Below are 72089 nucleotides of genomic sequence, written 5' to 3'. Positions count from 1 at the left end.
TTTGAGCAAGGAACGGGTAGCGTATGCGTGTAAGCATGCAGGTGAGGCATCGACGGTAACCGGGTTAGCGGCTAGAGCGACTTATAGCCGAATCGGGCCCTCGGTGCGCGCCGAGCAGCTTCGCGTGCCGCGAGGACCAGCGGGGATCCGAACCACGGCGGTTTCGAAAGAACCGCCGTACGCGATCCACGCCGGGCCGCGCTTTGAACGGCCGCGTCCGTGCTCCACTAAGCGGAGCGGGCAGCCCGATAGGAAGGGTCGTCATGGCGACCCCCTTTTGTTGAGGCATTCCGGCAGGTCGAGATCGGGCCATGGGATGGCTCCGTGCCGAGATGGTGCGTGGGATCTCGGCCCGGGTAAACCTCCTTCCCTGTACCGAGTGTCGGACGCATCCAGCCGCCGGCACCAAACAACCCGCATTCATTGCTCGGCTTTACGAAGCCGGGCTGTGGAAGTGAATTGGCGCACCGAGAGGCATTAGTAAGTAGACTGTAATGACGAGGATAGTGTTTTGGCCCCGAAATTAGAAAAACAAAATTTGATGATTGGCAAAGGATTGGCAGTAATGATTGGCAGATGATGGGTAGTGATTGGCAAATTTTTGATTTGTTGAAATTTGATGTGCAAAATTGGTAGTGGGAGATGCCCCATGTGATGGGATGGCCAATCCACCATCCCTCACAGAAAGAGGGGGCAAAGGAGCACGAGTTATGGGGTGTATGGCAGTGAAGACTAGCCCGGGAGGGTTAGGATATAATGATAGGGACTAGAGGTGACTATAGGTGACCAGATTTAAGTAAGAGACTTGGTACCTGTAGTGGGGACGTAGTAGCTTAGTGTTTGATAATGACGTGGGAGCGCTGAGTGTAAGGGAAGACGGAGGTGCGCGAGTTTTAGAAGGGAGTAGACAGAGCAGATGATGCAGTGTGAATGGAAGTGCTGGTGAGCAGCTTCAAATGAGGCATCGGTGAGGCAATGCTCCGAGGTGTGTGTGAGTGTACAAGTGATGAATGAGAGAGCATTGCGGATGAGTGTCATGGTGAGTAGTGAGTGTTGTGGATCAGCGCGAATGCGCTTGGGGGAGAGAAGGGTGCAGGCGGCACCAAGTATGAGAGCACAGGTGTGCAAGTACAGGTGTGTGGAATATATGGAGCAGAGAATGAGTGGTGTGGAGAGAGGTGGAGTAAGTGGTACGGAGTGGTGTGCGTGGTGCGAAGGTGTGGATGGGGGAAGAGTGGACCCCCATCACGGATACCCGGGGCGGGTAGTGTAAGTGTTAGGTAGAGGGTATAGGTAAATTGTGGTTGGATATTGGCATCTGTGGTGCGGGTGGAAGAATGATGATTGGATGGGTGCATTAGTGTTGTGGAAATGGCTGGGCGTGTAGCCTGTTAGTGTGTGTAGTTGGTTTGGGCACTCCACCACTGTGAGGATGTCGGCCAGGTGAGGCCGCAGGTGGGCTCTGGGAGCCGGTAGTAGTTGTTGTGGATGGGGCCCGAGGATCCGGAGGACGGACCCGGGTAGCCCAGTGCCAGAGGGCACCGAGGGGTGACAGAGCCAGGAGGGGCCTTCCCCAGTTAGTTAGGTTAGGGTGAGGAGCTAGGTAAGCTCGGGTGGCAACTGCAGTGGTGGAGGTGTGCAGGTGGGTAGACCTGCTGGGAGAGCTACACGTCGCAGCCCAGAAATTGTGCAAGGGCACCGGGAGATGAATCGGGGGAGTGAGACCCCAAATTGAGAAGCACCACAATTTGGTCAATGGGAATTGGTTTTTAGAACCCATAGTGTAAGTTGGCCAATGGATTGGCAGGGAAAGACCCCGGGTAATGTAAAGTTGTTAAAGTCATTTAGGAAATAGTTAGGATTGATGAACCTGTCGCACCATACGCAGCCACTTACCTGAGGTGATGCTGATGACTCCACACCTGTGTTTTCTTTGTTTTGTGTTGCAGGAAAGGAGAATTGCTGTTTGGATTTGTGAGACGCATCACGACGTGGATGAGACATTGGGGTGATTCCATCTCTCCCTCCTTAGGAGGGACTGATGATGAATTGGTGATGGCAAATTTTGATGTTGAGTTGGAGATGGCAGATTTTGATGAGAGTTGGAAATGGCAAATTTGATTGGTTAGGAGGGAGAGAAGACGAATTTGGTTTATGGGAGGAACGGGGAAGACAGTAGGGACGTTGTTGATGTGTAAAGTAGATGTTTATGGGTAGTGTTGTGTTTTGTGGATACAGTAAGGGGTAAGGGAGGGGCAATGTAGGTTACCTGGTGGGGGGGGGGGGGCGTACGGTAGGAACGTACCTGTCTCACCTGGTTCCCATGTGCCCCCAGTGTGCATTACCTTGTATTGCGTGCACTTTTGCGCCCTTACCACCTTACTCACTTGTCTTCTTTTGTCTCCCACCTCCGAGGATCTGGCTTTGGGGCAGAGAGAGAGGAGAGAGAGGTGCTGGCTCCGCAGTTGTGGGCCTGTACTTCCGCTGCTTGCTGCCTGGATCGATACACCATATGGACCGCAATTTTTGTGGCCGCCCACAATGGACCGCAGTTCTTTTGCGGTCAAGCACCACCCGTGGATGGACCTCTGGGTCAACGTGGCACCTATGCCATACAGGTGAACCACTTTTAGTTGGCCCCCCTGACGGCCACAAATCAGAAATGGACGCGGTTGGCGCCTTTCTTTATTTCTAAAGAAGCCAGAAGGCCAAGTGCACTCCATGAAGGCAAGACCAGCGGCAGAACATCGGCCGGCTGCGACACCACCGGTGACCATGGACACTTAATTGTGCATTTTTATGAACACTTTATTGGTGCACCGGATGGTGCTGACTGTGCGTAATGGGGTGGTGCTTTTGGTGCTTGGACGGGGTGCTCTGCACATTATTAAAGGCCGTAGGGCCACAGGGCACTCGTGGGTTGGTGTATCGATGCTGGCATGCGTGCTCTCCCTATGCATAACATCTGCATGTGTTCCTCAAAGAACAGGTCCTGGATCGTAGTGTAAATATCAGTGTTGTATAAATAATGCTCCCTACCGGCTGTATGTTTAGTTTGAGGATGTTTTCCGCGATTCGGTTATCCTGTGGGTGTGTTTCTGTTAGGAGAAGGGTGGAACGTCGCAGGCGGACATATTTACTCATTTGTGAACATCTGTAAAACTGTCGCACTCAGGGTTGAGTTAATAGTAGAGGGAACTACATCTGAGTGCCACACTAAAGTAGGTAAAAATTTATCGGGTCGGGATGCCCCGAGGTAGAGAAGGGTGCAATGTTGCAGATATGGGATTTGCATCCATCCATATCCGCTTGTAAATATTCCCCTATTTCCTCAATACTTCCCAACTCTCCCCAAATCCCCCATTCCCTAGTCCCATTTTCTGTAAACAACACTCTGTAGACCCGACCTCCCCCTATTTCCCCCATTAAAGGTCGTGCCCAGGTTCACCGCATCTCATGTAAGACAACTATAGGACATCTTGCTAGTTATTCTTCGTCTCTGTCAGTTAAGGACTCGTTTCCATTAATTCTGACCCTTCGTTGCACCAGAATGTGATTGTATGGCACCGTTAGGAAGTTTAGGACCTCCCAATACCTCCCCGCAGCTCTTCCTCACAGTTCAACAACAACAACAACAACAACAACAACCACAACAACGAGCGCAGGGAGTGCGCGTCCTCACTCCGGCTTGGTTGGTAGGCGTGTTGGGAGGGCACCAGGCCTTCCCAACGAGCCGCCATCGAACATGTGCTCGACGGGGTTACCAAATAGGGGCTCCCTGTCAGCTCCTCGTCAAGGGCGGAGCCCGGTAACCCCCGCACCCAATGGAAGCGGCGGACCGGCCGAGTGGGGCGGAACCAACCAGCCGAGGGCGTGTCACTCCCCGCTGAGCATGCGCAGGGAGAGGGAGGTGACGTCAAGATGCGCGCCGAGCTGAGAGAAAGCAAGACGTCCCCTCCGAGCGCTGTGACACCTCCCCGCATCTTCTGGACCGTGCTTTATCCTGTCCCCGAGCCAAGGTGCACCTTGAGCTATCGACTACCTGTCCCTTCCTGCCATCAATCCCTGTGTAAGTCTGCCTTGTTCCATTTGTCTGTGGTCTGTCTGGGATAAGATAAGACGGTAATTAAGTGTCCATCTCTTCTGTGTCTTTACCTCACTGCCTTGTAATCTACCCCTTTTCTCCACCACTGTAATTATACCCTCCTCCGGAGGTCTTGAGAACTGTACCCCTTGCGTCGTTTCCTCTTTCCCAGTCGTCGTGTCCTTTCTATCATTGATTTGGCATAGCGCGATTTGGCCAACGTCTGGGTGAATCGGGTGAGTTGGGGAAGAATCGGGGAAACTGTTAGGTCGCGGCAATACCACCGCTCGGTAAATAACATCTTTAACCGCGTCCGTAACAATATTATAGACTGACTTGCATGGTTGGTAAACAAGTGTTTTTTTTTTTTAATACAAACATGGTGTGAATACCTTGTTGTACTATTTCTACAAGTCGGCAAGGAAGCAGCATTTTCAAGATACCCAATACCCCTCACCTGTGATGTATTGTTGATTATGCTGTGTGATTTAAACCACCAGCACTGATCCCTATTGAGGAGGACTGTATGAAAATAGTGTCAGTACAAACTAGGTATCGATCAAAGTCAGTTTGAAATATGGATCAGATGTGAACAACTTTTTTCAATACACGTTCACAAGTGTGCAGATGGAAAAGCAAGTATGAAAATATAGCTTTATACCAGGTAAAAATTCTGTGTATGACAAAACTTATACATGCAAAAAGATGCAGATCTTGTAAGCAAGTAGTGGTGAAAATTAAAATACTGACGGGAGTGATGAAAAAATGCAAGAGAGGCCTATTGTTCCTTCATCATGTTCATTTCAAGTACATGTATCAATACAAAGTCCTAATTTTTCTGCAGCAAGCAAGTCGAAAAGGCTAGAAACCATTCCTCCCCATCACTGCAAATACCAACAAATATTTTGCTTCAAAGACTTCTTTCTATTTGACTATTAGTCAAATATTAGATGTTTATAAACTTCCTTTTTCTTTTCAAAATGGTTGACTTCGTTGGAGTAGCTTTGCAGGTGTGACATATTGGGTATATGTCCTGAGCTTGAGGTCCACTCAGCAAATCATCTCCCGATGCACAATGACAACAGACTGCTGCGAACACCCCAGAAGAATAGTAGGTCACCTCAACTGGCTGAACACATTGCAAGTCCTTCCTCACAAACACTCTCTTCAAAATATGCTCTCCCTCGGGATCTAAATCATGTGGCACAAAGTCTTCAAGGTCTGTCCCACAAGTGCAGTCAACTTGACTCAGGGCAGCATCCAGCTGATCTAGTTGCTCCTGTTTTAGCTTTCGTGCTGCATGCAGGACCCGAGGTTTATCACACTCCTGACTAGAAACTTCTTTTGACACGTGCTGACGTTTGTGCGGATGGATTAAAGGGTAGTCCATGGGCCGTCTTTTGTCCTTCTTTGAGTGATGGGCGGTCACGTTCAGTTGTCGGAGTTCCATACACTTAAGTAAACCCCTTGTAGTGGAGTCCATCAGCAGCCATGATGGGATCGGGAAGGTGATGGAGCTTTTCAAATGATGTTGATCATGATCATGATGATCAAATTTCATTTGATCATGATGTTCATACCTGTTCGAAAATGTTGAAGAGCTGCTGTGAAAGTGTCACCAATTCATCATGGTTGAGGCCCTGTGGAAAGTGCTTATGTTTTCTGGTGTCATTAAATCCTGTAAAAGAGTCAAAAATGTGAGGAACTCCACACATCTGCTGTTGCAGGGTTGGTCTATGGGGGTCTAACATCCAAAGTGTATCGCAGAGAACCCCCACAAAATGTTCTCCAAGGTGTAGGTATTCCCTCCTCCAACCGAGGTCACCGGCACGCAAAAACGTTAGGATGGAGTTGTAAAGTTCAAACTTTGCATTTTTTCGTGTCGTGTCTCGAGCACGGGGCAGTAGTAGTACAGCGGATAAGCTCTCATATTTTAACAAATTGTGCATTTTTTGAGAAAAGCATGAAATTTCTAGCATAGTTAGTATATACCATAAGGTTTATTTTCAGATGTGGAGGGAAGTCAGATTTGACCTCTGAGGACCTTGAGAGGTCAAATACAAGATGGCCGCCAGTTCCCCAGGTGTAATGTTCAAACGTGCTTAATTTTGGAACCAAACAGTGTAGAAAAACATTATAGGTGTCATTAACAACTAAATTGGGGATGCCCATTCATTTGGTGATACTTTTGAGATCGCCAGAACTCAAGGACATGCATTTAGGTCACGGTCAAGGTCAAATTACGTTAAATATCTATTTTTATGACACTGCAGTTGGAACTGCTATTGGAAAAAGTTCATTTGAACTTTTAAAACTTTATTTTTTTCAGGTACAGGGATAGGTACAGAACACCCAAAAACCAGAAATGATGAAAAAAAAGTGTTTACACTGCAAGGAATGATGCAATAACCTCTGAAAAAATAACTGGTTAACCAAGTATGTCCACCAAAGCTTACATTAAATCAAGTGCAATGATGAAAATTGGTAATGATCAAAATCTAACAGTCTCCAGAACAGAAGCACAGTGCAGTGCACTTGAGTGCAGCTTTGGCACACTTGCAGCGTCCAGTGCACCCTTTCTTGCAGCCACAGTGGATCAATTCATGGCACGATTTTGATGCTTCAGGAAGAGTGGTCCAAAGAGGCTGCCACCCAGTTGTCTCCTTTGTCCAGCCCCAGTCAGGTGGGTCTGGCATCTCTGGATCCATGACCAATGCCTGGTTACAACAGTTGGCCTGGTAGCAAGTGAGCTTGATGTGCTGCTTGAGTGTTGCCTGGGTTGGAGGAATGTTCTCTAGAGTTCTACACTTCTGTGTGAAGAGCCGTTTCCTGGCATCATTCACTTCCGCGCTCTCACTGGTTCTATCATACATCAGCACCACAAATCGCTCCAGCAGTAACATTGAGCCTTCACTGACCTCACTTGGCATGCCGAGGAGTTCATTGAAAGCTTCATTCACGTCTGGGCATCCCCAATTTAGGTGGAAATGACACCCATAATGTTTTTCTACACTATTTGGTTCCAAAATTAAGCGCTTGTGAACATTAGACTCGGTGGACTTGAGGCCATTTTGGATTTGACCTCTCACGGTCGTCAAAGGTCAAATCTGACTTCCCTCCACATCTGAAAATAAACCTTATGGTATGCACTAACGATGTTAGAAATTTCATGCTTTTCTCATAAAATGCACAATTGTTGTTGTTATCCGCTGTACTACAGGCATTTTTCTTTGGCAGACCGCATCATGAGTTCAAAAGCATTAGATTAGTCACCGCTGCCACGTTACTGCCACTGCCACATGCCACGTGCTGCCACGTGCCACGTGCCACGTGCTGCCACGTGCTGCAGTTAGCAACTGGCTTGTCTACCACGAATTTAAAATACTTCCCGAATTCCAGACAGTCACTAACTTGTTCCGTAAGGGGGATAGCTTGGAAAAATCCGCCGGGGGACGATCCAACCATCGCAGTGACCTTCGATCCAGCGTGTTCTGCGTCCAGAACAAATCGATCAGCACTGCTGGAGGCCAGAGTCCCATCGCACACCGATTCGGACACATATAGAAGACTTGCCGAACCGTCACACGATACAGTGCCGACAGGTCGAAGAGTTTTCACTCCACAAACAAGAGAGACAGAAATAAGCGGCATATTTAGACCTCAAAATAACTAATTTGACTCAATGTTCGTCCTAGTTTTCACCACGCCGCCATTTCTAATATACATGTGTCATGAGCCGGCACTCGGCAGCGCAATTCCCGCGAGGCGCGCATAATTGCGCGGCATTATTTATGTTTAATGTGCTCTATAATTCATCATTTGCTCTACATATAGACGGCGCGCGCTGTTGTACGTACCGTTGGAAATGGGGAAAAAAAATTTTTTGACGCGCAGGGGCAAAATCGACGCGCGCGCTGACCGGAAACCGTAAATGTATATTTTTTGGCCATTTTAACATTTTGACATTTTACATTTTTAAATGTAATACAATGTGATTATGTCCATAAAGTACGTACAATTACAATGTGAGTATCGAAAAAGTACGCACTATTACAGTGTGAGTATGTCTATAAAGGATGTACTATACTATGAAGAACGTGAGTGTATCTATAAAGTACGAACTATAAAAAATATGTCTACGTCAGTAAATATGTGTACCGTGAAATGGGGTGAATAGGGACAGCAAGGTGAATAGGGACAGCAAGGTGTATAGGGACAGCAAGGTGAATAGGGACAGCAAGTTGAATAGGGACAGCAAGTTGAATAGGGACAGCAAGTTGAATAGGGACAGCAAGGTGAATAGGGACAGCAAGGTGAATAGGGACAGCAAGGTGAATATGGACAGCAAGGTGAATAGGGACAGCAAGGTGAATAGGGACAGCAAGGTGAATCTGAATAGGGACACAAACTCCAAAAACGCTGAAAATTGATAACCGTACTGATTTGTTGGTATTTGGGTTGAAAGTGTTCTGTTTTTTTGTTTTTTTTAAGCAACTTATAGTCCCTATTAACCCCATATATGGGTTAAATAGGAATAAATAGGATTTTATGGCTGTCCCTATTCACCCCGTTTTACGGGTGAATAGGGAGTCACTACAACAACAACAACAACAACAACAACAACAACAACAACAACAACAACAACAACAACAACAACAACAACAACAACAACAACAACATGCATTTTATGGCCATTTCCCCTGCAAGAGCGGGGGTTAGCCTTGCGGTCCCCATGACAATCTTCTCCATTTTGCCCTATTTTCTGCATTGTCATGTGTTGAGGAAGGATGAAAGTGACAGGTTGAGATGGTTTGATCATGTGTTGAGGAAGGATGAAAGTGACTGGTTGAGAAGAGTGATGGAAATGAATGCAGAAGGAAGTAGAGGATGGGGAAGACCGAGAAAGACTTGGCTAAAGATGGTGGAAGAAGAAATGCGGGCAATGGGGTCAACAAGGAGAGATGCAGAAAATAGGGCAAAATGGAGAAGATTGTCATGGGGACCGCAAGGCTAACCCCCGCTCTAGCAGGGAAAATGGCCTTTAAAATGCATGTTGTTGTTGTTGTTGTTGAAGTGACTGTCCCTATTCACCCGTAAAACGGGGTGAATAGGGACAGCCATAAAATCCTATTTATTCCTATTTAACCCATATATGGGGTTAATAGGGACTATAAGTTGCTTAAAAAAAAAAAAACAAGAGACACTTTTAACCCAAATACCAACAAATCAGTATGGTTATCAATTTTCAGCGAAAAAAGTTTCCGAACTTATTTGCAGTTTGTGTCCCTATTCAGATTCACCTTGCTGTCCCTATTCACCTTGCTGTCCCTATTCACCTTGCTGTCCCTATTCAGATTCACCTTGCTGTCCCTATTCACCTTGCTGTCCCTATTCACCTTGCTGTCCCTATTCACCTTGCTGTCCCTATTCACCTTGCTGTCCCTATTCACCTTGCTGTCCCTATTCACCTTGCTGTCCCTATTCAGATTCACCTTGCTGTCCCTATTCACCTTGCTGTCCCTATTCACCTTGCTGTCCCTATTCACCTTGCTGTCCCTATTCACCTCGCTGTCCCTATTCACCTAGCTGTCCCTATTCACCTTGCTGTCCCTATTCACCTTGCTGTCCCTATTCACCTTGCTGTCCCTATTCACCTTGCTGTCCCTATTCACCTTGCTGTCCCTATTCACCTCGCTGTCCCTATTCACCTAGCTGTCCCTATTCACCTTGCTGTCCCTATTCACCTTGCTGTCCCTATTCACCTTGCTGTCCCTATTCACCTTGCTGTCCCTATTCAGATTCACCTTGCTGTCCCTATTCACCTTGCTGTCCCTATTCACCTTGCTGTCCCTATTCACCTAGCTGTCCCTATTCACCTAGCTGTCCCTATTCACCTTGCTGTCCCTATTCACCTTGCTGTCCCGATTCAGATTCACCTTGCTGTCCCTATTCACCTTGCTGTCCCTATTCAGATTCACCTTGCTGTCCCTATTCACCTTGCTGTCCCTATTCACCTTGCTGTCCCTATTCAGATTCACCTTGCTGTCCCTATTCACCTTGCTGTCCCTATTCAGATTCACCTTGCTGTCCCTATTCACCTTGCTGTCCCTATTCACCTAGCTGTCCCTATTCACCTTGCTGTCCCTATTCACCTTGCTGTCCCTATTCAGATTCACCTTGCTGTCCCTATTCACCTTACTGTCCCTATTCAGATTCACCTTGCTGTCCCTATTCACCTTGCTGTCCCTATTCAGATTCACCTTGCTGTCCCTATTCACCTTGCTGTCCATATTCACCTTGCTGTCCCTATTCACCTTGCTGTCCCTATTCACCTTGCTGTCCCTATTCACCTTGCTGTCCCTATTCACCTTGCTGTCCCTATTCACCTTGCTGTCCCTATTCACCTTGCTGTCCATATTCACCTTGCTGTCCCTATTCACCTTGCTGTCCCTATTCACCTTGCTGTCCCTATTCACCTTGCTGTCCCTATTCACCTTGCTGTCCCTATTCACCTTGCTGTCCCTATTCACCTTGCTGTCCCTATTCACCTTGCTGTCCCTATTCACCTTGCTGTCCCTATTCACCTTGCTGTCCCTATTCACTTTGCTGTCCATATTCACCTTGCTGTCCCTATTCACCTTGCTGTCCCTATTCACCTTGCTGTCCCTATTCACCTTGCTGTCCCTATTCACCTTGCTGTCCCTATTCACCTTGCTGTCCCTATTCACCTTGCTGTCCCTATTCACCTTGCTGTCCCTATTCACCTTGCTGTCCCTATTCACCTTGCTGTCCCTATTCACCTTGCTGTCCCTATTCACCTTGCTGTCCCTATTCACCTTGCTGTCCCTGTTCACCCCATTTCACGGTACTGTATTTATAAGATACGTCCGGTTGTAACGTGAATCTTATACAATAAAACCAAAAAAAGTTATGTTCGGTGTACGAAGACAAACATCATCAATGCATCAACAACACACCACACAAAACTAGTCCTGGTGAGTGTCGGTGCTCTGATTGCTGTTTCCAGTTGGTGGATCGACATTCAGGCAGGTGGAACTTAAAATGTCACAACAGATATTACAATCAATGGGGGTCAGTGCCAAGGGGGAGGAGTGTCCCACTGATCAAAGCCACAGTCAAATGGAATTGCAAAATAGTCCTTGTGGGCAGGTGTGTTTAGTTAGGAAGAGCACACCTATGGTCAACATCCCTCAGCATTTGCCCTTGAAGAGCTGCCCACGGTGTCCTTAGGTTTAGCGAAGAGTAGTCGAGTTATTTCCGGAATCCTGAACAGATTACATATTCCCAACCAAATCATTTTCGGATGAACCTCGGACCTAGCCAGCCGGTTCGTGAAAGACTTAGATCAAAAACGTTTCCGAGTGCCTCTTCGATTGCACAAGCTGTTGATATGAAGAAGAAGCGGCGAAAGAGGCTGAAGAACACTATTTCGTGTATACACACACTGGTTCACAGGACAATCTTTCATGTCGTAGTGAACGCACCGTGATTTAGTTACGTCATTTTTGGAAAACATGTAATTTATAAGGTTCCGTAACTCGACTGCTTGTTATCAATAACGCAAAGTCTCAAGTACCCTCTTCTGATTAATGTGTGAGCTCCGTGACGTCATTCCGTCACTGTACAGCGTGCACTATTTTGACGCACACGTCATGACGTGCGTCTCGGGTGGTATTGTTTGCGCATTTGGCTTGCGATCGTCGGATATGGTATTCTGAAATGGAAATTACTTGCCTTCAATCATTTCCGACATTATAGGTTGATCAGCTCCACGTAGCGTATTTAGCGGCCATCTATTTATTACGTACGCACCGGGAGGATGATGCGTCGATCCTTTAGTGTCCGAGTGCCAAAAGCCAGAAAAACAGCTCCTGATACTACAAAATAAACCTTCAAGTTGCGTTATTTTTCGCTTCACCTGCTCCACCTCTCTTTTACCGGAACTGCAAGCTCCTGAATTCCCGCGTTCGAGTACTTCACAGGGCACGCGCGCGGGTTTGATTGGAAAAGCGCGGGAAGACAACAAGTCACGTGAATCGTAATTTCCGCCACGTGCCTTGTCAGCGCAAACTCCGGATCGAGTTCAAATACTCAATTTTCATTGGTCGGGAAGCTTAAATTACCTCATGTAATTATCGTATATAGATGCCAAAGCTCACGCAGTCAATAATCCAAGTGTTCCAGCGTTTCGGGAATTTTGTTTTAATTTTTTTCCGGTGGGGGTTTTTTTTTTGGTGGAAACTTGAGTTGTACAAGTTAAATCTTCGGTTTTCTTTCTTTACACACACGGTGATACTGGATCAAGTCCGATCGAATCGTTTTATCAAAATGCTGAGGTAACCCGGTGAGGTTAACGAAGTGCGATTGTCGATATTTGTTTAAGCTTTGAGAATGTTTTTTTTTTTTAGTTTTTATTCGCAAAATGCCTCATAAAATGAGTGTTTAAAACGCGTTCTGTCGTTTCGGCGTTTTCTGTGCTACTTGTATCTCCAGATGGTTGTTGGTGGCCGTACTTCTCGGTGTGGTCCATACAGAGAGCACCGCTCGCGCACCTGAGTACATATCGGTGCAGTGTGACCCCAGGTATCTGCAGGTGCGTAGCACGTGATGTTTCAATGACACGGGACCGTTTTTTTTAGACTTAATTGATTATGATTCTCATCCCGTTGATATTTTCCTCGACTTCTCTGAAGATTTTGATAACATTGATCATAACGTTCTATTCCATAAATTATCCTGCTATGGAATTTGAGGCAAGGCTTTGGAGTGGTTTGAGAACTACCTTACAAATAGTAGTTTCTGCGTTAAATAACTATGAATCTAACCACAAACTGGTCACGTGGTGTCCCACAAGGCTCCATATTAGGTCCTCTGTTCATCATTTGTTAATGGTTTTTATAAATCCAATGTGCTGCCATTCATATTGTTTGCTGATAACTCAAATGTTTTTATTTTTTACATCTCTTCAGATCCATACCTTCTAGTTGAAACTGTCCGTATTGGACTAAAAGGTGTTTGTTTTGACTAGTACACCTGTTTCCTACGGCAGTGTCAAGAAGGGTCCTTTCTCTGGTGCATATAGATTGCGGTAGATCTAGGGTCTGTCCTCGAACATCAGTCATGTGTTTATTTACCAATTTTCTTGAGCTCGACATGTTTAAGCATTCGAGCAAGCACTCCACTCAAAACCGTTGATGAGGAATGACTTGCTTGGCAAGTGCTATCGATAGTTGATTGGTAACTAAACAAACACCGGGTTCCCTTCCTTTGAGTTTAGAGTTAAACAGCATTAGTAACTGTTTCAAAAGGTAATCAAATGTGTTTGGGGGTTTATAATATTTTTACCTCTGGTAGTGAGTGCTCTCACCAAAGCGGCATGTTAAGTTATTTATACATGTTAACAGGGCATTTGTTCGGGGGGGGGGGGGCAGAAGGGAGGAAAAACCCTTTAGGGAGGCCGTTTTAGTACCTCTGCCACCAAAAGCAGATTGAGGTTGTTTTCACCCCTGTCTTTCTGCTGAGTACATATCGTTAATCCAAGTCTGTACAAAATATCTCAGTTGTGGACGGATTCAGATGAAGTTTGACAGATGTAGCGTGTGTGACACCGCCAAAGTAATTGGATTTTGGTGAAGATCCGGTTTCGGATCCGGCTACGAGAATTTTTAAAGTGATTCTTCACCATTGGGAGATGGGGTCAAAAACGATGCATAGAAGGATATATCAAAAAAATTATGGACGGATTTGGACGAAACTTGGTGGACCAGCTGGGTGTCTGACGAGGACAAATAGATTCGATTTTGGTGAAGATCTGAACATCGATTAGGATATGTGAATTATTTAATTGTGATTCTTCACCACTGATTGGTAAAACCAACAATATAGCAGGATATCTCAAGTTATGGATAGATTTGGACGAAACTTGTTGGACCTGTTTGGTGTCTCGGGCTATTCGATTTTGGTGAAGATCTGAATTTGGATTCGGCTACAAGGATTATTTAATTTTTAAGTGACTTCACCATAGAGAGATGGGATCAAAGGCGATTATATAACATTATATATTAATGTATTAATGTTTTGTATGTATTAATTAATTAATAATGTATTAATTAATGCTGTATTAATGTTTTGTGATATTATGCTATTATTATCATTGGCGTTATTAGAAGCTGCCTTGGAAAAACGTCATGAGAAAGCTATCTTAACACTGATATACACCAACACAACCCTATTGGTGAGGAAACCCCCCTTGGGGAAGGGAGCAAATGAATTCGCCACAACCTTCAATGTGTTGGTCCTGGTGTTGGCTTAGCAGTTAGGGTGCCGGTTTGGGATCCTAGGATCCTGGGTTCGAATCCCGGTCGATCGCTGAATTAACACCAGGGTGGTTGACTCAGCCTGTCATCCCTCCGAGGTCGGCAAATTGAGTACCAGCTTGCTGGGATGAACGATCCCGGTATGTACCCCGGCTTAGAATAGGTACACCGTATCCCTGCGCATCGGAAGAGGCGACCAAGGGTTGGCGTCAGGAAGGGCATCCGGCCATAAAAACATTGCTTCAAACAGGGAACCATGATTGTCATGGGGCCCGCAAGGCTAACCCCTGCTCTAGCGGGGAAAATGGCCTTAAAACGATCATTCATTCATTTTTTTTTTTTATTCTTCAATGTGTGTTGGTCCTCCTGACGAGTTTGCTTGAGATTGAATAAGTAACGACCGAATGTATTGCGGTCAAAAATCGTCAGACACCAAATTGCATCTTTTAGTATGATAGCCGCAAAAAGCTGTACATTATTTTTAGTAACGATCTCAATGCTTCCAGGACCCATTTTTTTTATTAACAAAAAAGTTTATGCAAAGTAGAGACGAACACATTTATTTGTGTTGTAATTAAGGAAAATTTGGCATGGACAACATGTGAATAACTTGTGCAAAAAAATTTATGGAAATTTTGGGATAAAGTTCAAAAAAAAAATTCCCAAAATAAATACTAGTTTCATTATATTCTACTCCTCTTGTCGACACTGAATTATTGTTTACTTGCTTGGAGAAATTCTTTAAGGTTGCAAATTGAATCATCAAAATCTTATGAGATTTATTTGCAACAAAAGATATCGATCTCATGCAAACTATTTATTTGTTGAAAACAAAATTTTAAAGATAAACGAATTGTACTTGTATCAGTTGGGAACCCTTATGTTCCAGCTAGATAGACAAGAATTACTGAATAACTTTGAAATTGTTTGCCAAAAAAAATGAAGTCCATGGTTACGCTACAAGACGAATCGTGATGCTTAGAAAAAATCCGCAAGTTAGAAAAAATTCTGCAGAAAACGTTAATTTTTGCGTGACTCGAATTTTGGAATTTATTTGATTGACTTGAACCTGAAATCAACTCCTGGCCTTTATTCATTTGAAACGTAAATTGAAATTGGTGCTAATGAATATGGAGTTGACACATAAATAATCTTATTCTATTCACCAGTATTCCAAGTAGGATAATTTCTATATAATGCTGAAATTAATGTTGGCATTTACTGGAGGCCTCTCCCGTTCCTCATATTTCTTTCCTCTATTCCTCCTCCTTTCACTCTAAATCTGTTGTTCAAATAAGTCAAAGTGTATGAAATGGGGGTCTATATAATACAGGCCTGGCTTTTAAAATAGACCCCTTCACATCACTTCATAGTCATCTCTTGTCTTGATGACTCATCTTGTTTTATTAATGATTGTGGAAATAAACTTAACATGTCTGTTGTACATGCGTGTTTGCATGTTTAAAATTCATTTTTTTGGCAAACATTGGTCCGATTGACATGAAATTTCCACCATAGGACCGCCTCCACCTGAATAATATTTTCGTGATAATTGACGTCATGGGTCGCGTGGTATGGATGCCATCTCGGAAAAACGTTGCACCTCTGAAATCGCTCGATGAAAAAAAAAAAAAAAAAAAAAAAAAAAAATTTTTTGAAACATAGCTTATTGCAAAATACTCCCTATGCGGAGGGGAATAAGATGTGTTAATGTCGTCTGTGCCTATTATGACGTCATAAGTCAAGTAAAACGTGTTATCTGATCAACAACATGCATTTTAAGGCCATTTTCCCTGCTAGAGCGGGGGTTAGCCTTTCGGTCCCCATGACAATCTTCTCCATTTTGCCCTATTTTCTGCATCTCCCCTTGTTAACCCCCTTGCCCGCATTTCTTCTTCCACCATCTTTAGCCAAGTCTTTCTTGGTCTTCCCCGTCCTCTACTTCCTTCTACATTAACATCCATCACTCTTCTCAACCAGTCACTTTCATCCTTCCTCAACACATGACCAAACCATCTCAACCTGTTCCTCTTCACAGCATCAATCACAGGCAATATTCCCATCATCTTTCGCAATTCATCATTTGTCTTACTCTCTCAACGATACTCCGCACATCCATCGAACCATTCGCATTTCCACCCTTTCCAGCCTTCGTTGCTGCTCTACGTTCATTACCCATGTCTCGCTCCCATAAATCATAACACTTCTCACACATGCAGCATACACCTTTCCCTTCAGCTTCAGCGACACTCTCCTCCATCAGCACGCCACTCAGTTCCCGAAACTTCTTCCATACACATCTCACTCGAGCAACCGTTGCCGAGTCTGATCCACCTCCATTCAGCATGTCTCCGAGGTAGCAAAATGTTTTCACACCTTCCAGCTTCACGCCGTCTCCAAGAACCAACTCAACATTTCCTCCATCTGCAGCTCCCTCTGTGCACACCTTACATTTGAATGTAGCTGCCACACTGGTTAATGACCCTCTCACACCACTACATTTTTGATGAACCCACTCAGCACACATTGTACATTGAATGGAGTTCACTCCGACACCCTTCCTGCACACAGTACACGGCCACTTCCCAGTTCTTTCCACCTCACCACATGCTTTACCACTTGCCATCACCTTCGTCTTTCCGATATTCACCTTCAGACCTTTTGTCTCCATACATTCCTTCCACTTGTTCATCTTTTCCTTCAGTCCATCCATACTTTCTGCAATCAACACCAGACCATCTGCATACAACTCCCACGGTAAACCCTCCTTTACGTTCTGAGCCAGCACCTCCATCACAGCTACAAATAGTAGTGGACTTGGTACCGCCCCCTGATGCACTCCCACCTTCACCTCAAACTCACCACTGTTCCCGTCCTTCGTCCTTACAGCTGTGTGCGCTCTTTTGTACATTGCCATCACTACTCTGATCAACCATTCCTCCACTCCTAACTTCCTCAATGCCCATGTCAATACTTCGCGTGGAACCCTATCGAATGCTTTCTCCAGATCGACAAACCCAAGAAACAACTTCTTCCTCTTCTCCATGTACTTCTCCTGCAACTGCCTCACAATGAAAAGCGCATCTGTCGTTCCTCTTCCTGGCATAAATCCAAACTGCATTTCGTCGATCTTCACTTTCTTCCTTATCATCCTCTCCAACACCCTTTCCAATACCTTCATTCCATGCTCCAATAACTTTATCGCTCGATACGAGCCACACTCCAGAGGGTCACCTTTCCCCTTGTATAGAGGGATGAGGGTACTCAGTTCCCAATCCACTGGAATGCGGCCTTATTTCACCACCAGATTACAGATCTGTCATTTTCTTCACACCCCAACTTCCTGCTGCCTTCAACATATCTCCCACAATCTGATCTGATCAGTATGAAATATTTATTTGCTGGACAACTGTTGGTCCAATGGACACAATTTTCACCAAAGGAGTGCCTCGTGTTTTTTTTTTTTTTTAATTCTTTTTTTAAATAATAATTATGATGTAACAGATCACGTGGTACAGGCACCGTCGTGGAAAAACAGACATTGTACCTCTATCTCTGAAACCACTCTATGGAAAAAAAAAAAAAAAATTAAACCTGGTTCATTGTAAAGAACTCCATGGGGAATATGTTGTCATTGGTGCCTTAATTACATCATAATTCCGCAAGTATAACAAACAGTTGGTTCGATCAGTGAAGTTTGAGTGATCTACGCAACAATATTGTATTGGGCAATGCAAGTTTGTCATCGGTCACATGGTCTGGCAGCCATATTGGATCAAAAAAAAAAAAAAAAAACCTTCGAAAACAGGAGTGGCTCGCACCAAGTTGACTGCGCAGGTTAAGTATACTATGAATACCATCTAGTTCTTTGATCATGAGTTGACCCCTGACTTATCTTTATTTGAATGACTTGACTCTCTAATCGATGGATTTTTTGCTTTTATCTTCCACAGGCTACTATTGCAAAGCGAATCCCAGACTTTGACAGAGTGAGTTTATCGCTCTCACAGCGGGGAAAGGTTTTTTGCAAATGCTTGTCTGTCCAGACCATAACATCTAATTTTCAACAAACGCTTATTATGTGAATACTGTATGAGGAACACTAATAATTGAGTCGCAGTAAGTATAAATAACCCTCAATCCATCTCGTGCCCTTATTAGCACGTGACCTCCGCTGCGCAGTGCGAGGTGGCCCGGTTTATTTATTTTGTTATAAATTTTGTCTGCTTGCATTTATTTTGATGCTTTCTATCGTTTAGCACTTGAGCTTTTGGCTTAATCTTCAACAAAGTTGTATATTGAGAACATGGAGAACATAATATTTTAACCTCTGCCATCACAGGTATATGTACAGATGTTTTCACCCCTGTTTGTGAGCAGGATGTTTCTAAATTATGGATGGATTTGAATGTGTTGAGTTGGTGATGAGAACGAGCCTTTTAGAATTTGGTTGTAGGGGGGCAGACCTGGGGTATCGGTGGGTTACAAAAACTGTTCAACCTGGTGGAGATAGGTGCTCTATCGAGGCTGTTGTCACATCTGTCCCTGTCAGTGCGAAGGCTGAAATTGTCACAGGTTGGTGTCACAAGAGCTAATTGATTCGCTTTTTGGTGAAAATCTGGATACTATAAAAAAATTTAAAAAGTGAATCTTCACCATTGAGAGTTGGGGCCAAAAATGGTGTGGTGTGGTGTGTGTATAGAGCACTATTTCAAAAAGTTGTGAACGAGATCTGGCGATCAAGGTGGATGAGTTGATTAGGTGACAACAAGCCAATTTAGATTTTGGTTCAGATACACATCTGGCCTATCAGTGGGATATAAAACTTAAACTATTCAGCCTAGCGGAGGTATGCGCTTTACCGAGTACCCTTCTCGTTCTTAACTGTTTTCTTGAGTGTTACAACGTGTATGGGCTTTGCATTTTGGGATGCTCTCTAGTCGCCCTCACCAGAGGATTTTGTATTTAGTTTAGGTTGGCTGCACATGATGTGCTAACGCAAGCCACAAACACCACCTGGTGGTAGCTAGTATTACACGTTGTCCTTTTTACTTCATCACTTGCGAAAATCGAAGATTTTTCAAATATATTGGTTGGTCTTGTGTGTTATTCTGTCTGTCAGTTGCTTACATGTCACACTTTTCAACCGATCTTCATGAAACTTCACCAAATGGTAGTGTTAGTCATAAGCAAGAAGCCTATTGTTTTTGGGGTCAATAGGTCAACATAGGCCAAAGGTCACCAACTTTGTCAAATTTCTAGTCAATTTCCATCCGATTGACTTGAAATTTGAAGAGGATTTGCATATCTGGTCACTGAATTCAATCACCGATTATATTTAGGTCAACATAGGCCAAAAGATCAACATTGGCCAAATTTCTAAAATCCTCAATTTTCATCTGATTTTAAATTTAAAAAGCATTTCCATACTGCATACCAGGTCACTGAATTCAACCACCAATTATTAACGCACAGGTTGTAAACCTGGTGCGTTATAGCGTTTGCCTGGGAATTTCTGTCTCTCCAAAAGTGAAGCTAGTTTCTGTCGCTCATTTCTGTCGCTCAGATGTGTAAACAGTTTCTGTCGCTCAGATGTGTAAACATGACGTCATCAAATCTATATTTAGGCTAACCATGGGCTACCCCTTTGGCTGGTACGCGGCCGCTCGCTAGTACATAATGTGAATACATTTCGTGAAAAGTACATAATGTGAATACTAGTAGCAATTTTACAAAAACCATGGCATAATTTCAAATCTTGACCCGAGATGAGAATTATGCTACATCATTATGCTGCCGGTTCTGCTGCGAACTACTTCACCATGGAAAGTACCATATGAATAATAATTTCCATGTGCCAACCTGGGCGGAATCCAAGTGGATTCACTTGACTTGTTTTTGAGGTTATCATAGGCCGTCAACATATTTTAGGGATTTCGCAAGTATTGTGCTATGCATGACGTATTTCTTTTTATTTTTCCTTCAATTGAGGGCCTCTTTAAATTATCTATTGCAACAAAATTTAAGCTATTAGGAAGGTTTTAAGAAAAGTGTACAAGTGTATATAATGTGATTTGAATGTACATCTCTACACTAAAACTAAAGGTAAATCGTCCAAGTTTACACAAAACGAGGTTTGTGATCTCTAATTACTTTCTAATTTGTCTCGTATTGTACAAATCTGCTTCAGGCTCCTCTACCCAATGTGGACAAAGCCTATGATTCCTCATGGTTCCTGGTGGTCTCCTTGCCTTCTGGACGTAAGGACACCTTCACCGTGGAGGAGGCACGGGTACGAGGGATTGATCTCTATGACACTGCCGATCATTTGGTTCTGAGAGTGAACCATTCACTTGACTATGTCAAGGTCGAACAAGTGAGTGTGGGTGATTACTTTATGCAGTTTCACTTAAAGTTTATGGTCTTGTGAAAAGTGGCCTCTGAATTGTTTTGTAGTTTGTAGTAGTTTTGGAAAATGGTACCAATATGTGGCCAACATGAACTTTAAACTTGGTTTAAACTGACAGCACCATAAATGATCTTTTCAACTTTATTGGCAGATGTTGTGATTAAATTATCTGATTGTACAAAAGTACGTACATGCCAACACGATTTCTTGAATCGAAACCTTGCATGTGTAGTCCGCTTCAACTTTGTTTTTTGTGCTGTTGCAAAAATGATTCGTTCCATACAGGACATTTGTTTGAGAAATAGTGATAGGCTGATTTTTTTTTTTATTATACGAGTTATTTATATTTTGAGTTTTATGTTTTATTTTATTTGATTATGAGTAAATGGCTTTATCACAAGTCTGATAAAGCAAGTATCTTAACTACAACTGCCAGTTCGAGTCTAAATGGCAAGTTTTAGGGATCTGGGTTGGGTTTTGTTGCTGACTTCCTTGCAGTTTTTATTTTGCATGCTGCCTGTGGCTGCTGGTTGTCATTGCTGGGAGCAAAGCAGTGCTCAGTTTCCAGTAAGCTGGTACACATTTTGCTGAGTTCGAATGATTAGCTGAGTCAACTCACCTGATGGCATGATGGGCTCAATCTTAAGCCAGCCGCCTTTACCGTTAAGCCAACACCAGGCACTTCCTTGCAGCAAGACTTTTGTAGTTCTGATGCGTAAAGTTGTGTAAGCAGCTGAAGATGTTTTTGCTGTATGCATTGCTGTGAGGTCAAATATGGCAGATGAATTAATTGTGACTGGTCTGTTGCTCGATCCAGAATCTGCAATGTGGGTCCATTGTTCGTCTAGCATGTCTTTTGGCCTTTTCAATGGTTGTCGCAACGTGTTTTCACCGCTTTAATTCCGTGCCGTTGTACTGAAATATCACTGCTACATGTATAGCAATATGCATCTCCTCAGGTTTCCTTGATAAATGAGTTACTCGTGTCCAGTCAGATGAAAAAGTACAAAAGTGTTTGGCATCTTTCACTGCAAATGTGGTTCAACATTTACAACAATGGGTCAAGAAAAAATGGTTTTTAACATTTCAAGTATGACCCCTGTCGAGGCTGGAGTGTTCCAAAGTGTTCTAGATCCAGTCCTATTCCTGATCTTCATAAATAATCTTTAGAAAATCCTTTATCAATTTGCTGATGACTCCACCCTCTGCAGTGACATCCAACAGCTTGGTCTCTTTTCAGAACTTGAAAAGATCACAAGATGGTCAAACACTTGGCATGTTTTTCAGTCCTGACATGTACCACACCCTCACTATCTCTCTGAACTGTCTGGCAAACCCTCATCTACTTCCTTTATCAAAGTTCACTCATTCGAACTCCTTGGTCTAACTATCAGCCATGATCTTTCTTGGATGAGCCACGTTTCAAAGTTGGCCTCTGAAGCCAACTTTTGACTGGGCATCCTCCACCATAAAGTCCTTCCTTGGCACATCTGAACTCGTATCCACCTTACAAGGCCTTAATCTGCAGCTTGATGGAGTACTGATCTCCCCTCTGGACTGGTTTTGTCTCGGTCACACCTTGCTCAGCTTACTGCTGTGGAAACCAAGGCCAAGGTCAAACTAATATTATTGGAATATCCTGTGATGAAGCTAAGTATGGGATTGTCACTTCACCATTGCAGATGGGTCGCCTGATGTCTTCTACCTCATCCTTTTTGTCTGGTCTTGCACCGTCTGCTCTTTCTGTGATTTGCCCCCCTAGCACTAAATGAGCATTTTAAGGTAAAAGCCAGCTTTCCAACTACCATCAAAATTCCATTGCTTCTAAACTTGCAATTTATGACTCAAATTTCTTAATCTGACTCTCCAGGTAGTCATGACTGTTGGCATGTAGTAGCCTATATGTTGTGGTACGTTTTAAATTTTATTACTTTTCTTCCTCCCCCTTTAGATATAGCATTTTGATTCCCAATCCCGCCCTCCCCCTTTCCCTTCCGCAGTTCCGCAACATAAAGGGTTACAAAGTTGATGTGGTGTTGGAGCATGGCTCTGCTTTACCTCTGTTGTCCATCTCTATACCATTAGTCTGCATCCATGGTAAGATTCCTTGGACCGTTGGTGCTCTGATGTACGTACTCTTATTGTAGTAAAGCTTTTGCCTTTATCATTTTAAGTTTTTGTCCTATGCCTTGTCTCATCTTGCAGACGCCTTCCACTGTAACGAAACACACTTGGTGGTGGTGATGCCGGAGATGTGTGAGGACCCACTTGAGGGGTTGACTATAAATGGTCAAAATGTAAACTTGGCGGCACTAGAAAAAAAGCTCGTTGGCCTGCAGAAAATAAGTGAAAACAGCAGCAGAGGCTACGTTATTGAAATATCCAAGAAGTCACCACTGCTTTCCCAAATGGTAAGCTTGGTGAAGGATTGTGCTTTAAATGTTTTATATTGGCTCAAATTGTAACTTTAGGGCCATGTGATTGACCTTTTGTTTGTTTACAATAACTTTTTGCCCTAATTCTATCACTGACAGGCTTGCCAAATCAGTGGTGAGAGTGGAACAACGTACAGTTTACATCTAGTGCTCAACTTCAGGCGGATGCAAGAGCCCTACCTGGTGCGGTTGAGCTGGGCATGTCCTTGTAAGGCTTTTACTCCAGCACCTGCCTGTGAGTTGCTCATTCATTTGCAGGATCCATTTGGTGAAAGATGGATTTCTGTTCATATTGATGGCTTCCTTCAGAGTTGTCGGTTCTGGGAGATTTTCCAAGTGAAGGTTCAAAATGATGCTGTGGTGCTGACCCCAGCTGCAGTTGCAGCGTTAGATTGCGCCAGCCTAAAAGATTGCTGTCTTGTGAAGGCTTTGGGTCAATATCTTATGGAGATAGTAAATTATGGGATTCATGGCTTCATGTAGAGTTACATTCAAATTGCATTCTACGAGTAGATAGGCAATGAGTTGTCTATCCTCTTGATAAGTATGACGTAACGCGCGCGTTTGGACCCGGAAACAGAATTATGACGCGGCACGTTACGTCACGGCTTCCCAAGAGGATATCGCAATCAATATGCTCTACCTTCACGTTTTTCATTCAGTGTGAAAAACAAACCAATTGTTAAAATGATTATGAAATATCGAACGCATCGGCGTTACTGGTCTTCCAACGACCCAGTACTTATAGGCCCGGCAAAAGGATCATATTACCCAATCCTTGTGGGGTATATTGATCACAGTAGATCTTTGCTCAGTTCTGTAAGAAACTTACCTCACAGATGTTGATTCCTCCAAATTTCTTTGTTTAATGTTATAAACGGCATTAGTGACTATTTACAAAGCTAATATGTTTATGGTTTATAATATTTTACAAGCCTGGCTTCGCCGCTTCGACTTCCTGTCTTGTTGTTATCCTCTTGGTAAGCCGTGATGTAACGCGCCGCGTCATAATTCTGTTTCCGGGTCCAAACGCGCGTTACGTCGTGGCTTATCAAGAGGATAGCAGCAAGCCTTAAACAAAAAAAATTCTCCAGTAAAGGAGTATGTTGTGTATGCAAAATAGATTTAACTCCATCCCTCATCCCTTCCCACTCCAATGCCTGTGCTTTTACAGGATGGCCTGAAAGTCCCTTTACCCCTCCCCTTTAAAGCATTCATTCTTAAACTCTTGATGCAGTACCCTGGTTTGTCAACACTTATTTCGCAAATGCATCACATTAATACCACTTCTCTATTGGTCTCAAAACCCTGGTGTTGGGCTAGCGGCTAGGGTGCCGGCTTAGGATCCTAGGATCCTGGGTTCGAATACCGGTCGATCGCTGAATTAACGCCAGGGGGGTTGACTCAGCCTGTCATCCTTCCGAGGTCGGCTAATTGAGTACCAATTCACTGGTAATTCCCTGTTTGTCGTTAAAGGCGGCAAAAAGGGTTGGCGTCAGGAAGGGCATCCGGCCGTAAAACATTGCTTCAAAAAGGGGACCGAAAAACCAACAACAACCACGGTTCCCGAAAAAGGCCAACCCCCGCTTTGCGGGGAAAAATGGCCTCGAAAGGTGGTTTATTTTTTATTTTTTATTGGTCTCAACATGCACTTACATCATTTTAAAAGCTATACCTTTTATTCTCAAGCATTTTCAGAACTGGCAAGACTGATAGACTCCAAAATGCATCGCTAAAGTACCAAATCATAAAATCTCTGAAAGAAGGAAGCACTGTACTTTGTCACATAAAGAAATGTACTGTAGATTGGCTAAGAGGCATTGCAAGTGTTACCTGGGAAGTTAAATTCGATGTTCGGCGAATGGATGCTTGTATTGATGGATTACCAGGTTAATTTTGTCCACGTTAATTGAATGAGGAAGATGTACCGCTTCTGCAAGAGTTTTATTTTTATTTAAATGTCTAATTGTTTTAAATATTTGTGTATGAAGAGTTCACATGCAAAACCCAATTCCATTCCTGCCAAAACTGAACCAAGCATGCTGTTTCTTGCGATTTCCAAATTGTTCTGCAAAACTCGATAGAACCCATATACAGACTTGGCATTTAATATGGAATATTTTTTTTGTGGGGGTGAACTTACTTTTAAAGATGTCTTAGAACCAAAAGTTCATTGGAATTATGTTGAAATTATTCTACATTTTGTTAATGTGACCTTTAAAAGAAACAAAAACCAGATTTGACATTTCGAAACAAATAAATTGATCCTTGAAAGTGATGTAAACTGACATCGAACTCGATTCATGGACAGTACTGTGTTAAACTTCTCTACGTTTTCCAGAAGTATCTATTTATTTTGCACATTAGCCAATTTTTTTTTTAACAAAAACAAAAGTTAAATTACGACTGGGATTACGGACAGTAAAATTACAGTTCAGTACTTCGTGTAACCCCCACGAGCATTCAGGAGAGCACGTACACGTTGAGGCATGCTGTTCACGAGATTTGCCAAGGTTTGGACAGGAATCGCTTGCCATGCAGTGACAATAGCCTGCTGCAATTCACGCACAGAGGTCGGCTGCTGGTCCAAGTGGTCGATTTGACACGTTAATTCTGCCCACAAGTTCTCTATCGGATTCATATCCGGGGACATGGCAGGCCACTCTATGCTCTACACCACGGTCAGCAAGAAAGTGTTGGATCATGCGAGCACGATGAGGCCGTGCATTGTCATCTTGGAAGACAAAGTTTCCTCGAAAGGCTGCACGAGCAAATGGAAGCAATGTTTCTTCCAGAATGGTCCTGTACTTGAACTGGTTCAGGTTTCCATTCAGAACAACCAGGTCACTTTTGCCCCCGGCATGAAAAGCAGCCCAAACGGTCACCCCACCACCTCCAGCTTGGACTCTTGGCACTATACAATCTTTGTTGTAGGCTTCATGCACTTGTCTGCGCACTCGGACGCGGCCATCTTGATGATAGACCAGAAATCTAGACTTGTCACTGAAGATCACGTGATTCCAGTGTCCTGGCTGCCATTGACGGTGCTCTCTGGCCCACTGCAATCGGCGCTGGCGGTGTTGTCTGGTCAGGCGTGGCTTTCTCAGGGGATGCCTGGCACGATAGCCTGCTTGAACCAGTCATTGGTTGACTAGCCTTCTGGATACAGGCACATTTGTCAGTTGCTGCCACTCATCCCTAAGCTGATTAGCTGAATTGGTACGGCCATTGTGGACTAACCGGTGCAGCTGGCGATCATCCCTCCTTGTGGTTCTGCAGGGACGTCGTGGCCTCGGTATTGGAGTAGGGACACCCCTCTGAGCATTTCGTTTCAGGATCTTTGACACGTGACCTTGAGTGATGCCACACTGCCGAGCAAGAGCACGCTGTTTCATGCCGTAATTTCGTAAAGCCACCACTCCATGACAAACAGCATTGTCGAGTTGACGGACCATCTCCAGAGGAAGCGGCAATAACTTTTGGAGACGTGCAGCAGTTGTTTTCCACTGATACAGAACGCAACAACCCTTGTATACCCGACTGTGAAGCCAATAATCAAATGCACCTGTCCGTACATTTTGCCACGCCACCTGTGATATAATCCTGTTGTTGACTTCTTGCTGCGACAGACAATCAGTGACATGGTTCTTTTAACAAATAAATCACCAAAGTGTAAAAGGAACTCACCAGATTGATATACCGAGTTAAGAAAGTAAACCCACGTCAAGAAAAAAAAAAATTCCATATTAAATGCCAAGTCTGTAATTGGCCTGCTATTTAACACGTCATTTCAGAAACTGATACACAACGTGTTGTTCGCAAATACTGATATATCCATTTAATCAATCAGCACACATCAGTCACGTGATTCAATACGTCAGTGCGCATGTTCTGATTTCTTTGCCTCGCTACAGATGCCAACTCTTTCTCACTCCTCCCCTCAAATAAGCACATTTATCGCTAAATAATGTGCAGTTTTTACTATGAAAGAGCCTGCATTGCTCTCAATTGGGATGTAAAAAGAAAAAATCGGCTGTAAAGAATTTTACTCGAGCTGTGTCGAAGAGATCGGCATGGTGGTGGCAGTAAAAATGCAGCTATTGTGTGCACAATGCACGTGGTATGTGCAAGGTGCCTACCCTGGCTAACGATCTTTCTTGCATCAATGGGCACCTTTAGCCTATGGAAAGTAAAGTGAGACAGGATGCTATTTTGCTGTCTAACATGCATAGTCAACCGTGCAAATCTCACTATTTCAAGGTGGCTGAAACCTGCTATTGTCGCTCTTGGCACGCCTTAAAAATAAGTGAAGCAAGACTTCTGAGACTGAACAACGACCATCCTGATAAGGTTGCATTCAAACAAGACTAGAGTCCTGAAGGGCAAGAAATAGGACTAGTTTGTCATCAGCCCAAGGGTTAACTGAAGACTGCAAAGAAGGCCAATGTTCTGCAGCTCATTGACGATATTGAAAATGAGATGGAAATTTCTGAGGATGCTTTGGCTGATGTGGGTTATAGGATCTATAAGACGGTAATGATGAGCGAGTGAAAATAGTGAATGTAGCTCAAAATACCCGAATGGATATCTAGTCCACACAAACCATGAAGCGAGGAAGTCTCGGATTATTGTGATGGATATTAGTCCCTTCCCCCCCTCCCCCTCCCTTCTGCCCCCATGGATGGTTTTATTGTGTCAAACTTTTTTACATTCAGATTGGTGCTATTTCAAAATAGTGATCAAATTTCTGGTAATCCTGTGAGGCCTTGATACCAGGTTTACGATGGATATGTCTGCTTTTGATGCAAAACAAATTGGAAAATATCAAATTGTAATTTTTTTAATTAAATTTAGAATTGTGAAATTCTGGCTGTTTACTTGCCTCAATTTAGGTCCACCATTTTTTTGGCATTGATATTGTTACGGACGCGGTTTAGATGTTATTTACCGAGCGGTGGTATTGCCGCGACCTAACAGTTCCCCCGATTCTTCCCCAACTCACCCGATTCCCCCAGACGTTGGCCAAATCGCGCTATGCCAAATCAATGATAGAAAGGACACGACGACTGGGAAAGAGGAAACGACGCAAGGGGTACAGTTCTCAAGACCTCCGGAGGAGGGTATAATTAGTGGTGGAGAAAAGGGGTAGATTACAAGGCAGTGAGGTAAAGACACAGAAGAGATGGGCACTTAATTACCGTCTTATCTTATCCCAGACAGACCACAGACAAACGGAACAAGGCTGACTTACACAGGGATTGATGGCAGGGAGGGACAGGTAGTTCGATGGCACAAGGTGCACCTTGGCTCGGGGACAGGATAAAGCACGGTCCAGTCCAGAAGATGCGGGGAGGCCTCACAGCGCTCGGAGGTGGTCTTGCTTGCTCCAAGCTCAGCGCGCATCTGGCGTCACCTCCCTCTCCCTGCGCATGCTCAGCGGGGAGTGACACGCCCTCGGCTGGTTGGCTCCACCCCACTGGGGCCGGTCCGCCGCTTCCATTGGGTGCGGGGGTTACCGGGCTCCGCCCTTGACGAGCTGACAGGGAGCCCCTATTTGGTAACCCCGTCGAGCACATGTTCGATGGCGGCTCGTTGGGGAGGCCTGGTGCCCTCCCAACACCCCCTACCAACCAAGCCGGAGTGAGGACGCGCACTCCCCGCGCCCGCCGCTGCCGTTGCTGTTGCTGAACCGTGAGGAAGAGCTGCGGGGAGGTATCGGGAGGTCCTAAACTTCCTAACGGTGCCATACAATCACATTCTGGTGCAACGAAGGGTCAGAATTAATGGAAACGAGTCCTTAACTGACATAGACTAAGAATAACTAGCAAGATGTCCTATAGTTGTCTTACATGAGATGCGGTGAACCTGGGCACGACATTTAATGGGGGAAATAGGGGGAGGTCGGGTCTACAGAGTGTTTACAGAAAATGGGACTAGGGAATGGGGGATTGGGGATAGTTGGGAAGTATTGAGGAAATAGGGGAATATTTACAAGCGGATATGGATGGATGCAAATCCCATATCCGCAACAATATGTTCTGCCAAGAAAGCACATTAAAAAAAATTGTTTTTACCGAAAATGGAAATATTTTTATCGGTTTTGTGTATGAACTCTCCGATGTCCTTGAATATAACTAATCAAAAAGGGTAATATCGTCGATAAAAAGTGAAATATACCTGAAGTGGTGAGGTTCGGACCACATTCCTATCCCCACCCCTTATTCTATTAATTGAGAAACTGCTTTGATTTTTTTGCTTGCTATTCGGCACACTTTTCAAGAACGCATTCCCTATGTAAACCGGGGTCTTGCAGTGTACACGTTTATGCTATGCCGTCTAACTTCATACTGACTCCTGTGTCGGTGTTAGCCACCCTGTACATTAAACGGACAGCTCTTAAATCTTTGAAATGTTACAAAACCGTTTCAGATTTCTGCGATGAAAGCACCGGACGGCTGGCCGTGTTTTTTGGTCCTGTGCGTGGTACAAATATCATCCTGGATCAGATTGAAATCAATGGTGTATCCATCCATGACTTGCCACCTGAACGTGCTAAGGATTACATTTTTGAAGTTGACAAAACCTCTGAGCCTGAAGTATATACAATCTACGTTGAAACTTTCAGTTTTGCTCCAGCTGTGAAACTGCTGGTGAGTTTTTAATAAAAATAATAATTCCCCCCAAATCATACCAAATATTTTCCTTCCTAATGAAGGTGTCGTGTACTCTGCAGGCACAAACTACCAACAGCAGGACGTACTGGGCTTCTGTAAAAGTGGTGGCAAAGGACTCTGATGGTGCTTTGCAGTATCTGGTTGGCAACATGACATGTACCTTTCTCTATGAAAGTAGGTGAAGCTTTTTTTGGGGTGCTTTTTTAGTACACTACCCAGAAGGGGACTATAGGTTTTCTCTCTCTATTTGACCTGTGGTTTTTTTGGACTTGCCCTCCCCCCCCCCACCCCCCCAATACTCTTGCATATTGAACTGAAACTTAATACTTTTATTTTTGTTCTAACATTTTGTTGATCTTTCAGAATCACAGGTTTCTTGCTACGAGGATTATTATCTTCTGAAGCTAATCACTGAAGATATTGCCAGTTTTGCAATCACCATTAACAGACGACCATTGGCTGAGTTGGCTGGGATGGGGTACAATGTGCTCCAGAGTGGAGTGTTTACAATCATTATGGCAAAGCCTGATGCCCCTTTGAATGAAATACAGGTAATAGCTGAGTTTGTGTGGGCAATGCAAGTGATCGATACTGACATTAATAAAATCAGCTCTACTGTCATTTTTGCTTTCCATATGTTCACTAAAAGCTGTTAATGTTTTGTGGTTAAATAGTAATTGGGTTTTAACTTTGGATTTTATTTTTAAAACCAACATTGCTATAACTGTGGCTCATGAGTGAATTCCCTCTTCCCCAGCTCATCTTATTATAATAGAGCAAACGTATATGGTTATGTATGTCGCTATGTATGTTTATATGCCACGAAAACGTCTTCTTCAAATAAAATTACCACCCTCTTAATTGCGCTAAGACTGCTGAGACCCCTCAGACCTTTGACGACCCTTTAATTCCCCCAAGACCCTGGAAGACGCAAAATACCCTGAAGACCCAAAACGACCCAAAAGGCCCTGAGGCTCAAAAAGACCCTGAAAACCCAAATGGCCCTGAAGACCCAAAACACCGAAATGGTCAAAGATGCCTACCCCCTCTGAAACGATGTGTGGTGAGGCGCGTGGAGCTCGCCGAGTCACGCCAGTATACTCTAATTGGCAATTTTGTGCTTCAACATGTAAAACATCACTACATGCAAACTCGGGCAGACCATCTTCCCTAAACGTGTTGAGTAATAAAGCTGGATTTTGACAAGTCGATAATTTCGGTCTTCATTTCCAAGAGTTTAGAATCCAAACCCAAAGTACTGCTGCCTTCAGCAACTTGAGTACCAGTTTGGTCTTCACAATTTCCAACTGTAAGATGACTTGTTTTCCAACATATAACTCCAGGTCTTTGCTTTCTTGCAGGCCCTGCAAAATGGTACTTTGCTTCGTGGATTCAAGGTGCTCCTTCTTGGTGCAAATGATGATGTGGGCTTCACCGTTATGTGCCCATTCTCTGGTAGTGGTAAGTTGGTCCTCATTCTCCCTCGAGCAAAGGTTTATTTGAATATACAGTAAACACTTAAATATATCGAGCAACCTATTGTTCCGATTTAGTTATCGCAGAACTTTATTTCGACCAATTGTGGTTTTTGTGCTGAGATGAGTCGTCATTTGCATCTGTGTGATTATCTCACATTACGAGCCTACTGTTGCACTCCAAGTGTTATTCCAGTACCATGATCCTTGCATTGAAAGGATGGAAAAGCCCTTGATTGGATCGAGGAACAAACATAGGAAAAAAAAAAAAATGCGTTGGAGTAAACCAGTGATATGGGAAAAATCTTTTGCATTTACTAACATTTCCACGAGGCGCTTGACTAGTTCAATCACTGCTACCCACAGGTTTTACCCCAGCAAGGGCTTGTTTGAGAACTTCCAAAGAAAATTTGGCCTCCCTAATGTCAAATTAGTTGGGGAAGCAATATTGGCAGACCATGATGCTGCGGAGACAGACCCACCGCAGCTCATGAAACTGAGGCGAAGATTATGCCGTAGCATGTCTAACGCTAACGAGACTATTCTGGAAGAGGATGCTATCACATACCTTTCTGTCCAAGCAGGAAAGATTTGCTCTGGGGTTTAAGTTGGATAAGGATCATCTAAACTCCAAAGGATCTCTAACGTGGCAATGCAGCAGGCGACTTCGTCGTAAAGCCAATGCTGCTCTTCCGATCGTTGAATCCCTCCCCACGCCACACTACCCCACTCCAACAGCATCATCATCCCCATCCAAGTGTTACATATTTATGTGAATTACCATTCAGGTCGTTGCTTATCCGTGTGTAGTCTATTAAGGGTTGTTGTGGTTGGAGGGTCAGGAGCCCTTCTGAAAAGTGGCCGGAAACGGAAGTGACCGGAAACGGAAGAGGAAGGGACACGAGGAAGAAAAGGGACGAGTATTCTTCTCTTTCCTCGCCCCGCTCCGACGAAAGGTGGGATTGATTGAGCCGTGTGGAAAAGCGGCGTTCCCGAGCCCGTCTGGCGAGAGGAGTTACCGGGACGGATACCTGCCCGGTGGACGTCAAACTGTCGTGTGGCTGTGCACCGACCCAGCGTTTGGCACCGTTCGCGACACCGTCTAAAGTAAAAAGACGCGTACGGGTCACCCGTTGGGGCCTAACAGGCCTTGCAAGCGGCGTGGGGCTTTTGGCTGGCTTTCCCGTACCCGCTTCGCGTGGCCACGAGGGGCTGCAGCCGGGGTGTCGGGTACAATACCTGCCCGGTGGAAACACGTCCACCCGGGGTTCGTTCAACCGCCCGAGTGCGGCGACGCCGACCATCATCTTGGTCAGGAGGGGCCCAGAGACATTGTGCAGGACCGAGACCAAAAGGGGGTCGTGAGTACTCACGGGGACACACCCATATAAGATGGCCATCTTAATCATAGGGAATTGATTGTGGATGGGGAATTGTTGATGGTTGTTTATTGTTGATTGCTCGGGGAAAATCTCCGTGGTTGTATCATTGAAATTGTATGGTCATTACCATTGAAATATATCCTTGAACATCAGTTTTCTCTTGGGTGGAATTCATATGGATTGCGTGGCGAAAGCGCATATATAATACAACTTTCTGGCGAAGTTCCTCTCACGGTCCGGGGGTCCCCGAGACCAGGTATTCACCGAGGGGACCACGTAACACAAGTCATGGTTTATATTGTTACAGACACGACTTTGATGTTAAAGTGGGCCGAGCGGAATGGCCGTCGTGTCCGCACAAATTACCCGACTATACTCGACGTTGACGAAGCCGCGCCACGCTGGCTCAATAAGAAAAAGAAGACACCCGGCTGGATTACAATAACACAATACGACACCAATGTTTCGATTCTCAAGTATATTCGTACGGAAAAGGTTAGATTACAGGGGCTAGAGGTATATTACAGGAAGACAGGCACTTAGACACACTCTTATATTAACCCCGGACAGACGACAGACACACGGGACACCGGTGACTCACACGGGGGTTTGATGGCTAGGAAAGGCAGGATCGATGGCTCCAGGTCCTCCTGGGCTCAAAGGTCAGAATCGACTCGGTCCGGTCCAGAGATGCGGGGAGGTCGCAGCGCTCGGATGGCGTCTTGTCTGCTCAAGCTGGGGGCGCATCTGACTCAGCGCTCGCAGGTGGCTTTTCTTCTCCAAGCTCGGGGCGCATCTGACGTCACATCCGGCGCGGGGCCACGTATATCCGGCGGGGAGTGACACGCCCTCGGCTCGTTAGCTCCGCCCCAGATGGAATCGGCACGTTGCTTCTCATTGGGTGCGTGGGGGGGTTACTGGCTCCGCCCCTGACGAGGAGCTGACAGCCAGCCCCTTCGGGGTAACCCCGTGGAGCGCGTGGTCAATGGCGCTAATCGAGCCGGTGTGAGGACGCATCCTCCCCCGCTCCGCCGCCATCTCCTCTGTTGTTGTTGTAATTGTTGTTGTAGTTGTTGTTATTGTTGTTGTTTGGGGAAGAAGATGGGAGGAGGTATGGGAAAGGTCCTAAACTCACTACTGATGCCATATAATCACATTCTGGTGCAACGAAGAGTCATAATGGAAACGAGGCCTTAACTGACATAGATTAAGAATAACTAGGAAGATGTCCGAAAGTTGTCTACGTGTGGTGCGGTGGACCTGGGCACGACATTTAATGGGGGAATAAGGGGAAGGTCGGCTCTACTGATTGTTATTTACATGCAATGGGACTAGGGAATGGGGGATTGGGGAAAGTTGGGGAGTATTGGAGAAAATAGGGGAATATTTACAAGCGGATATGGAGGCCAAATTCCATATTCGCAACATTGCACCCTTCTCTACCCTCGGGGCGTCCCGACCCGATAAATTTTTACCTACTTTAGTGTGGCACGCAATGTAGTTCCCTCTACTATTAACTCTACCCTGAGTGCGACAGTTTTACAGATATTCACAAATGAGTAAATATGTCCCCCTGCGACGTTGCACCCTTCTCCTCACAGAAACACACCCACAGGATAACCGAATCCGGAAAGAATCCTCAAACTAAACATACAGCCGGTAGGGAGCATTATTTACAAGATTACGCTGATATCTACACTACGATCCAGGACCTGTTTTTGGAGGAACACATGCAGATGTTATGCATAGAGAGAGCGCGCTTGCCAACATCGATACACCAACCCACGAGTGCTCTGTGGCCGACGGCCTTTAATAACGTGCAGAGCACCCTTCCCGAGCATCAAAAGCACCACCCCACCACCAATCGGTGCAGTCACCATTGTTCATTGGAATAAAAATAAATTCGACAACCCCTAACCCTGCAGGTGTCTCTTGCTCTTCTTGTGGTGCACTTGGTGTTAGTTAACAGTGGTTCACCTTTATGGCATAGGTGCCACGTTGACCCATAGGTCCATCCCCGGGTGGTGCTTGGCCGCAAACGAACTGCGGTCCATCGTGGGTGGCCACAAACATTGCGGTCCATATGGTGTATCGATCCCGGCAGCAAGCAGCGAAAGTGCAGGCCCACAACTGCGTCGCCAGCACCTCTCTCTCCTCTCTCTCTACCCCAAAGCCAGATCCTCGGAGGTGGGAGACAAAAACAAGACAAGTGAGCAAGGTGGTAAGGGCGCAAAAGTGCACGCAATGCAAGGTGATGCACACTGGGGGCACATGGGAACCAGGTGAGACAGGTACGTTCCTACCGTACGCCCCCCCCACCAGGTAACCTACATGGCCCCTCCCTTACCCCTTACTGTATCAACAAAACACAACACTACCCATAAACATCTACTTTACAAATCCACAAACATCCCTACTGTCTTCCCCGTTCCTCCCATATACCAAATTCGTCTTCTCTCCCTCCTAACCAATCAAATTTGCCATTTTCAACTCTCATCAAAATTTGCCATTTCCAACTCAACATCAAAATTTGCCATCACCAATTCATCATCAGTCCCTCCTAGGGAGGGAGAGATGGAATCACCCCAATGTCTCATCCACGTCGTGATGCGTCTCACAAATCCAACAGCAATTCTCATTTCTGCAACACAAACAAAGAAAACACAGGTGTGGAGTCATCATCATCACCACAGGTAAGTGGCTGCGTATGGTGCGACAGGTTCATCAATCCTAACTATTTCCTAAATGACTTTAACAACTTTACACTACCCGGGGTCTTTCTCCGGCCAAACCATTGGCCCTCTTACACTATGGGTTCTAAAAACCAATTCCCATTGGCCAAACTGTGGTGCTCTTCAATTTGGGGTCTCACTCCCCCGATTCATCTCCCGGTGCCCTCGCACAATTTCTGGGCTGCGGCGTGTACCTCTCCCAGTGGGTCTACCCACCTGCACACCTCCACCACTGCAGTTGCCTCCGAGCTTACCTGCTCCTCACCCTAACCTAACTACCTGGGGAAGGCCCTCTGGCTCTCTCCCCACTCCGTGCCCTCTCTGGCACTGGGCTGCCCGATCCACACCCGGGATCCTCAGGCACCCACTCACAACTACCGGCTCCCAGAGCCCACCTGCGGCCTCACCTGGCCGACATCCTCACAGTGGTGGAGTGCCCAACCAACTACACACACTAACAGGCTACACGCCCAGCCATTTCCACAACACTAATGCACCCATTCACAACACCATTCTGCAACCGCACCACAAATGCCAATATCCAACCACAATTTACCTGCACCCTCTACCTAACACTTACACTACCCGCCCCGGGTACTCGTGAAAGGGGTCTACTCTTCCCCCATCCACACCTTCGCACCATGCACACCACTCCGTACCACTCACTCCAACTCTCTCCACACACCTGTACCTGCACACCTGTGCTCTCACACCTGGTGCCACCTGCACCCTTCTCTCCCCAAGCGCATTCGCGCTGATCCACACACTCACTACTCATACACTGCTCCACACACCTGTCCAGTTGCACACCTGTGCAATCACACCTGTTCAATTCTCACACACACGGCATCATCTCAGCTAACTACTCCCTTCTGAAACTTGCGCTTCCCAGTCGTCCCTTTAAACTATTGCGCTCCCACGTCATTATCATCCATACTAATCTACCTGCGTCCCCACTACAGGTATCAGTCACTAACTAAACTTAACGTCACCTAATGTCAATCTCTTCTAGATCCCTACAATATAACCTAACCCACCCGGGCTAGTTTTCACTGCCATCACCCCATAATCTATTGCTCCTTTGCCCCACACATGGGAAGGATGGTGGATTTGCCATCCCACCACATCGGGGGTCTCTCACTACCAATTTCGCACATCAAATTGCAACAAATTAAAAATTTGCCAATCACTGCCCATCATCTGCCAATCACTACTGCCAATCCCTTGCCAATCATCAAATTTTGTTTTTCTCTAATTTTGGGGCCAAAACACTAACCTCATCACCCAGTCGACTCACTAATACCTCTCGGTGCGCCAATCCCTGTCCAAAGCCCGGCTTCGTAAAGCCAAGCAATGGATGCTGGTTGTTTTGTGCCAGCGGCTGGATACATCCGGCACTCGGTGCAGGGAAGGAGGTTTACCCGGCCCGAGATCCCACACACCACCTCGGCGTGGAACCATCCAATGCCCCGATCTAGACCTGCCGGCACGTCTCACCAAAAAGTGGTCGCCATGACGACCCTTTCTATCGGGCTGCCAGCTCCGCCTAGTGGAGCACGGACGCGGCCGTTCAAAGCGAGGCCCAGCACGCACCGAGGGCCCGATTCGGCTATAAGTCGTTCTAAACTCTATCCCGTCTAACGTCGATGCTTCACCTGCATGCTTACATCCCGCAGCCCGTTCCTTGCTCACACATCCAGCCGTGCCCATGCTCCTCGTACCTTTCCTTACACACCCAGGTACACTCATTCCACTCACAGCCTTGGTCACACACCTGACCACCGAACACCTTGGCACACATTCGTTGCTCGCACACCTCACCAAAACACCTCTTCGCGCCCCCTCCTCAGTCACCTCCTCTGTGACAATCACAGGTGTGCTCTCATTCGCACACCCAACCACGTGCCTCACCACCAACTCCAGCGTGCATTCCCACTCACGCTCTACCATTCCAGGTGTGCATCCTTCCATTCCAGGTGTACATCCTCGCTCACCTGTCACAACTAACTCACGCTCCATGTCACTCTCACTACTTTCACCTCCATTCCTGACAGCGCACTCACCCTTACTCTTGACAGCACACTCTTTCCCCATGCACCTGTCCGTCACACACCTTTCTCGCGCACACTCTCCCGTTACACCCTCTGTAACACTCACCACAGGTGGACACTCTTCCTTACTTCTGACAGCGCACTCTTTCCTCATGCACCTGTCGGTCACACACCTTTCTCGCGCACACTCTCCCGTTACACCCTCTGTAACACTCACCACAGGTGGACACTCTTCCTTACTTCTGACAGCGCACTCTTTCCTCATGCACCTGTCCGTCACACACCTTCCTCGCGCACACTCTTGCGCACACTCTCCCGTCACACCCTCTGTAACACTCACCACACCGCGCTCCCATGTGCTCCCTCGCACACGCGCTACGACCGACTCACTCTCGCCAGCACCCTCACTCCTTGGCACGCACTTTTTCCTCACACACCCCAGAGTCGGACTTTCTTGCACACCTCCTCTTTCGCACACCAGACCAGTCGCACACTTCACCAGTGGCCTCTCACGAACACCCGGGTCTATCTCGACCCCCAAGCTTCTTAAATCCCCTGGCGCATCATACGCACGACCATATTGGTCACCACTTACACCGGGTCCTCTTCCTCTTCGCTTCTCCTCCATCACCTGCGAATCCCTCATCCGGTTAATGAGCACATCATCACGATCCAAACACAGACTTTGGACCAATTCTTTTATCTCCTCTTTTATCTCTTTCTTATCCTCTCTCCGTCGCTTCTTAATTTCGCTCACCCCTCCTTCCACTTCTTCTAATTTGTGCTTCACCTCTTTTATTCCCCGGTACGTCTCCTCAAGCTCGTCCTCCAAGGCTACCTTGACCGTTTCCAGGTGCGTCCTCACCTGCCGGTCCTTCGTCTCCATTACCTCTATCACCTCGTCCAACCTCGTTGTCAGTCCCTCACGTACCATCTGACATTCCCTCTTTGTCGCTATTAAGTCGTTTTTTATGTCGTTTTGTGTCGCTTTTAAACCTCCTAATACCGCAGTGTTCCTTTGAACCTGCTCCACTAACTCCGTCTGTCCCACCGTCAGCTGCTCCACCTCCTGCGTCAGGTCCTCTATGCCCCCTTGTAACTTTACAGTCCCCTTTCTCACCTCCTTCTCCATGTGCTCCTTACAGTGCCTCACCTCCTCGCGCACTCCTCCGACCTCCTCACTCACACCTCTTCTAATCTCCTCTCCCTCTACCCCATTTTTCACTCCCTCTATCTGATTCTCCTGGGCAGCCATTCTATTTTCTACCCCCATTAACCCATTTTTCACCTCCTTTATCCCGTTGTCTAACCCCTCTCCGGTACCCCTCGCTTCGTCCCTCATTACCCCCAGTTGGCCCTCCAATCGCTCACTCCGAGCCCTCATTCGGTTCGTTATTTCTTCAATTTGGTTTCCCAATCGCTCACCCTGAGCATCCATCCGGTTCCCCAACCGCTCACCCAATCGCTCAATTTGGCTCCCCATACTCATCTGTACAGCTGCCTGTAACTGCGCAATGAGGGCCTGCATGTCAATCGGCTGCATGTTAAAGCCCGCTGATACAGCCGGCTCGGCTACCGCACGCTCGTGCGAGGCGCCTTTTTGCGCGCCCGCTACTTCGTGCGTGACGGCGCTATTTTGCGAACCTGCCGCCCTCACTGCTTCGCTCTCCTCTTGTCCCTCAATTTGGTCCTGGATCGACCCTACCTCACTCTCCTTTACCGGACCCCAGCCGTCTTGATCCGCCATAGCGCGACTTTCAAAACTCGGTTTTTATTTTTTTTTATTTTCGTAAAACAAATTGAAATTTCGCCGTTATAATTTCGCGCGGGAAACGCGCTCCGAATCGATTTTCCCTCCCAAAATTTGGGCCTAACTAATTTAGTCCCGGGTTCGAATTCCACTCCTCGACACCAATTGTTACAGATACGACTTTGATGTTAAAGTGGGCCGAGCGGAATGGCCGTCGTGTCCGCACAAATTACCCGACTATACTCGACGTTGACGAAGCCGCGCCACGCTGGCTCAATAAGAAAAAGAAGACACCCGGCTGGATTACAATAACACAATACGACACCAATGTTTCGATTCTCAAGTATATTCGTACGGAAAAGGTTAGATTACAGGGGCTAGAGGTATATTACAGGAAGACAGGCACTTAGACACACTCTTATATTAACCCCGGACAGACGACAGACACACGGGACACCGGTGACTCACACGGGGGTTTGATGGCTAGGAAAGGCAGGATCGATGGCTCCAGGTCCTCCTGGGCTCAAAGGTCAGAATCGACTCGGTCCGGTCCAGAGATGCGGGGAGGTCGCAGCGCTCGGATGGCGTCTTGTCTGCTCAAGCTGGGGGCGCATCTGACTCAGCGCTCGCAGGTGGCTTTTCTTCTCCAAGCTCGGGGCGCATCTGACGTCACATCCGGCGCGGGGCCACGTATATCCGGCGGGGAGTGACACGCCCTCGGCTCGTTAGCTCCGCCCCAGATGGAATCGGCACGTTGCTTCTCATTGGGTGCGTGGGGGGGTTACTGGCTCCGCCCCTGACGAGGAGCTGACAGCCAGCCCCTTCGGGGTAACCCCGTGGAGCGCGTGGTCAATGGCGCTAATCGAGCCGGTGTGAGGACGCATCCTCCCCCGCTCCGCCGCCATCTCCTCTGTTGTTGTTGTAATTGTTGTTGTAGTTGTTGTTATTGTTGTTGTTTGGGGAAGAAGATGGGAGGAGGTATGGGAAAGGTCCTAAACTCACTACTGATGCCATATAATCACATTCTGGTGCAACGAAGAGTCATAATTAATGGAAACGAGGCCTTAACTGACATAGATTAAGAATAACTAGGAAGATGTCCGAAAGTTGTCTACGTGTGGTGCGGTGGACCTGGGCACGACATTTAATGGGGGAATAAGGGGAAGGTCGGCTCTACTGATTGTTATTTACATGCAATGGGACTAGGGAATGGGGGATTGGGGAAAGTTGGGGAGTATTGGAGAAAATAGGGGAATATTTACAAGCGGATATGGAGGCCAAATTCCATATTCGCAACAATATTTATGGTAGTGTGTATAATATTTTTACCTGAGTTTTGTAAAAATTACCCTGTTTTGGAATAGATTTAAAAGGCAAATCTTTTTGTTTTTATATTTTATTTACGTGTTCATTACATCCGCCACTAAAAGTGGATTTAGGTTTTCACGCCTCTTTGTTGTCTGTGATTAAGATATCTCAGTTGTGGATTTATTCAGATGAACCATCGTGGACAGGTTAGGTGTGACAAGAACGAAATGATTCGATTTTCATGAAGATTCGGATCAGACTTTTGTTTTTGTTTTTAATTAGTGATTCTTCACCATTTAGTGATGGGGCCAAAACGATATGTAGCATGATATCAAAGGTGTGGATGAGTTGGGTAAGTGACAAGACCAAGCAGATTTGCTTTTGGTTCAGGTCTTGATCCATATCTGGCCCATTGGTGGATAGAAAACGTAAACTGTTCAGTCTGGTGGAGGTATGCGCTCCTGCCGAGTACCCTTCTAGTTTCAGTGTTAACTTGCTTTGTATTTATTTTTTGCATGTTTATTACCCTCGCCAGAGGAGAGGGTATTGCATTTGAGTCTTTGTCTGTTTGTCTGTCATGACGTCATGGGTCACATGGTTCGGCTGCCTTCTTGGAAAAACCAAAAAACTTTGCACCTTTATCCGATCAAGATGAAATTTCTTGAGCATAATCTAGGAATAAATTGGTTTCGAAAAAAAAACAATGACGTCATCGGGCACGTGGTTCGGCCGCCATATTTGATTTAACACAATAGATTTGAAACTGAAAATCAATCCTGGTGAGGGTTTGCAATCTGATTGCTCTTTTTCTTGTTTCAATTGTATTTTTTTATTTTTTATAATAGTTGCCACCCACTTTCCTCTATTTCTAAGCCCAGGAACATAACCTCATTCTCACCCCCCCCCCCCCCCCCCCCACCACTTTATCCATAGGCTCTTGATTTTAGCCATCGTGGCATTTTCCAGGAATGTAACCCCCATGATATTTAAGCATTTACTCTACAAAAATTTGGAACTGCTTTTAAATTAACTACAAAACTACTCAAATATGGTCTCGATTGTCTGCTTACATGTGATAGGGTTGAGAGGTAGACTTAACATAAAGTAGTACAATATTTGCATGCCCAAGATCCACTACCAACTTTAGATTCCTTGCCCCCACCTCCCCATCCCTAAACAGATGCACAGTGTCATTCAGAAAGTCTTGTGCTGACTGCAACCTTTGGCCCTGTACTCGGGTCTCAGGTAGAGCTTCTCCAGGTGCAACTCAATAACATGTCTCTGCTTGGCTTGGCAGCTGACCTTGCCACAGATTACAAGTTTGGCATTATCCCAACCTCTCAGATGGGAGTTTTTAATGTCTTTGTGGAGGCCTTTGCTGTGGGTACTGAAGTGGCTGTGGTGGTAAGACAACTTTGCTTGCATCTCTCCATTTGTCCATTTTTCATTTTTTTTTCTTTTTGGCTGGAATAGCTTCTAAGTTGGTCCAGTGGTGTTTACTCCTCCCACTCTTACTCCCCTAGTCACTTGTCAAGGGCACATTACCATGGTTTCATTCATTTCTGGGCTTTGCTTTTCAAACCTTGTTTCTGCTTTAAAACTATTGTCTTGTTCTTTTACATCCTGTTGAATTTTGATCTGAGCTTTCATCTTGCTTATCTGAGCCTTGACCTCTATCTTGTGGATACTCTTATTATGCAGAGCCAAACCAACGACAGCAGGACCTACTGGGCTCAAGTGATGGTGGATGTGAAGAATGAGAAGGAAGTTCATTTTGTCTTCACAAAAAATATTTCCTGCACTTTTCCTTACCAAAGTATGTACCTTGCTCAGAATGCCAGTGTAGTATATTTGAGCTCATGTAAAACTTTTTTGCAATGATTCAGGTTTTTCACATTTTGTTGGCTGTAATCGGAACATTGAAAGGTGAGATGCTAAATGATCTCTTGCCCATGTGGCATTTGCAGAATCTGGCAGGGTGTTGTGCTTTGAAGAAGCCTTGCTTCTGGAATTGGTGACTGCTGATGTTGCCAATTTTGCCATTACTGTTGGAGGATGGTCTGTGGATGAATTGGCTGGGATGGGTTATAGACTGCTGCAGAAAGGGGATTCTTCCATTGTTGTGTCGATGCCTGATGCAGCTTTCAACAAACTGCAGGCAAGTGATGGCAAATCCCAGTATAGCTCAAATGTTACAAGTGTTGTGATGCTTTATTCAGTTTAACCAGACTGTTCAACTTCATTGAATGGAAAGGGAAACGTTTCCAAGTGCCTTGTTGTTGAAGTATTCTCTGAAAGTAAAGTTGCCTTGTAGATATTTGGTTTTCCTATTCTTGTGGAGGGTATTCCGAAAAGCTAACCTTTTCTGCTCAAAATTAAAATCACACTGACTTTTGATGTCAATGATGCACTTTCTTCCTACAAAGGGATTTTTTTTTTTTTTTCTTCCGTGACTAGTTATAAAGTAATATTCCGCCTTACAAACTTTCAACCTTGCGAACTACATTTTTTGACACCAATAATTTTATTTACGACCTCAAATGCTGACATTATGAAGTCTTGCTCATCTTCAGTTAACTATTCAAAACGTGGCCTCATGATCTTTTGATCAAAATTTTAGATTGTGTAACTTAAAATAACCACTTGTTGCCACAAGATGCCACCATCATTCGCTTATGTCTAAGATGTCAGATTCTTCCCTCATTCTCTCCTATGTGGCTGTCATGTTTGTGCTGGAGTGCAGTGTTGAAGTACATTTTATGTACACATTATTTTGCATTGCAATAGGGTACTGTACTGTATTCATCCATAATGATGGTGCCTAAAAGGAAGACTAGTGCTTGAAGGAGTGATGAATGGAAACAGATAGGAATGTCTATTGTTTGAAAGTAAATTACTAATTCGAAGGTTTGATGCTGGTTCCTGCCTTATGGATGTTGCACGTCACTTTTGTCTTGCAAATGCAATGCTTATTACAGTACGCAACAACAAAGATCATGGCATGTGATCAAGGTGTTGCACCTTCTAATGTAGTGAAAATCACCAAGACGTGTAGCTCAATGGAAAATATGGAATGTTTCGTGAGTTTTTGGATTGAAAGCCAAATATTAAAACTGCTCCTTTAACACGATGGTGATTAAAGAAAAAGCCAAAAGCCTTTTTGGTCTTGAGGTGCGTTGAGGATGAAAGTTCCACGATGGGGACTTTGGTGCGAGTGACGGGTAGTTTACATATTTTAAGAACATAGCATAGCTTTAAAGTGACATTTGTGTTACACTATCATTTTGATATTAAATTTTGTGGTGAAATGCATCCCCCACCCCCCCCCCCCCCTCACTGTCATTAAATATATGGGAAAATCACTCCCAATTTATGAATTTTAAATTGTAAGAATACTTTTCATGAATGCATTGTGTTCAAAAATCGAAACATTACTGGATAATGTTTTGCTGAATATTTTGTTTTGTCATAAAACAAACCTTTAGAGGCCATTTTTCCCCGCAAGCGGGGGTTGGCCTTTTTCGGGAACCGTGGTTGTTGTTGTTTTTCGGTCCCCTTTTTGAAGCAATGTTTTATGGCCGGATGCCCTTCCTGACGCCAACCCTTTTTGCCACCTTTAGCGACAAACAGGGAATTACCAGTGAACTGGTACTCAATTAGCCGACCTCGGAAGGATGACAGGCTGAGTCAACCCCCCTGGCGTTAATTCAGCGATCGACCGGGATTCGAACCCAGGATCCTGGGATCCTAAGCCGGCACCCTAGCCGCTAGCCCAACACCAGGGATTTTATCAACACCAGGGATGTTTTGTCATAAATGCATTAAAAATTGTGCTGGTTTAGTTGGGTGACATGTGACCGAATTTTTCTTTTTTACTTGTCGAGGAGCTGTTGCATATTTATAATAACTACTCCAACCAAATTGCATACCATATGCAACCTGATTCTTTAGGTTGCATTTTGTTTTGGTAAAACTATTTGAAATTTGCACTGTGGCACATTTCCTCAGATCTTTCCAAATGGGACTACGAGTCGCTCTTTTACAACACTTCTCAGGAATGCCTATGGTGTCAAGGAAGACTACTTGGTGAACTGTAATTCTGCATCAAATGGTATGACTTAAAGTTTTTGTCCATCAGACACCAAATAAAATGATGCATTTGGCATGTTGGTTTTACCAAATGTCCTTTTCTGGATTTATGCTGCAAATGTGTTTAAAGGTCTCATGTAATTCAAAAGTTTCTGGTTATTTATATATTAACTTGACCTTCCTAGTGAAGAAATCACCCGTTTCTTTTTTTAAATCAACAATGGGATAATTAGACCAATATTTTGAACATTTGTAGTGGTTTCCACAACTTGCTATGCCCCACCCCTCAAAAAAGTGGAGTTCAGCGAACCGCAGGTCACGTGACCGGTGACATCTCCAGAACGAAGTCCATGCCATCTCGATTCGCTATGCTTCGGCCCGCGATCCGTTCCGTGTAATTTGTACGTACTCTACTTTTGATTTGCTTGATCTTGATCTGAGGTATGCTGAGAAGTGTCACGCCTCGCCTCGTTGATAAGCCCGCAAGGTCGCTCCGTGGAGCGGCCTGCACGTATTCAACTATGGGTGAATTCAATAATTAACAACTCACGGTCTGAGGTAACTCGGCTAAAAATTATCCGATTTGCACCAAATAAAGTTTATGAATGGTTTCACAGACCCCTACTTCTCACTAAAAGTGGAAACAGAGTGTAAATTAGAGTTAAAATAAGTGATTTGTATCAAGCAAATGCACGTGGAGCATGCTTGCGAGCGAGCTGCGTTCTGGAGGTGACGTCACATGGATTACGTCATCGGCTTTGAGGTATGGGGCAGAATTTTTAGGGGCGTTCCCAAGTGGTTCGGTTTTCTTTCATTTTTAATGTTTCAGAGTGAATATAACAAAAAATCAATGCCATATTTGAATTCACCATAAAAAGACATTTGGATGACATCAAATGCATTTTGAGTGAGATTCCGTGTCTGTGGACCTTTAAACTTGGAATATGAAGTTTCGTTTTGTGTAGTTTATTTCTAAAATGAAGCTGTGGGTTGTAGCAGTTGATCCAAAAATTTAATTGGGAATTATTTTCAATGACTGTGCCAAAACCGCTACTAAATGTTTTGACTTTGCAAGCAACTTGTATTGATGAGCAAAAGTAGTATTTGGAACATGCAACAATTGTCAAAATACATTCCAGATATTCTTCGATGCAACTCTACTCATTTGGTGGTGGTTTTGCCGAATGACTGCTCCACATCTCTGCTCAACATAACTATCAATGGTTGGGCACTTCAGCAGGAGGTTCTGAAAGATGTCATGATGTCCTTGAGAGAGTTGGATGATCAAGGCCATCAACTGGTTCTTGAAGCCTCCAAGAGATCTTCTCTGCTATCACGCAAGGTATGTCGATTCCTAAAGTTTGCATTGTGGCTGTTTTGCAATTTAATTTGCTGGATTATGGTGATGCATGCAGTTTATGCAAGTGTAAAATATGCACTATTATACAGCAAATATTTAAATCCCTTATTTTGTGAAGGCAGCCATGGCTTCCCATTAGAGCCCCTGAATGGATACGGAGTTTATACTGGCGTTTAGGAGCCGGGACGATAATGACTAAAATCAAGTGTACACATCATGATACCTTTCATGGTGTGGTGATAAATTTAATGCTAATTAAAAAAAATATAATAATGAGAAGTTAAACATCATAATCACAACACATGCTGGATGTTACCTCATTTGAGCTCTTGGGTCTGGACCGTGCATTTGGAGGTTTCAAAATATCGATTATACATGCTTTTTTTTTTTTTTACCCTTGCATTTGAGGCCGTTTGTCTTTGTCCGCACAGAACAAATATGATTTTCTCTGCAGCCATTGGTCCGATTGACAGGAAATTTTCACCATAGGTGCAACTCAACCTGTATAAATTTTTTTAATGATAATTATGACGTCATAGGTCACGTGGTTCGGCCACCATCTTGGAAAAACCAAAATTTTGCACTGTCTCTAAGCACTGTATAGAAAAAATCAAAGGATCAAAGGTTAGGTCATATTGGGTAAAAACAGCTGAAGGGATTTAAATCAAACTTGGTACAAGCATCATGTAATTTGATGCTCTTGTGATGTACAGTTGGACCCTGACATTTGCTATTAATAAAATGTGAACTGCTTCTACATTTGTGGCCCTATGCACTGTGTATTTGTGGGGGTTTTTTTTTTGTTTTTTCGGAGGCACAATAAAAAAAAATCTCCCACCAGCTGTGCACGTGATTCTTCTAAGCATCTAGCATACATCACGTCACCTATAAAACCACTTCCAGTTGTGCATAAACTATTTCCCACCAGCTGTGCACAGTTCTAAATGAATCTTGCACACGACATTGATAAAGCTGCTATATGTGCTTAACGACTTGATTTCGACATTCTTTTTGTTTTGTTTTTTGACCTTTGACATTCATGGCCCTGTGCTTCACGTATTTGCAGTTTGTCACAGGATTTTTTTTTTTTTTTTTTTTTTCCTTTGTGAATCATGAATTGTCAGGAACCTTTCCCCTCCCCACCCCCTTTCCCATTGAAACGATGCCCCCACATTTGGTGTTTATTTATTTTTCCCCCTTTCGTGGCATTTTGCAGCAACGCATCCCCCCGTGAATGCCAGGGCTTGTGACTGTACTTTCATTACCTTCGCAAAAGCGGAAGGTTATGTTTTGATCGCTGTGTATTTATTTGTATGTCTGTGTGTGTGTGTGTGTATGTTATTCGCATAACTCAAAAAGTATTCAACCGAATTGCATGAAATTTGGTGGGATGATTGGTTATTATACGGGACACATTTGATTAGATTTTGGGAGCAATCGGGTCAAAGGTCAAGGTCACAAAAAGGTCAAAATCGTATTTTTACCATAGCGCGGTCAATTTTTATCCAATTGGCATGCAACTAATGCCAAAATGTTCAGAATTCAATGCCCGATCTTGTGATATACGACATGACCCAGTGAAGACATTACCCTTGTTAGCGGTTGGGGGTCAAAGGTCAGGGGGGTCACGACCTTGCAAAATGTGCGTTTTTTGTCATAACTCGGTCAATTCTTATCCGATTTGCATGAAATCAGCACCAAACTGTTCACTGTTCTGTTCCCTGCACTCCCATGCCAAGTACAGAACAGTAGCTGCGGCGAAGGTATGCGCTCTACCGAGTGCCCGTTCTAGTTATAACTTGTAATGGTTGCCCAATTTTTTATTTCTTGAAACTAAAAGCAACATCTGAAATAAAATAATTATTTCTTTACAACGAAGTCTGCTTTGTAATACTTGAGGGACCCAGTGTCAAACCAACTGCAGCAGATTAGGTTGTAACTCGATTTTGCATTCTAGCCTTGGTATGAATACTGCCATCTTTCTCCCTTTAAGCATGGATTGGTCTTTAATAACCACATGGTTTGCTTCCAGAACTGCCAATTTGGAAATGAACAAGGTGTGGCGTATGGGTTTGACCTGGAGCTGGAATCTTGCAAACACTTGTGGCCTATAATGTACATGAGTCTTTCATGCCCATGTGAGCATCACCTTGGAGATGCTCCAACATGTAAGTGTGCACCAAGTTCCTGGTGTGGTGAACTTGCAGAATGATGCAGAATTACCATTACCAAGTATAAATGACATTCTGGCCTGTTCAGTGCATTTGTTTACAATCGATTTTGTGCTCAAACCGTTTTCCAGTTGCCTGTGACGTGAAGACCCAGAGGATGGCTGCTAACTTTGGTCCTGTGTTTGGCACTCGGATTGAAATGATTGAGATGAAGGTGAATGGACATTCTTCCGATTGCTTGGCAGTTGCATCCAATTCTGATTACAAGTGTGTTGTTGTGAGGACTTCTATTCCAGGAGCTTTCACTGTGTATGTGGAGGCCAATGTTGTGGGAACTGCTGTGGCTGTGCTGGTGAGTCATCGTTATCACTTTGGTTGATTATTCCTTTTAATGGGATCTCAAAGTATGAACTTGTACCATTTCTAGTGGAACTAATTAAAGTTTTACTGTTCAATTTTGTGTCCTTCAGGATCAGACTGAAAGCTCCAGAACATACTGGGCCAACATAGTGCTACGGGTTAGAAATGAAAACAACGTGTCCTTTGACTTTATGGGGAACATGACCTGCATCTTCCCTTGCTGTGGTATGTATGTTGCACCATAACTGAGTTGTTTTTGAAGTTGAGATGAACGAGAGCTTGTAATGATTTTTTTTTTTCCTAGAACCTGGAAGGATTTTGTGTTCTGAAGAAACGCTATTTTTGAGTTTGGCAACTGTGGATGTTGTTGGCTTTTCCATGACTATCGGAGGCCACCCAGTGACCAAATTAGCTAGGATGGGTTATGAAGTTTTGGAGCAGGAAGGGTCTACTATTGTGATGGCCACACCTGATGCCGCTCTGAATGACGTCAAAGTGAGTAGCTCATTGTACTGTTTGGATATTTAAAGGCTGTTTTAAAGAATGAAACATTAATGTACACAATTGATTCAATTTTTTTTTTTTTTTTTTTTTTTCTATCCAGGTTCTACCAAATGGTACTGCAGTGACCACATTCACTGTTACCTTGTCAAATGACTTTGGAGTAGTTGAGGATCATAAAGTTGTTTGTTCCCTTCCTGCCAAAGGTGACGTGTAGCTTAACCTGCTAATTATGCTTCTGCAAGTTAAAAAAAAAATTACTAATAGGCACCCCCAACCATCCTTGACCATGTTGTACAATGTTGGCTGAAGCCCTATTTTTATTTATTTATTTTTCCTGCCTTCACTTTCCAGTCTTTCTAAACCTTTGCAATTTCTTTATTCGTCTTTTTTTTTTTTTTTTTCCTGTAGGCATAGTTTGCAGGGTGTTTCAGGTATCAGGAATAAACGACCTGTGCTAAATTATCTTTTGGGTACTATAGTTAAATTATGAAGTAGGTTCTTTGCAGGTGTCAGTCATGTACACGTATGGTTCGATGCCAGACCTTCAAATATCAAAAGTGATTTCAACTTTCTGTAGACCCTGAGATGGTTTGGAAAGTACTGTTGGCATATTCCCTGTTGGAAAAATAAAGAATGGGGAATGTTTTCTGCAAAAGTGTGAATGGGCCTAAAGACTCACCTTGAAGGCCTGAGTATTATAGTAACTGGGTTTGTTCATAAATGTAACATTTCCATTTTTGCTTTTCCAACCTTCCTCAGATTTTATTGCTTGCAATGAAACCCATATTGAGGCAATAATGTCAGAAAGTTATTCGGAAGCTCTTCAAAACTTGTCGTTCAACGGTCAAGCATTCCAGTTGGGAGAGCTGGCCCAGGTCTTGGTTCGTGTTAGGGCAGAGCAAAGGGACCAGGAACAAGTTACTATTATTGAGGTTTCCAAGAAATCCCCTCTTCTCTTGCGACAGGTGTGGTTCACATTTTGAGTATTTGACTTTGGTGCTAACCTTAAGTTTTTGGTGCATTTCTGAGTGGAAAGCTACACGGATGCTGTCCAAGTTGCAGAAGTTGGCTAAAACTATTTTGAATGGTTTGCAGCATTTTTGACACCGATCAAATTGTTCTTTGCAGGGATGCCAAGCTGGGAGTGAGCGTGGTGTGACCTGGATCATGGAACTGTTGTTGTATTTGAAAGATGTACAACCTCATATTGTGCAGAAAAGCTTAGCCTGTCCTTGTGAAGTAGAAATTTCTACTTTCCCAACATGTAAGTACTTTATATTTGGCAGAATCAACTTTGTGATCTGTCGTTTCAATAACTTTTGTGCCCTTGTATAGTGGAAGCATCGGGACAGGTTGTTTGCACAACCGATGCGATGCGTTTGGAGCTTGCGACTGCAGCGATTGCCGGGTTTGAGATTACCGTGAGAGGGAGACCGGTGCTGGAGTTGGCAGGAATGGGATACAGCTTGGAACGGAAAGACAACTTGACCATTATCACGGCAGCACCCAATGCAGAGTTTAATATTGCACAGGTGACTTATTACCCTCACCTGAGTTTAAACTTGAGTTCTGAAACATTTGTGAATTAAATTATCTGAATAAATGACTCCTTGGTATTGTACATATTTAAATTTTCATCAGTTTCGTTACTTTTCTCAAAAATTGCTTTAGCATTGGCCTTTAGCCTGGTGTTGGCTTAGCGGTTAGGGTGCTGGCTTGGGATCCGAGGATCCTGGGTTCAAATCCCGGTCGATCGCTGAATTAACACCAGGGGGGTTGACTCAGCCTGTCATCCTTCAGAGGTCGGTAAATTGAGTACCAGTTCACTGGTAATTCCCTGTGTGTTGCAAGAGGCGACTAACAGGGTTGATGGCAGGAAGGGCATCCGGCCATAAAACATTGCTTCAAAAAGGGGACCATGGTGCCCAAAAAAGGCCAACCCCTGCTCTGTGGGGAAAAAATGGCCTCTAAAGGTGGTTCTTCGTTGGCCTGATGTGAAATTTCCATTGGAAAGTATCTGAAGAAGCAAGTTGTGCACAACTTGTAAATAGGCTCATAACTGGTAACATCAGAATTGATAACAAAGAACTTCAACACAGGAAGCCATTTGGCTCCTCATGACTATGTACATTAACATGAGTAAATTGATCTCTGGCCTCAAATATTTGAATCCGTGGATGGCGAGGACGATTATTTAAAAAATGAAAAGTTTTGGGAGGGGAGAAAGGCTGTTGCAGTGTTAGCAATGTACAAACACCAACTGCACATTCTCCTTTTGATGAGACCCTCAATCACTACATATGTATGCAGTGTCCACAAATTACCAATTCAAATTCAAACTGTTTATAAGAGGATTAAAAGGCTGCGCCTGGTAGCTTTATTTTACTATCGCCACCCATAGATCCACCTCCCATGTATTTCTCTCCAAGGCTGCCCCTCTCCTCCCCTCCCACCCCCCACAAAAAAATACGGATAGTTGGCTCCATGTTTTTACCCAATCATATATCGGGCATGGTTGACTTAATTTGCTGATAAGATTTGCCTGCTAGCTTTGCTGCTGTACAGTAAAATTAGAGATAAAAGATATCTATCAATTGTCAATGTGAGTGACCTCACTGTTTTAAACTTCTGTGCAGATCACTTGAAGACTAACCTGAAAATTCCATGTGAAAGTCTGGTGCATTTCTTCTTTCCTCTAGTTTCTTCCCAATGGCACCACAGTCCATACATTCGTTGTCTACCTCAATAACAGCCACGGAGCAAGTTGGGAATACATGGTTACCTGTGCTTTTCAAACATCCGGTGGGTTTATTTTTTTTGTGTGGGCTGGGAGTCATTGACCTTTAAATTGCCTTGCATGGTCATGAAAGTTGCATTTCGATTCTTAAAAATTGCATTGAAATGCACTGATATTTTGTCTGTTAGTTTGCGCTCCTGGTGGATACATGCAAATTGAAGTCTGGGCCAACAGCACTGTGCCTCGTCTAAACCTAGCTGCTGTGCATCTTGCTTATGATCAAAGCTGCTTGCCACAGCTCATTACTTCAGAAAAAGTGGTTTTCTCTTTTCCTCTTTCTGCTTGTGGTACACGAAAAGTGGTAAGTTGAATCTTTTAAGTTGTTTGCTGAAATGTTGAACAAGTAGAAAATAAGGTCGTGAAGGATTGTGGTCATCTGGTCATTGCTGGTGTCAAAATACAACCATAATGGTCAACAGATTTGAAGACCCTTAGCCGGATAAAGTCTCCGGTCATGATATTGTACTGATTGAAGCATCGCATCCGCCGAACGCCACGCTAATGATGCACCACGCGCCTCGTCATAATTGGGCAGAGTGTGGCAGTCTTTGGCTTTAACTGCAGCCACCAATCAACTCTGAGCTATGCTAAATACCACGATGACTCAAATTTACACAGAAACCAGGTATATGTAAGCAAATGAGGGATGGGAAACAAAAGAAGCAATAACAATAAATGGTACAACAGCGACTCCTTACCCACTACTGCACATACATGCCTATGAAACCACAAATTGGAATATTTGAATACCCCATGCTGCTTTATTGGGGGCTCCAGTCATTCCAGGTGACGGACAAGTCGCTAGATAACTGAGCTGTGCCAGCGTGACAAATTTGATGCGAGAGGGTTGCAGGGGGCAGCTCAGGTACATTCTTGCAGCTGCTGTCTGACCTGGGAGAAAAGGTGTGGCTGGCAGGTGGGGGCATGGTGCTTGCACGGCAGGCCTGTAGAATTGTGCAGCCTTCAGCACTGTGGCTCTTGGGTATCTCCTCCCTTTCGCCCAGAGTATGCACTTTCATCTTTGGTCCCCACTTTCTGCTGTGACGTAATGTGCCATTCTGCAATCGCTCATCAGGACTTGGGCCTAGTCTAGGGGTGAGGTGGACCCTTCTCTGATCTGCACTGCACTGCTTCTGGTGCTGTAGGATCAGTTGTGATGGTGGAGCTGGCTGGCTTTTCCCACCCAAAAGGCTAAAAAGAGATGAGGGTGGAAGATTAAAGGTCAAAGGGATGGCAGCTTTTAGACACAGGGTGGGACCGTCTCGCCATAAAGCGATGTATAAAATAAAAATCCACATAAACTTAATCTACTTTAGCCAGTGTAGATTTTTGTAAGAACAAACTGCCACAGGAATTTGGCCCATCATATCTGCCCCACAACACATTTCCATGTAAATCAGTGTGGAGACTAAATTAAAACCCTCTGCTCTACATGGTTCAGGAAATCTTGTGCACAAAGACTGGCATGGATCAACTTTCTCCCTACCAGCTGATTTTGAATGATATTGACTGTTTAATCCTGAGCTGAGTTTCATGTTTAAAGCACATCCAGTGATTTATGCTTGAGTTTGTGCAAAATATTTTTTTGTTTCCTGTAGGTACAGGGAGCAGTTGTTCACTATGAGAATGACATTCTTGTGAAATCTGAGCTTGTGCTCGGAACAATTTTGAGAGACAGCGAATACAGGTAAAATGCTGACTTGCACGTAATTGCAAGATGTGCAATTGTAGGTTCAAAAGTAAACAAACTGTCTCTCCCCAGGCTGCATGTGGTGTGTGAGCACAATCCAGAAGATAGAATTGCTGTTGGATTTCTTGTGAACACAATCATGCCAATGCTACCTTTATTACAAGAAGGTCCCCTCAATCTTCGCCTTAGGGTCTTTCATGGTTTGTTTCACTACTTAGCTGCTTATTTGTAAGGTGACATTTGAATGTGGCTTGGAGGTGTTATACTTTGACAGGAATATAACATCAATGTGCATGTGCTGGACAGACGGCGCGTTCAATACGTCGTATGGGCGGCAGGAACATCCAGTGTTGCGAGTACTGAGAGAGCCAATCCACTTGCAGCTTGAGCTTCATGGGCATTCTGATCCCACATTGGAGCTCTTCCTGGATGATTGCTGGGCTACGTCCAATGCTGACTCCCTGAGCCAGCCCCAGTGGATCCTTGTTGCAGATGGGTAAGCTCCAAATTATGGACTTGCTGGTGCGTATTCATTAAACTGTGTGGCGTCGCACGTTTTATTTACATGCTCAGCTATAACACTTTTGGGGAGTAGGGAGTGAAAGTAAACTAGTTATTTTGGTCACCAAATGAATGCCTCCCTTCAATTGTTTGTTTATTTTGCAGTAAATACATGAACCCAGTTCCTCTGACTGTCATTGGAAGATTATCTTGATACAATATTAGAATTGAACTTTTCCATGCAAGCGTGGTGTTGGCTTAGTTGTTAGGGTGCTGCCCTGGGATCCTAGGATCCTGGGTTCGAATCCCGGTCGATCGCTGAATTAACGCCAGGGGGGTTGACTCAGCCTGTCATCCTTCCGAGGTCGGCAAATTGAGTATCAGCTTGCTGGGATGAACGATCCCGGTATGTACCCCGGTTTAGAATAGGTACACCGTATCCCTGCGCATCTTAAGAGGCGACTAAGGGTTGGCATCAGGAAGGGCATCCGGCCATAAAAACATTGCCTCAAACAGGGAACCATGGTTGTCATGGGGCCTGCAAGGCCAACCCCCACTCTAGCAGGGAAAATGGCCTTAAAACGATCATTCATTCATTCATTCTGGTAGCATTTGCTTTACATTTGTCACTGTACTTGTGTTGCATGGATGGCTCTTTTAAATGTCTGAAACAGGTGTGCCAATGGAGATGATGACTACCCAACAATATTCCATTCGGTAACTTCTGAAACGGGACTGCTCAACCCACCATCGCACAATAAACGCTTTGAAGTGAAGGCTTTTGCCTTCACGGATGCTTCTGGAGTTCCCTTGCAGAGCTTGGTAAGGTTGAATTTGTCTAAATATTCCTTCCACACATTCAAGTTGTTTTGGTTGCTTAAGGTCATTCATGTTCATTTGAATAATATATGTGAATATATATGTCAAGTGCAAATGTAAAGGGTTTTTTTCCTTTCTTTTTTAAAAAAATCATTATTAATTTATTGATTACCCTCGCCAAAGGAGAGGGTATTGCATTTGAGTCCGTTTCTGTCTTTGTCCACACATAATGGTTTTCTCTGCAACCGTTGGTCCGATTGACATGAAATTTTCACCACAGGTGCACCTCCTCGATTTTTTAAAATTGTGGTATGGGTGCCATCTTGGAAAAACCGAAAAACTTTGCACCTCTATCTGAAAGTGCTGCATAGAAAAAATTGAGACATGGCTCATTGTAAAGAACTCCATGTGGAATAACATGTTAGTTATGGGTGCCTCCATTATGACGTTATTCAACAAGTATAAAACCATCTATCGAGATGAAATTTGTTGTCATCTAGGGATAAATTGGTGGAGGAAAAAAAAGACTGTCATGCGGTTCAGCCGCCATATTTGTTTTAACACACAAGCCTTAAAAGCCACTTAAAACATGTCCTGGCGAGGGTCTGCAATCTGATTGCTCTTGGTTTTTTTTTGCATTTGAATGCAAATATCACAATTTGAAAATGACTTCCTATCGAGTATCTTGGGTATTGCTTTTGCAATTGCTTAAACATTGTTCGGTCTTTGAAATTCCTGGAAAAATGAAAATGTTATCCATTACTGAAAAGGCATAAACTTGTCAAAGTCCAACTAATGAAACATCAAAACTGTGCAAATATAAATATGCCAGGCCCTCTGTTGGAGTTGTGAATTCCACCATTCTAAGTTTCCAATTATAACCTCCTTGGGGATTTACCATTAAAGCTGCATCAAAATGGTTTCTCACGTACAAAATGTGCAATGATTGGTCACCACATGAAACGTGCTTTTACAGAATAGTTTATGAAGGCACAGGAAGACAAACGGAGAATCTCAGGACGAAAGATAGACGTACACAAACTGGTAGAGAAATAAATAAATGAAGCACACTCGCGATCCATTTATAACAAACACAATACAGGAAATAAAATCTAATCAAAATAGCCATGAGTGCACCAAGGGTCCCCTGCGAGATCTTGGATACTGGCACCGGGGATCTATGATCAATGAACATGTCTCCAGCCCACAGCTGTGGCAGCCAGCAAAGGTGAAAAGATGGCAGATAAATTGATGCAGCATTAAGTTGTTTGGCTGTCAGGGAAATTGGCATGCCACACGTGGCAGTGACTGAACATTTTTACGACATGACGGTAGGACATGCATACATTACGCAATAAGGAAAAGTCCTGATTAACATTGTGCAAATATATATGATCCGCTCGACCCTGGTCAGAATTGGTGACGGTCTCAGAACACAGTTTCCAATTCTAACCTTCCCAAAGGATTTACCATTTAAGCCACGCCAAAATAGTTTTGTGCTGTGGGAGGGGGACCATGATGGACCACGAGATAATCCTCATCCTACAGCAGCTTCCACACCGACGGATTTTTTTTATTATAAAAACGACCGTTAAACAGCGTTGACAAACAGCAGTAACGTAGACGTCATTAGCAAATGACAAATAGGAACTTTGGCATTTTCAGGACCAATAAAAGACTACTCCTTTTGCATGTTGAGATGCATGAGGCTGCCCAGGCAGTTTCCTCGGCCATTGGTCACAATGCTGGATGGGGTGCCAATACTGGACGTCCTGGGTACTAGTACAAACCCACCCCACCTGCATCCCTCCCTTTCAAAACAATGCATCCCAAAAGTAATCTTTTCAAAACAGACATGCAAGTTTGAACAAACTAACAAGACCAATTGGAATAACATCTGAACTACACAATTGGGATTGTTGCCTTGACAATTTTATGGACTCTGCTTGGTTCCTCCAGGTTTACTTTCACTGCAGTGCTGTGGTTTGCGACTTGTCACGGCCTGATGTTGAACAATGCAAGCCAAGTTGTGTAGGTGCTGCATCCCCAAGTAGAATGTTGCACCGATCGCTCCGAGGTAATGAGCTGTTAAACGCAGTGGTTTACCATGCATTGCACAGGGTTTTTTTGGAGCTTTTTTCCCAAAGTTGACAAACCTCGCTGGTTTGCTCGCATCAAATATCTTGATTGGATATTTAAGTAAAATCTTAAATTCTGTCCCTCCTTCACCCACCCAGCCCGAAGAGCTTCCTTGAATGACTTGAGGGGCACTGCCAGTTTAAAGGAGCCAGTCATTGTGGTGGTGACAAAATCACAGCAAATCGGTAAGACCATTGTTGACATGGTGGGGCCATATTAACTGTTAGTGCTGAAAAAAAATAAAAAATTCCCATATGCAATGTGAAAATGTATTTTCTTTTTCTTTTTTTGGGGGGGGGGGGGGGAGGGGGTTTTCAGCAAACTGAATAATGTCTTTACAAGGCAGCCATAGGAACAAACAATAGATAAACAATGATGCAGGCCGACAGCACTAACAGTTAAACATGATGCTTGTTTTGCCATAAGAGCACGGAGACAAATTTTGTTCTTGGATAACTTGTAATTTTGCAAAATCCAAGTTAACTTTTTTTTTCTCTAGGCACAAAGGAAGCTGACTATATCCAAAGAAAACAGATTCTCATGTGGACTGCTGGACTGCTGTCTATTACATTTTTCCTTATCGGCATTCTCTTGCTGTTTTTCCACCCCCATTTGACAAGTATTGTTTCTATATAACATTGCTATCTATTTTTGTGAATTAATAAACCTACACAACAGTTGTGGATTGCTTTGCTTTAATTTTGGTATACAGCAATTACAATATCAGGTGAGCAGTGAGTTTATCCTCCCCACAATTCGGAAAAGTACCTTCAAGCACAAAGCAAAAACAAAAACCTTAAACTTAAATTTGCATTTTCATTGACCTTTACTCAATTTGATTCATTCATGACTTTAAAGCAATTCTACAATCGATTCAAAATGCCTGGAGGTCATCGATTTTTGACAATATCCCAGGAAAAGTCTTCTAACATAAATGCATTTATAACTGGTTAAAAGTAGTAAAGTATTGATTATTGAAAGTTGCACCATTTTAATAACCATATCTACATACAAAAAAAAATACGTGCTCAGCTGCCTGTTGTCGATCTGTTCTCGAAAAAGTACAATTACTTCAAAATGAAAGGATTAAAAAAAAAATGCAATGCATGAGCTTGCACTCAGTGTGACGTGTTCCTTCCCGTTTCCACAATTTTATACTTCCGCGTCAGTTGCTTTCACCAATCGATGCACCAACAGGCTCGCAAGGCTTAGCTCTGGATGCGGCAGGCTGTACGTGGCCCACAGGGCCATAGTTGTACGATGTCATCCTCGCTGTCGGAGCTTGAGTTGTCGCTGCTGCTGCTGTTGTCTGAGGAATTTCCACCAACACCAGGTAGTACAGCGACACAATAGCTTGCCGAGGGCCAATGGATCTGTTTTGTACTTCCCACAACAGTCATTGCACAAGGACGCACCGCAACTTGATGTGCCACCACGTTCCCTACAAACAATTTTGAGCAAATTTGAGCAATTTCTCCCTTCCATGACACCAAGTTTTATAATGTTTAAAAAACAAACAAACCTTTTTTGAAAGGAAATATCAACATTCATTTGTCGAAGAACAATGATGCAAAACATACTCGACTTCTTGCATGTGCCTTAATTGAAAAATCACAAAATACTTTCCACCAAACAAATAAGCATTGATCATGTGTTTCAAACCAAATAACCAATTGGGCTTTGATGTTCCAAAGAAGTGACCAAATCTCCACCTTTCAGGAATATCAAATAACTACTTATTTATTAACAAAAATTGCAGTTTTGAATGAAACTGACAAGATATTTCCCATAAAAGTTTAGATAAGCAAACTCTACCAAGCTGTCGAGCCAGGGTTTGAATCCAGGCCCAGCTATAAACCGTCCTGGCGTTTCGCAGGCGGGCGATTCATCAGTGTGCCGTCCCTCAGATGGACAATAAACGTGTCCAGTCTGCTGGAATTGGTGGACGTTAAAGATCAACTGTGTACTTCGTGAAGAGTAGCTGAGCTATTGCTCGCACCCTGAACAAATTCCTGCCCTTTGAAAATCCCAAAAAGAAGATATTGGCCGACGAGGTAGTGTTCTTCCAAGCTCTCCATCAAAGTTAAGTATTTGACTGTTTTTGTCAAATCTCTACTGTTTATTTTACTGTGTATGTGTCTACTGTTTGTTTATAGTTAGAGCTCCGTTTTTAAATCGTGCATACCTGTGTGTAATAGTCGTTTTGTTTCTCGCTGCGTTTCGGGCCTGGTCCCTAGAGGCTTCCCAGTCAACGGTCGTTTTGTTGGTTTACGTTTGTTCTTTCACTGTATTGCTTTTTTCTCTCTTTTCATCCCATACTTTCCCACCATCTTACCCTTTGTTGAACGTATTGTTACGTCGGTGGGGTAGAGCAATATCTCGTCAGGTAGATCTGAATAGGTAACATGCTTTGTCTGTCATGATGAGGAATCTGCCCTGTAATCTGTGTTTATTCCGGTTTGTCGGTTAAGGAGTATACCTGTGAACATGCCAGGATGTTCGTGTGCTAGGTAGTGATAGGGATTAAAGATAACAGCCTTGTGTGTCACACCTGGTAATCAAACCTTTGTCCCTTATGGCAATGCATACCCATATGAACACTTAGATAGGTCCTGTAGTGCACACAGTAATTAAATCCCCTACCCTTACAACGACTTTGGAAGAAGACAGGCAGAAAATCAGTTCGGGGCACCGCTGGGTGGCTGCTGCCAGCCACACCTCCAGCTGGCCTCGCAACCAGCCTCGTGGCAAGGCCGGGAGCCAAGCGCAGGAGGACTGTTGACTGGGCAGGGAGGGGGACGAGCAATACCACCAGCGGGAGGGACTTGGCCAATGGGGACAGGCCAGGAGACCGACGGCACAGGCCGAGACCGACGGCACAGGCCAGGCCATAAAAGGGCACGCTGCACGACATTTTCAGCAGCTCTTTTGGGTTTTCATAGCGTGAAGTCGCAATTGCTCTCCTTTGGCCGTCTCTCCCCCTTTGCCGTTCTTCTGCGCTGGTCTATTGGTGCTGTACGACATCTGTTGGTCCCTGCACTTCTCCATCGGGCTGACGGTTTGCTCGTGGTGCAGGGAGCGGTGCTCGGTGCTTCTGGAGCTTAGAGTGGTGAACGGGACCTCGTGTGCGAAAGGAGGGCGTTAGCTCTGTCCCAGCGAGGTGGACGGAGGATTTCTCCGCACCGGAGTTTGGAGCACCATTGGACTATGGACAGATAAGACCGTACCCTACATTCACAATTACATGACGATTTCTTTTGTTCATTCATCCCTGTCATGTTGTCTCGTGTGTGGGATCCCAATTTAAGAATTGGATTTATAGTTGTGTTTCCCTGTCCCGATCCTTATTACAATAAACCCTTTTATTATTTCTCATTCCCTTCCGAAACCGAACCGAAACCGAGGGGACCGAAAAACAACAACTACCACGGTTCCCGAAAAAGGCCAACCCCCGCTTGCGGGGAAAAATGGCCTCTAAAGGTGTTTTTTTTTTTTTTAATTCCCTTCCACTTTGGTGTCCGTTTGAATTTGTTCCCTTTCCACAGTTACGCGCTCCCGCTTCTTCCTCTTCCCTTCTCTTCTCTTCCCACGTTTATAGCCGAATCCGTGTTTGGTCGTTGCCTCAAATAAGTCCGTTTTGGTCTATCCGCGGTCCCTGGTGTTACCGGAGGGTCCGCGCAACAGTATGAATACAAAAAAAAACAAAAAATAATCTTAATTCTCTGCTCAACTGGCTGTCAATCTCATATTCTGTTCCCCCTTCTGAACCTGTTCTGGAATCATTCATCTCCCTTAGCCTCCATGCCCTCACTTTAGGAAATGGCCCAGATAGTTTTCACAGTTTTGTTTAAAAAAAAAAAGTTAAACCTTCCCCTGCAGTGTTGTATTCTGTTGTATATTATAACACTTCTTCCTCTTTAAAAGGGTCTTCAATTTGCTCATTGAAGCACTATTTCAAAAAAACAATTAAATCTCTTGGAGTTCTTCCTTTCTACATTCCCTAAACTCACCTGCATTCAACCCCTCCTAACATTTTCAAACGGATCTCTGACTTGAACATCACGAAACCCATTTTGCAATAAATGTTCGTTCTCCATTAATCGTCCACCACTTTCTAAAATCCCAACTCACCCCTCCCCTCCTAGGCTACCCCCCTCTCCTCCAAAGCTCTCCCCTTGCCCCTCTTCAAAACTTTCCCCTCACCCCTCCCCTTCAAATCTCCCCACCTTCCAATTTTCTCCAATTCTCCCCTCACCCCTCAAAGCTGCCTCCCCACTTCCTCTCCCTTCCAACTCATACCTCCACCCCCTCCAACTTTCTTCTTCACTCTGCTCCACACCCCCCAAACAATGCCTCACAGTGCCTCATCCCATCACCATCAAACCTTTTGTCCTTCCTTTTCTCCTAGCTCTCCTGCAATCTCTGATGCACTAACAGCTCTCCCTACCTCTTCCTCTTCCTCATATTACCCTACCCCTCCACTGTCCTGTCCTGTATCCAATGCTCCCCCTCCCTCTTAACGGTATGGACCTCAAACATCTGGGGCCTTCACTCAAACCTGATTGATCTCTCCACACAGGTTGCTTCTGACAAACCAGACTTTATCTGCTTAACAGAAACTTTCCTCCAAGATGTATCTTATTCCCTCTTCTGGTATGATAGACTGCATCCCCAAGTATGACTTGAGCCTTGTCCTGGAGGTGGGGTTGCTATCTTTATCAAAAACTCTACCTCACTCTCCTTGCACTGCCTTCTCTCCACCTCACCCCAGGAGTACCTCTGGCTACAGTTCCCCTCCGCTCCCACCTTTTGTTCATGTGTTGTACTGTCCACCAAACAGTGGTGACTATTTACATTTCGCTGTCTGACAGCATGGACCAACTTCTATCCACTGATCCCAACTCTCTTCCTCATATGTGGCAACCTCAACTGTCATCATGCCATCTGGCTGGGTGTGGGTACCTCTCACACCAGCCATGGCACCTCTGCAAACGACTTCTACGACTCATTGGGACTGATGGACTCTGTCAATTTCCCTTCCTGGATCCCAGTCAACGGAGCGTCTTCTTCTAGACTTGTTTTGACCAACTTCCCTACAAATGTCTGCTGTTTTTCTGCTCCAATCGGTTCATCTGATCATTTCCTTGTTAAAGTGGACATCTCTGGCCGTTCTTAGCCTCCTCAGCGTCGACATGTCTGGCATTTCACTCGGGCCGACTGGCATGGTCTTCAAGCAGCCATCAAACATCTGGACTGGTCTCCCATATCTACTACCTATGACATCAACCAATCCTGGGAATTCTTCAAAAGTAAATTGCTGTCTCGCACAGATTTATCCCATCTCGTCTTCAGTTGTCATACCCTTCCTCGCATCCATGGTACACTGAATCTTGTGGTGAAGCATTTGCCCTGAAACAACTTGCCTTCGCCTCCTGGAAGGCAAACAACTGAAGGCAATCTCAGTTACTTCCACAAAGCTCGGAACAAGTCTGTCTACCCTCAGGAGGGCCAGGAAACAATATCCCGCTACTCAATACTGAACTCAAACCTGTCTCCCTCCTCCAAATCCTGGTGGTGTCTGGTCAAATCTGTTTCTGGTGTTTGTTCCCCTTCCATCCCCTTCCATCCCCTCCCTTACCTCAAACAGCTACACAGCTGACACCGCACGTGAAAAAGCCGAATGCCTCAACTCTGTTTGCCTCAAAATCTTGTGTCCCAAACCCGTCTCTGTACCCACCTTACCCCGTCGTATGCAGCTGCTCCTGGACTGTCCTTCCCCCCTGATGAAGTGGAGAAGTTTGTCGAACCTAGACTGATTCTGCAACTGGACCAGATGGCATCAACCCATAGGTCCTAAAATCCTGCTCTGTTGCTCTTTCACACCCTCTGTTCTCTTTACCCTCTTTTGCTCAAGATCTACCATCTGCTTGGAAATCGGCTGACATTACTGCTTTACACAAAAATGTGCAAAAACACCATCAGCATGCTCCCAATCAGCAACGTCACGGAATTCATCGCTTCTGACACGGAATCCATCTGACAAATTCTTCCTCTTCTCCAATGGCTTGATCTCGGATCATCAATTTGGATTCAGACCAGGTCTTTCTACTCTGGACATGCTGCTTCTGCTGTCTCAACAATGGATGGAGGCCCTCAAAACCAGTCATTCAGAGCCGTCTCCATTGACATATCTCGTGCCTTCGATACGGTCTGGCACCCCGCCCTGCTCACAAAACTCTTCTTGTGGTATCGATGGAAACCTCCACACATGGCCTGCAGACTTCCTCTATGGTCGGTCAACGTGTGGCCCTGAATGGAAGTCTCTCATCTCCCTTTCCTGTCCAGGCTGGAGTTCCCCAAGGCAGTGTTCTGGGCCCTGTGCTTTTTTTTTTTGGTATTTATCAATGATCTTCATTAACTCTGGCAAATCCTCTCAATCTCTTTGCTGATAACTCTCTGCCGCTCCAGATCTCAACCCTCAGATCGGCAGTCTGCAGCCTCCTCACTCTCTGCAGACCTGGACAGAATCAGACTAGTCAAACAAGCGGAACATGTCGTTCAATCCTGACATATCCCACACTCACATTGTCTCTCTGTAAAGACCGTCTGGACAACCCTCCCATCTACTTTCTCAATCGATCCTCTTGAACTTGTCAATTTTGTAAACTATTTTTTCATTTCAATGTAAACTATTCAAACAAGATTTTTGGTCTCACTATCTGCCATGATCTTTCCTGGGAAAGCCTTCCAAGCTGGCCTCAAGCCAGTCGCCGTCTGGGCATCCTGTCTTGCGAAGTCCTTCCTTGGCACACCTGAGCTCCTCGCCACATAAAAAGCTTTCATCCGCAGCTCTGTGCAATAATGCTCTCCCTTCTGGGCTGGTGCACCTGCCTCACACCTAGCTCGGCTTCACGCTGTTGAAACCAAAGCTTTTAGATTAATTGGAATCTCCTGCCATGAAGCTGATTTTGAGGGCCCTTCCCCCCCCCCCCCCCCCCCCACCGCAGGCAGGTAGGTGGTCTTTGTCTTCTACAGACTCCTCTCCGGCCTAGCTTTGTCCCCCAAAGAATCCTGCAGGATGCACTAGATCTGCTAGCAACCCTCTTCTGGTGAAATTGCCAAAATCAACTCTCTGACCTTCACTTTCATTCCTCTTTTCTCCCGCCTCTAGAGCAAACTCCCACACTCAATCCCCCTCCCCCCTCCAGGTCTTTAAAACAGCTGTTCTCACCATCTCTTATCTTCCCCCATCCAAAACCTTTATTTTTTTTCTACCCCCGTTAAAACACCCCAAAACCACCTTTTTCAATCCCCAACTTCTTTCCTGAAATTCCTAGTACAGTTCGTTTGCTTTAGTGTTTCCCTGCCCTGTTCCTTCCAGACCTACCAACATCCATTCTCTGCTATTGTGCTTGTATGCTTTCGTCTTTACACCCTCGTATTTCTTTGTTATATGGATCCGTGCATGTTTTCGTGTGTAATGTTCGCTCTTCGGCAGGCCTTGACTGTGCCTAAAAATAAAATAAAAACCCAGCAGAGGGCACTGCATTGGCAACAGTCATATTCAACCAATTGTGCTGCATATGAAAGAACATCGTAACAAGTGATTCCACAATCCTTGGATAATCGCTTAAAAATAAACTTTTATTCCTGTCTTGACTAAATGGTCTGCAGAGTGAATTCTGTGGGATTGGCTGGCGAAAGATTTTGCCTCCTTCACAAAATGGCTCGCCAGGCCTGACTGGAGCAAGTTTGGGTATGGATTTGCACTCTGCTCAGGTTTGAGCCAATAGCCTGCTCTTCAAGAGTGACACTGTGGCATCCTTAACACCTGCCAATAAATGCTTGCGGATGGGACATCCAGCTTAATGGCCATCCAAGTGATGTCGTACTAATTGATGTTACGGCCTGCCGGTGGAGCACCAGACAGTTTACAGGCTGCTGAGAAATCAAACCAATACGAGAGCTCAACGGCAAACTCACTCCATCTGTGCCATCCTATCCGAATGTGAGGGTGGGACGTACTCGGATGATTTCAATAGGTGCACATGGATTCTTATGGAGGCAGGATGCTGACAAGATCGAGGAATATAGACTCGGGTTCATTTTAATCATGGCGAGTAGATACTCACCTGAATTGTGAACACGCGCAACAGATTAAATCGACAATAAAAGGGAGACGTACCTTTTCTGTCACCTTCACCCATTACTCGTGAAGCGTCCTTGGATTCCATTCTGTAGACAAAAAAGTTGCAATTTTTATTTCAGAGATGCCAACCACAAAAAGGGCTTTGTCTCGATCCTGAAAATTGGCTATGTAGTTACTGCCCACACAGCACTTTTACCACCCATGGTTATGCAATTACTGGCCATACAGCACACTTACCCATGGTAATGTAGTCTCACACACACACCCATGGTTATGCAGTTACTGTCCATACAGCACACACACACACACACTACCCATGGTAATGTAGTCACACACACACATGCCACACATGGTTATGCAGTTACTGTCCATACAGCACACTCACCCATGGTAATGTAGTCACATGCCACACATGGTTATGCAGTTACTGTCCATACAGCACACTCTTACCACCCAGTTATGTAGTTTTAACACTGGTGAGGTCCCTGAGTCTGCCATGCTTTTCTCCTGGACCCCCAGTCGTTTAACGGATTTATTTAATTTACTGTTGGACAAGCGCAGCTCGGACGGGACAAAGGCTTCTTCCTTCATCACATTCCCTTGCCATAAACCATATGCGCGCCCAACAGGGATGGCACATACACCTTCCTTTCAAGGGTTACAAGTTGAACCTGCCTCACCTTTCACGACAAAATGACACAAACACACACCTTTTATTTTTAAATATAAAGATGTTCTTCACAACAGTTAATTGTTGCACCGGAATTTATTGCATCAACTATTTGAAAAATAATTGCTTCGGCGCACTGATGTGATAGGTGAGTGTGCATTCCATTATTCATACCGTACTTGACAAAAAAGTTGGAATGCAACTTGTTTGCTGAGAATATAATAAAACACAAATTCTGTTTCGGGATGAATGAAAACGAGACAAAATCACAATCCTGACCTGAGCCTCCGGCCACAAAGTCGCACACGCAGTCCAGTGCGGAAAAAGAAAAACCGACGTTTACGTTTTTCCTTTGAGATTTTAACATTTCTCGACATGCAATTAATACTTATTCATTTGCGCAGGAAAAAAGAACCAATACACGCAATCTATGCGGAAAATAGCTTGTCGAATTTATAGGCCTTGTTGCAATGTCGGAATTACTGCTGCCAACTATATTGCCATGGCAAAACTGACTGCACAAGTAGGACCTTGTCATAGACGGACGGAGGGCAGATGGTGATTTCAGCAATTTACACAAACCCATACATTTGTTGGTTTTCGACTACTGTGAGAATCTCACATTTCGAATCCCTCTTAAACTGAAGTCATGCCTCTGTATGTTGTTGTATCATATGTTTACAATTACAATCTATGTTGTTGCTTGTCGGCAAATGCTTGTCTGATACGACAACCAATCTTTCCTTTTGGCACAATTAGCACAACAAAATACAGCAGAAAAATTCATCATTTAACTCTCACTTTAACAAATGTACACACAATGCTGACAATCAACATGTAGTTTTATTGTCTCATTTCCTGGTAATCCAAGATGGCGGATCACAAATATGGTGACGTCACACGAACACCGTCGGTTTAACAATCGAAACAAAGAGCAATCAGATTGCAAACCCTCGCCAGGATGTATTTTCAGTGTTTTTGTGTTGAAACAAATATGGCGGCCGAGCCACGTGACTGATGACGTCATCATTATTTTATTTTTTAACTCCAGTTTATGCAGACATGGCGCTCAAGAACTTCCTCTTGACAGGACGAAGTTTTGCATTTGTCGTATTATGACGTCATAATGGAGGCACCCATGACATTAACATATTTTATTCCTCATAGAGAGTTCTTTACAATGAGACATGTCTCAATTCTTTCTATTCAGCGCTTTCCGAGATATAGAGGTGCAAAGTTTTTCGATTTTTCCAAGATTTCGGGATAAACATGTGTTTATCCCGACAAGATACTTTGCCTTTAATATGGGAATTGCAAGTTCTCAAAAAAATCGATTGGATGTCTTCGTGCTGTTTTGTCCAGATTGGTAAGAATCAGTGGCACATGGTGGTGCCAGATCTATGCAATGAGGGAGCCTCGCCCTTGGGTCTTGAAGATTTGCATCGTCCGCCACTCAAGCCTCGTCACGAAGGGGAACCGAATCGTGTCCGCAGCGAGTTCGTGACCAATGGAAATTTGAATGGGTCAACTCCACAGCCTCAATGATAGCAGAACAGAGCAGCTGATGGAGCATTCAAAACGAGAGATGATCGAGCATGTTGACAACAATTTAGAGGAGTAAATTCTGGCTCAAAATCTTAACATGGATCCACTTTGGAGGTGCAAACGAAGAAGGAATATCATGGGTCAGATGAAGAGGAAACTGGACAATCATTTGGGATGCGACAGCGTTTAACCAAGCCCTGACAGTCAGTGAGGAAATTGATGAGAAATCTGTGACTGTGGAAAGTGTGAGTTGCTTGGGTTTTTCAGAATTGCAAGTCCAGTTTGATTTTTGAAGAGACTCAAAAACTGCAAGACTCGCTAATGAAAGCTTGAAAAGAACGTAAATTGTTAATTAAACGCATCAAAGGCCTGGAAAAAGAAAGAAAATATGGAACAGAAAATGACAAGGAAATTGAGAGATGAATGATTTGAAGTACGAGGTCCGAACAGCTCGGTAAGCTCGACGAGGAGGCAGCTCCGTAAGCTCGATGCCCAGGCAGCTCCGAACTGCTCGGTGAGCTCGTCAAGCAGGCAGCAATGAACAGCTCCATAAGCTAGACGACCAGGCAGCTCCGAACAGCTTGCTAAGCTCGATCCCAGACAACTCGGTCAGCTCGATTCCCAGGCAGCTCCGAACAGCTCTAAGCTCGACGAACCGGCAGCTCCGTCAGCTTGATTCTGAACAGCTCCGTAAACTCGACGAGCAGGCAGCTCCAAACAACTCCGTAAGCTTGACGAGCAGGCAGCCACGAACAGCTACGTAATCTCGACCAGGCAGCTACGAACAGCTCCGTAAGCTTCATGACCAGGCAGCTCCGAACAGCTCGGTAAGCTCTGAGGGGGCAGCTCCGTAAGCTCGAACAGGCAGCTCCAAACAGCTCGGTAAGCTCGACCAGGCAGCTCCGTAAGTTCGACGAGCAGGCAGCTCTGAACAGCTCGGTAAGCTTGACGAGAAGGCAGCTCCAAACAGCACGGTAAGCTCGACAAGCAGGCAGCTCCGAACATCTCAGTGAGCTTGATGACCAAACAGCTCGGTAAGCTCGATGACTAGGCAACTCCGAACAGCTCCGAAAGCTGGACGAGCAGGCAGCTCCGTAAGCTCAATGAGCAGGCAGCGATGAACAGCTCCGTAAGCTCGATGACCAGGCAACTCCGAACAGCTCCGTTAGCTCGACGAGCAGGCAGCTCCCAACAGCTCCGTCACCTCGACGACCAGGCAGCTCCGAACAGCTCGGTTAGCTCGATGCCCAGACAGCTCGGTAAGCTCGACGAGGAGGCAGCTCCATAAGCTCGATGAGCAGGCAGCTCCGTAAGCTCGATGCCCAGGCAGCTCCGTACAGCTCGGTAAGCTCCCGACATCTTGTCTCTGTATTGTAATTGTAAGTTGTTTATTTTTAGGACAGTGAACGAGGGCATCTACCCATTGTGGGACTATGCGGAGGCATATTGGCGACAGTCGCATTGACCTAGTTTCAATCTAAATCTTCAACTTAAATTGCTTATAAAATGTAATGTCACATATATTGCAAAATAATTGTTTGTATTATAATAATAATAATAATACATTTATTTTATACTAGGGCATGCCCGTACTATATATATATCTAAAATTATATCCCCCCCCTCTATTTACATGAAATGGTTTGGTCCATGAAATGTTTTGGTTCATTCACAACGCCAAAGCGAACGGCGAACGCTTTACATGAAATGGTTTGGTCCATGAAATGTTTTGGTCCATTCGCAACGCCAAAGCGAACGGCGAACGGCTTGCGAGTACAGTGACAATCCCCCCCCCCTCTATTTACATGAAATGGTTTTAATTAGTTTTAAAACATAGTTTAACGCCAACATATGGCATGCCCGTACCCGTACTATCCGTAATGGCGCACGCTCTCACAGGAGCTCCGGAAGGTCGCATATCGCAGGAAAGCGAAAGAATCGCAAATTAGTTTTAATTAGTTTTAAAACATCGTTTAACGCCAACATAGCGCCAACATAGTTTGCCGACGGGAAATAAATGAATACGCTCTCAAATGTGCCGTCCGAGGCAGAGTGTGTTCGCCACGTTCGGCACACGCGATAGCTCGCTGCTCTCTGATTGGTTGAATCGTTTTTTGGACATAGCTCGGTAAGTAATTGTCCGATTAATATGAAACCTTGAAAAGGCACATCCTCTGGTCCCCAGCAATATACCTGGCAAGTTTAAAGTATATCGGACCCGTGGTTGTCGAGAAACAGCGGTCACAGACAAACAAACAAACAAACAAACAAACACACATACAGAGATTACTGGAATTATAGATAGAAGTGCTTTTCAAGAAGCCCAAAGGCGCTTTGACAGAGTACAAAAAAACAAGTGCAAAAAGATAAAAATCAATAGGTAAATAATCAAAGCAAAAGGAAGGAGCAGGAGAAGAGATAGTCAGGGGTTAAATGCTGTGGGTTAAATGTTGAATGCAGTGTTGAACAGGTGAGTCTTGAGCGATGTTTTGAATGTGGTGAGTGAGGAGGAGTCTCTGATGGTGTGAGGTAGTGAGTTCCAGAGGGTGGGAGCAGTGATGGAGAAGGCCCTGTCCCCCCAGGATCTGAATTTGGTCCGGATGGGGGGGGGGGGGGGTCAGGAGGTTGGTACCAGCAGAGCGGAGGTTGCGGGTGGGAGTGTGTCTGGAGAGGAGGTCAGTCAGGTCGGATGGGGCCAGGTTATGGAGGGCTTTGTAGGTCAAGAGGAGGATTTTGTACTGGATTCTCTGGGGGATGGGGAGCCAGTGAAGCTTATAAAGGATGGGGGTGATGTGGTCACGGGTCCGGGAATGGGTGAGTAGACGGGCAGCAGAGTTCTGAATGTATTGGAGTTTATTGGTGATTATTGAGGGTGAACCATAGAGGAGGCTGTTGCAGTAGTCCAGACGGGAGGTGATGAAGGCGTGGATGAGGGTTTCTGCAGCCGTGGAGGAGAGGGATGGACGGAGACGGGCGATGTTTTTCAGGTGAAAGAAGGCTGTCTTTGTGATCTGTTTAGTGTGTTTGTCGAAGGAGAGGGTTTGGTCAAAGATGATGCCAAGATTCTGGATGTGAGGGGAGGTGCATACTGGGAAACCGTCGATGTTGAGGGCAAAGTTATGGGTGGATTTGGTGAGCGTTTTTGGGCCAATGATGATTATTTCAGATTTATCATAGTTAAGTTTGAGGAAGTTGATTTGAAGCCAGGATTTTATTTCAGTGATGCAGTTTGTCAGGATAGTGTGGGTGGCGGTGGAGATGGACTTGGTGGAGATGAAAAGCTGGATGTCATCGGCGAAGCAGTGGAATTGGAGACCATGACGGCGGATTAAGTGACCAAGGGGGGACAGGTACAGGATGAAGAGGAGGGGGCCAAGAACTGAACCTTGGGGGACACCTTGGGGGAGGGGAGCAGTGGTGGATTTGCAGTTATTGATGGAGATGAACTGGCGTCTGTCAGAGAGGTATGATTTGATCCAAGAGAGGGCAGTGCCGGTAATCTTAAAGGTAGTTTCAAGTCGGGTGAGGAGGATGGTGTGATCGATGGTGTCAAAGGCAGCGCTGAGGTCGAGGAGGACGAGAATGTTGAGGTTGCCAGCGTCAGAGGAGAGGAGAAGGTCATTGGTGATTTTGAGGAGAGCAGTTTCAGTACTGTGGTTGGAGCGGAATCCGGATTGGAATGTTTCATACAGGTTATTGGCAGAGAGGTGATGTTTGAGTTGAGTGGCTACAGCACGTTCCAAAACTTTTGACAGAAAGGGTAGGTTGGAGATGGGTCTGAAATTGTTTCGGGTGTCAGGGTTTAGTCCAGGTTTTTTCAGAATGGGGGTAACAGCAGCAATTTTGAGGGATGGTGGGACGATGCCTGTAGACAGGGAGGAGTTTATTGTTGCAGTGATAAGTGGAGAGAGAGCAGGAAGGGAGGCCTTGACAAAGCTGGAGGGGATGGGGTCAAGAGTGCAGGTGGCAGTTTTCATTCCTATGAGGAGTTCAGAGAGGTCAGTAGGGGAGACTGGGGAGAACTGAGACAGGGGTTGGCAGGATAAGGGGTGGCAGGTGGTTTGAGGGGGAGCGGGTGCGGTGGTGGTTAAGCTGTTGTAGATGTTGTCAATTTTGCTTTGGAAGAATGAAAGGAAGGAGATGCAGTTGTCTACTGTGAATGACTGGGTGGTGGTGTTCAGGGGGCTGAGGAGTTTGTTTATTGTAGAGAAGAGTGCTTTTGGGTTTCCGGAGCCAGAGTGGATAATTTGAGAGTAGTAGGCGGAGCGGGCGCGGGAGAGGGCATCTTTGTAGTGCTGTAGGTGGTCCTTGTAGGCTTGGGAGTGAATTGTGAGACCTGTTTTATTGCGGAGTCTTTCAAGTTGGCGAGCACGAGTTTTCATCAGGCGGAGTTCAGGGGTAAACCAGGGAGCAGAATGGGTGAAAGAAACTGATTTGCTTTTTATAGGCGCAAGCTGGTCAAGGCAGGAGGAGAGAGTGTGGTTGTAGTAGTCAGTGAGGTCAGAAGGGGTGTGGAGGTCAACGAAGGGAGAAGTGGACATTTTTTTCAGAGAGGGTGGATGAGAATGAGGTAGGTGAAAGAGCGTTTTGCTTACGGAAGTTGATAGTGCGATAATGCCTTGGTGCTGGAGTGGGGATGTTGATGTTCATAGTGATGG

At 44.8% G+C, this 72089-nt stretch overlaps 2 protein-coding genes across 2 annotated transcripts; one reads left to right on the top strand and one right to left on the bottom strand.

Moving 5' to 3' along the window:
* Positions 1-12224: 12224 nt before the first annotated feature.
* Positions 12225-57747, top strand: LOC137436492 (uncharacterized). Its single transcript, XM_068130334.2, has 33 exons — positions 12225-12441; positions 12599-12698; positions 18375-18410; positions 20612-20797; positions 22831-22927; positions 23036-23241; positions 23365-23500; positions 29695-29915; positions 29999-30113; positions 30303-30490; positions 31301-31400; positions 41818-42041; positions 42339-42453; positions 42605-42795; positions 44646-44748; positions 45866-46068; positions 48119-48254; positions 48389-48609; positions 48728-48842; positions 48922-49112; positions 49222-49324; positions 49881-50086; positions 50250-50385; positions 50457-50653; positions 51821-51923; positions 52047-52219; positions 53517-53605; positions 53681-53808; positions 53915-54104; positions 54784-54931; positions 56888-57005; positions 57166-57252; positions 57567-57747. Exons 1-33 carry the CDS (start codon positions 12251-12253, stop codon positions 57701-57703), a joined length of 4890 nt encoding a protein of 1629 aa, XP_067986435.2. The 5' UTR covers positions 12225-12250; the 3' UTR covers positions 57704-57747.
* LOC137436497 (uncharacterized) lies at positions 57367-66399 on the bottom strand. Its single transcript, XM_078786489.1, has 3 exons — positions 66166-66399; positions 65253-65302; positions 57367-58508 (listed from the first exon to the last, which is right to left on the bottom strand). Exons 1-3 carry the CDS (start codon positions 66261-66263, stop codon positions 58276-58278), a joined length of 381 nt encoding a protein of 126 aa, XP_078642615.1. The 5' UTR covers positions 66264-66399; the 3' UTR covers positions 57367-58275.
* Positions 66400-72089: the final 5690 nt, after the last annotated feature.

Source organism: Myxine glutinosa, chromosome 11 (genome assembly GCF_964187855.1).
Source record: "Myxine glutinosa chromosome 11, kmMyxGlut1.1, whole genome shotgun sequence".
Classification (NCBI taxonomy): domain Eukaryota; kingdom Metazoa; phylum Chordata; class Myxini; order Myxiniformes; family Myxinidae; genus Myxine; species Myxine glutinosa.
This window is presented reverse-complemented; position numbering and strand designations above follow the sequence as displayed.

Bases quoted from the DNA above. Each gene is read 5' to 3' on its own strand.
- LOC137436492 (XM_068130334.2), top strand. From the start codon at position 12,251: ATGCCAAAGCTCACGCAGTCAATAATCCAAGTGTTCCAGCGTTTCGGG. The intron at 44,749-45,865 runs GTATGACTTAAA...AATACATTCCAG, and splicing joins CTGTAATTCTGCATCAAATG to ATATTCTTCGATGCAACTCT. The intron at 48,843-48,921 runs GTATGTATGTTG...TTTTTTTCCTAG, and splicing joins CTGCATCTTCCCTTGCTGTG to AACCTGGAAGGATTTTGTGT.
- LOC137436497 (XM_078786489.1), bottom strand. From the start codon at position 66,263: ATGTCGAGAAATGTTAAAATCTCAAAGGAAAAACGTAAACGTCGGTTT. The intron at 65,303-66,165 runs GTCAGGATTGTG...TTTTGTCTACAG, and splicing joins CTTTGTGGCCGGAGGCTCAG to AATGGAATCCAAGGACGCTT. The intron at 58,509-65,252 runs GTACGTCTCCCT...AATTGTTTGTAG, and splicing joins GGGTGAAGGTGACAGAAAAG to GGAACGTGGTGGCACATCAA.